At 44.3% G+C, this 72,089-nt stretch overlaps 1 protein-coding gene across 3 annotated transcripts; it reads left to right on the top strand.

Moving 5' to 3' along the window:
• The first annotated feature begins 27,693 nt into the window (after positions 1-27,693).
• Positions 27,694-66,262, top strand: KMT5B (lysine methyltransferase 5B). Of its 3 annotated transcripts, none has more exons than XM_068260816.1 (12): positions 27,694-27,917; positions 28,164-28,226; positions 32,876-33,110; positions 33,318-33,471; positions 36,769-36,858; positions 46,084-46,249; positions 48,079-48,188; positions 48,319-48,485; positions 53,767-53,786; positions 53,884-54,020; positions 58,205-58,401; positions 60,940-66,262. In XM_068260816.1, the coding sequence occupies exons 3-12, from the start codon at positions 32,951-32,953 to the stop codon at positions 62,385-62,387; spliced, it is 2,649 nt and encodes an 882-aa protein (XP_068116917.1). In that variant the 5' UTR covers positions 27,694-27,917; positions 28,164-28,226; positions 32,876-32,950; the 3' UTR covers positions 62,388-66,262. The 3 variants fall into 3 exon arrangements, with proteins under 3 accessions (XP_068116917.1, XP_068116919.1, XP_068116918.1); XM_068260817.1 differs by having other exon boundaries at positions 27,916-27,958; XM_068260818.1 differs by lacking the exon at positions 36,769-36,858.
• The last annotated feature ends 5,827 nt before the right edge of the window (positions 66,263-72,089 follow it).

Below are 72,089 nucleotides of genomic sequence, written 5' to 3'. Positions count from 1 at the left end.
ATTCGCTGAGGCTAAGTCAAGTGACCCTCTAGCAGTCAGCGTCATCACGCACGCACCGCCACACGCCCCAACATTGGCTCAGCGCAAACTCAGTGCGCTCAGAGCCAGACTCAATGACGCTAGGGACAGCCACACCTCCGGGGGCATGTGCTAGCTACGTCATATGACAACATGTTTGTTGGCATGGCGGCGTTGCTATGGACGCTCTGCTACGGGTCCCTTAGATTGCCCCGATATGCGGTGGCTGGTCTGTTGTCATATGACGTAGCTAGCACATGCCCCCGGAGGTGTGGCTGTCCCTAGCGTCATTGAGTCTGGCTCTGAGCGCACTGAGTTTGCGCTGAGCCAATGTTGGGACGTGTGGCAGTGCGTGCGTGATGACGCTGACTGCTAGAGGGTCACTTGACTTAGCCTCAGCGAATGAGAATGCGGAGGTGTGGCATGCACTGGCGTGGAGCGCCGTTACACTCCGCAATAGTGTATTTTTGTGCTGCTTTGCATATTGGGGGCTTAGTCTCCACTCTGGTCCGCCATGAAGCACAGGTAACGTGATTGGCTGTGAGTAATTTAAACCGATTGGTTAGTTGAGTGGGTTGACACTATATATGTGGGATATGTGTGTTACTGCATTTGTGGTTAAAACAGCTTGAAAAAGGGCTGATACCTGAAACAGTGGGCTGTCGCTGTATTACCACTGTTTTTAATGGTTCAATAAAGAGCTTTTTCTACGTTTGGAAGTGCCAGCCTCCAACATCTTTTCTACACGTTTTGGATCTATAGGTGTGAGGATCCTTTGAGGCTTGGGCACCCACATCCCTATTGATGAGTGCTACTCTTTTTATCAATATTTCTACAAGTACTGGAATAGGAGACAGTGAAGAAACATACAGAAAGATAAGAGTGGATCCAGGAATGTGTTGCCCATTGATCCAGAGTGATGAGCGGTCTCGAAAAGCAGTGAATGATGAACAGTGTCAAAGGCAGAGAAAAGGTCAAGGAGTACAGAGAAGTGGCCTTTGGATTTTGCAATGAGAAGGTTGTCTACAACTTAAAGAGAAACCATGACCAAGAATTGAACTTCATCCCAATCAGTAGCTAATACCCTCCTTTACATGAGAAATCTATTCCTTATCACAAACTGATTATCAGGGGGCCCTGTATGGCTGATATTGTGGTGAAACCCCTCCCACGAGAAACTCTGAGGACCATGGTCCTGGGAGTTTCCTGTCTGAACCTTGTTGCATTGTGGGAAATAGCTGTTTACGGCTGTTTCCAACTGCCAGCTACATCACCTGCCAGAAGTAAAAATGTCACCATGTGATAAATGTCAGAATGTAAATCAGGGATTTAAAATATTTTACAATGGGCAAACACTGACTAAATCATTTATACATAATTATTGTAAAGATTAAGCACCTTTTTTTATTACATTACTTTAACTGGAGTTCCTCTTTAAGTGAGGACTGTTTCTGTGGAATGCTGAGAGCGGAAGCCAGACTGGAGAGGGTTCAATAAAGAATTAGCAGAGAGAAAAATCAGACAATTCTGATAGATGTGGCATTCCAGCAGTTTCTAAAGCGAAAGGAAGAAGTGAGATTGGTAATTAACCACTTAAAGGGAACCAGAGACGAAGGATAGTGGAAAATGAAAACAGATTTTACACATACTTGGGACTTCCTCCAGCCCCATAAGCCTGGATCGCTCCCACACCGCTGTCCTCCGCTTCCTCTATCCGCCGGTACCGGTCCCGTCACTTCCGGCGGACGCGGCCAATTTTCCGCATGAACAGGGGCTCCCTCCTTATCCTTACGCATGCGCCTGCGTAGTATGAAGGCGCATGCCTAAGGATATGGAGAAAGCCCTGTTCATGCGGAAAATTGGCCGCGTCCGCCGGCACTGACGCACTGCGCTTGCCTTGACTGGCTCGACTGGCTGGGATTACAGGACCCGGTACCTGCAGATAGAGGAAGCGGAGGACGGCGGCGTGGGAGCGATCCAGGCTTATGGGGTTGGAGGAAGCCCCAGGTATGTATACATTTTTTTTACCATAGTCTCTGGTTCTCTTTAAGCCTTCAGTAGTTTTTTACCTTATGCATCTGAGCAATTTTCACCTCCCATTTATATGCCAATAACTTTATCACTAATTATCACAATGAAGTTATCTATATCTTGTTTTTTTCCACCACCAATTGGGCTTTCTTTGGGTGGTACATTTTCCTAAGAATTATTTTTTTTCTAAATGCATTTTAACAGGAATATTAAGAAAAAAATGGAAAATAAATCATTATTTCTCAGTTTTTAGCCATTATAGCTTTAAAAAGAACCAGAAACGAAGCACCCTGATGTATTTTACCATATGTATCAATGGGTACATGACAGTAAACACCTACCCTGCTCTCTGTTTCATTATTTTCTGCTAAATCTGCCTGTTATCAGCCCTGATAAGAATCCTCGACTGAGCATTCAGTCTAGCTTTCACCGGAATGATTTTAGCTGAGTCAGTCTTCTGTGATGTCTTTTCAAGCCCAAGTCTGCCCCCTTGTGGCTCTGATTTCCTGCTATCTATCCTCGAAGCAGCAAAGCAGAGCCACAAGGGAGCAGGCTTGGGCTTGAAAAAACATAGCAGAAGACTGACTCAGCTATAATCATTACGGTGAAAGCTAGACTGAATGCTCAGTTGGGGATTCTTATCAGGGCTAATAACAGGCAGATTTACCAGAAAATAATGAAACAGAGAGCAGGGTAGGTGTTTACTGTCATGTTCCCATTGATATATATGGTAAAATACATGAGGGTGCTTCGTCTCTGGTTACCTTTAAAGGTGTTATCAGGCAAACTAGCCCAAATGGGCTTTACTCATCTGGGGTTTCTCCAGCCCTTTGCAGTCGACTGTCCCACGCCGACCGCTCCCCGCCGCTGTCCCGGTCTCGCTGCTCGTTATTCAGGCCGATCGTAGGGTTGGTCTTACTGCGGCTGCATGAAGCGCCGCTGTAAATCACAGCCACGTGGGCCTGCGCAGTTCGCCTTGGCCCACGTGACCGTGATTGACAGCGGCGCTCCGCGCATCTGCAGTAAGGCCGACCCCTCGGTCGGCCTGAATAATGAGCGGCGAGACCAGGACAGCGGCGGGGAGCGGAGCGGTCGGCGTTGGGATAGTCGGCTGCAAGGGGCTTTAGAAAGCTCCAGGTGAGTATAGCCCATTTGGGCTAGTTTGCCTAATAACTCCTTTAACCACTTAAGCCCAACTGGACGAACATTCTCATCCAGTTGGGCACTCCCGAGGGCCGCGCGCTCCTGCCGCCAGCCTTTAGCCCAGCGATCAATGAATGGGATTAAAGATTCCTTTCATTGTTCGAAGCCCCCCGCAGAAAAACCGACAGCCTCTTAACAGAGTCTGCTGTTTTTCTGATTCACAAAAAAATTCCCGTCCTCCTAATGCGTCCTGGAAGCCTGATCGTACGCTTCCAGGACTTTTTGACTGTGGCCATCTTGTGGCCAAATAGTAAAACTACACCCACATCTATTTTTTATTAAACAAATGCATTATTTTACATTTAAAATTAGCTGTTTACCTCCCACACCACAAATTACCCAAATAAAATGTTTAATAAAAAAAAAACTACAATTAAAAAAACAAACAACATAAATAGTTACCTAAGGGTCTGAACTTTTTAAATAAACATGTCAAAGGAGTATATTAATATAATTTTTTAAATTATGGGCTTGTAAATAGTGATGGACGCAAATTGAAAAAAATGCAAGTTTATTTCCAAATAAAATATCAGCGCCATACCTTGTGATAGGTACATAATTTAAATGGTGTAATAAGCAGGACAAATGGACAAATAAAATACATGGGTTTTAATTACGGTAGCATGTATTCATTTCAAACTATAATGGCCAAAAACGGAGAAATATTGATTTTTTCCATTTATTTCTTAATATTCCTGTTAAAATGGATTTAGAATACACTAATTCTTAGCAAAATGTATCACCCAAAGAAAGCCAAATTGGTGGCGGAAAAATCAAGATATAGACCAATTAATTGTGATGAGTAGTGATAAAGTATTGGCAAATGAATGGGAGGTGAAAGTTGCTCAGATGCAAAAAATAAACAACCCTTCGGGCTTAAGTGGTTAAAATAATACATGTTACCATAACTAAAACCCACACATTTTATTTGCCCATTTGTCCCGGTTATTACACCATTTAAATGATGTCCCTATCACAATGTATGGTGCCAATATTTTATTTTTAAATAAAGGTGCATTTTTTCAGTTTTGCATCCATCACTATTTACAAGCTCATAATTTAAAAAATATTAGTAATATACCCTCTTGACATACATAATTAAAAAGTTCAGACCCTTAGGTAACTATTTATTTATGTTTTGTTTAGTTTTTTTTAATTGTAATTAAAGTGGGAGTGGGAGGTAAACAGTTAATAAGAGGTTTTACAATTGCTTGTTTAAATAAGGGGAAAGTGCCAGTAAAGATGGAGAGGCGAAAAAGCATTATTGAACCAGGAATGAAGGAGGAAGAAAGCTGGGGGATAAGATAAGAGGGAATACGGTCCAATGCACAGGTAGTGAGGTGTGCTTTAGAGATTAGTGAAGAAAGGCGCTGTTAAACTAAGGTAGAAAAAGTTGGTAAGGAAATTTGAGTGATTGACTGGCCATGTAAAGAGAGAGGGGGTAGTTTCTAACTGGTGAACAACCAGGCATATAGAAGGAAGAAGGGGGAGGTGATTGATTAGGTAAAAAGGGTTGCATTTTAAAGTCGTTCTGTATTGTTTCTATTATTCCATAATATTTTGTTCCCAAAGTATGATGCAAAGACTTCTGCTCATTAACATGTGGTTGGAGGAGGAGGTGGGGGTGGAGTAAAGAGTTGAAGGTGATAAAAAGTTGTTTAGGATTATGGAAGTGTGAAGAAATGAGTGAGGAGAAGTATAACTGCTTTACAAGGAGAAATGTGCATGTGAGCTGTTACAGCACTTTTTTGTAATGCAGAAAATCTTCTAGAGTAGTGTTTTCCTCCACCACTGCTCTGCCATCCTGAATTGTCTTTTCAGTTAATAGGTTCAGTCAACCAGGACTGTTGATGTGGCAGGGGCGATTGTTGGTTGGGGGGCAGCTGAATTAGTGACAGCAGACACTGCTGTATGCTGAAGTCATGAGCAGATGCTGTCCTAGTATCAGTGAAGGATGACAGCTCAGGGGTTGCAAAAAAATCAGCCAGGGACTGGAGATCAAGGTTGCAAAAATTCCTACATAAGCGAGAGGGGTGCAGTAATGGGGTTAGAGGACACAGGGTGGGACAGATTTTGAAAGTTATGAGGTTGTGATCTGAGAGGGAAAATAGAGAGTTGTTAAAGGTTGAAACAGAGCTCCGGATTATATATAAAGATCAAGTGTACTTTGTCTCAGGGCTTCAAGCTCCTGATGCAGTATATCGGGCAATTCAGGTTTTCGAATGTTTTAGAGACGGGTATCCCTGGGGTGGGCCTCAGTTTAGATATCTATAAAGCGTTTCACACCGTTTCATAGGATTATCTCTATTATATTCTCCAATGCTGGAGCTTAGGCTCCTCTTTTATAGCATGGATCCAGGCTTTGTACTCTTTCCCTATAGCTAATCCAAAAACATGGCCTGACATACCACTGCTATGCAGACGACATCCAACTATATCTTTCCTTCAAGCCTGGTGTGACAGACCCAACTCTAACTATAAACGCCTGCTTACGTGAACTACAGAAATGGATGAATGACAACTGGCTGAAACTAAATGCAGACAAAACTGAAGTCCTTCTGATTGGAGGGCAGAGCATGATAACAAAACAACTTAACTTGCAGTCTTCATCACTGGGAATAGGAGGCACGGATCTACGCAGCTCTATTAATGTGCGCCTCGGAGTTCTAATTGATGGGGATTTAAACTTCAGAACTCAAATCTCTGCTGTGGTGAAATCATCCTATTTTCACCTGAAGAACATTGCAAAAATCAAGCACCTCATACCCCCAGAAGATCTGCCAACCTTAGTCCACGCCTTCATCACATCCCGACTGGACTACTGTAATGCTCTCTACACTGGCCTTCCAAAAAAGGTCTTGTACAGCCTACAGCTGATACAGAATACTGCTGCCAGACTGCTAACCAACCAACCCCGTCACTGCCACATAACGCCAGTCCTGCACTCCCTTCACTGGCTACCTATAGAATGGAGGGTCCTATTCAAGATCGGCCTACTGACATTTAAATCCCTGAATAATCTAGGCCCTGGATACATGAAAGATATGTTGCAGCTGCGTAGCAATCCCCGCATTCTCAGATCAACAGGTTCTAATAATCTAGTCATACCCAGAGTCCACTTGGAAACTTTTGGTCCCAGAGCCTTCTGTCATGCTGCCCCTACGTTTTGGAACTCTTTACCTCAACAGATCAGGACAGATCCATCCCTGGACGTGTTTAAATCCAGACTGAAAACCCACCTGTTCAGTTTGGCATTTGCAGAAATATAACTTTTGTTGTGTGAATACTTCATCCTACTAATTACTGAATCTGAGAGAGCCTAAGCGTTTTGAGTCCTATGGGAGAAAAGCGCTATAGAAATGTTATTGTATTGTATATTATTGTATAGCTAAAGTTCAATATGCAGGTTATTTTTCAAACGCTTTCCCTGTAGAAAGGGGAACACGTCAGGGCGGCCCCCTCTCACCAATTCTTTTTGTTCTTGTGATGGAGCCATTGGCCCATGTAATCAGGGATGCTGAGGGTGTGAGTGGTCTAGAGCTGGCCGGGTCTCAGCATAAGTTAAACCTCTTTGCGGACGATATGCTGCTATTTGTTTCCAATCCGCAATCTTCTATTCCTGCGTTGTTGGAAATTATGGATCATTTTTCTAGGATATCTGGGTTATCCATAAATCCTCAGAAGTCAGTCTTAATGAATATATCGATAGACCCTGTCCCTGCACATTGGGCTGCGCTTATTAGTAACATCCCATTCAGACCACCACCCAATATATTGAATACTTGGGGATTTCTCTCACCCCGCGTATGAGAGGAATCGGCGCCGGTAGACTTGGGCCCAGGATATAGCCGGTATATGGCTGATCCTGCTCCTGCACAAGTTCCCGGCGGTGTTAAATACTATTCCCCCTCCATGCCGGCATGGATGGTGGGGAATGAAATAATTTGGCTTCCAGTAATTGCTGGAGGCCGAATTATAGTGTTTTATAAGTAACTTTAGCTGCGTCTTCTGACGGCGCTGAAGTTACTCACTGTCCGCAGCTATAGCCGTAATTCCTATTATGGCCTATGGTGGCGCCGGCTGCACCCAAATCTCCTGCGCTGGAATGAAAGTGTTCGCTCACCCTTAGTTATGACTCCCTCTTTTAGGCCAGTTACTACCAGTTATCTAAGCAGGTCATGCAGTATATAACTCAGTGGTCAAATATGCAATTGTCATGGTTAGGCAGAGGGCACTCGGTCAAAATGACTCTCCTTTTCAAAAATACTATATTTATTTCGTTTACTTCCTATTAGAGTCCCAACCTATTTTTGAGAATGCTTTAAACTAAAATAATTTGCTTTATCTGGGGTGCATCTAAACTTTGAATAGCAAAAGCTACCCTTTTTGTGCATAAGAGTCTTGGAGGCCTTGGCTTCCCCAATATAGTTCATAATTATCAAGCTGCACAGCTACAGTGGGATGCGAAAGTTTGGGCAACCTTGTTAATCGTCATGATTTTCCTGTATAAATCGTTGTTTGTTGGTTGTTACAATAAAAAATGTCAGTTAAATATATCATATAGGAGACACGCACAGTGCCTCTGGGTGCTATTTATGACCTTGAGACTATACTGTGTACTCCTATCTGTTTATTTCCTGAGGAAGCGGGAACATACCCGTGAAACGCGTTGCACTGTTTGTTTTGGAGTATATTAATAAACCTGTTGTCATAAAACTGACGGTATCTTGTCTGCTTCGGGGAGGCGAGTCCACCACCACCTCCTGAGGGATTTTAAGCCTTTTAGAACCTTTTATCCTGCTGGCGCCTCTGTTCACTCTTACATTATCAATATCCACCCCTGGTGGAGGGGTTGATCCCCATTTTTCCTTATCTACAGAGAGCGACTTTTAATCCTGAGTGAGGACAGGTCTAATCTCCTTACCTGCCTATACAGTGGTTGCCTAGGCGGTAACCCACGTTTGTGAGTATATACATTATATACTTTTCATTTCCAACCCCTTGTTTTGCATACTACACTATATTGGGCTCTCTGTATTTCTTTTGTCTTTAGGTTTACAGAAAGTACAATAATTGTTTCAATAAAATTAGGCAGGTGCATAAATTTGGGCACCACAAAAAAGAAATGAAATCAATATTTAGTAGATCCTGCTTTGCAGAAATTACAACCTCTAAACGCTTCCTGTAGGTTTCAATGAGAGCCTGGATTCTGGTTGAAGGTATTTTGGACCATTCCTCTTTACAAAACATCTCTAGTTCATTCAGGTTTGATGGCTTCCGAGCATGGACAACTCTCTTTAACTCACACCACAGATTTTCAATTATATTCAGGTCTGGGCCTGGGGAGTGAGATGGCCATTCCAGAATGTTGTACTTGTTCCTCTGCATGAATGCCTTAGTGGATTTTGAGCAGTGTTTAGGGTCATTGTCTTGAAAGATCCAGCCCCGGCGCAGCTTCAGCTTTGTCACTGATTCCTGGACATTGGTCTCCAGAATCTGCTGATACTGAGTGGATTCTTAGACTTTGACAAGATTCCCAGTCCCTGCACCGGCCACACAGCCCCACAGCATGATGGAACCACCACCATATTTTACTGGAGGTAGCAGGTGTATTTCTTGGAATGCTGTGTTCTTTTTCCTCCATGCATAACACCCCTTGTTATACCCAAATAACTAATTTTTAGTTAAATCAGTCCACAGCACCTTATTCCAAAATGAAGCTGGCTTGACCAAATGTGCTTTAGCATACCTCAAGTGGCTCTGTTTGTGCTGTGGGCAGAGAAAAGGCTTCCTCTGCATCACTCTCGCATACAGCATCTCCTTGTGTAAAGTGTGCCGAATGGTTGAACGATGCACAGTGACTCCATCTGCAGCAAGATGATGTTGTAGGTTTCTGGTGCTGGTCTGTGGGTTGACTCTGACTGTTCTCACCATTCGTCGCTTCTGTCTATCCGAGATTTTTCTTGGTCTGCAACTTCTAGCCTTAACTTGAACTGAGCCTGTGGTCTTCCATTTCTTCAATATGTTGCTAACTGTGGAAACAGACAGCTGAAATCTCTGAGACAGCTTTGTGTATTCTTCCCCTAAACCATGATAGTGAATAATCTTTGTCTTCAGGTCATTTAGGAGTTGTTTTGAGACCCCCATGTTGCTACTCTTCAGAGAATATTAAAATAGGAGGGAAACTTACAATTGACCCCCTTAAATACTCTATTCTCATAATTGGATTCACCTGTATATGTAGGTCAGGGGTCACTGAGCTTACCAAGCCAATTTGAGTTTCAATAATTAGTTCTAAAGGTTTTGGAATCAATAAAATGACAACAGCGCCCACATTTATGCACCTGCGTAATTGTGTTTAACAATTATTGCACACTTTCTGTAAATCAAATAAACTTCATTTCACTTCTCAAATATCACTATGTGTGTCTTCTATATGATATAGTTAACTGACATTTTTTATTGTAACAACCAACGATTTATACAGGAAAATCATGACGATAAACAATGTTGCCCAAACTTTCGCATCCCACTGTATCTACTTTGGTGAGTCTCTATAGGGGACAGGCTATGCCACATTGGTCCCTTTTTGATATCCTGTCGGCTGCCCCACAATCAGTTCAATGTGCATTCTGGCTACCTCCAAAGCATAGGCCTCCCTATCTAGGGAAAATGTTAAAGCATTGTTTCTCTGTTTGGGACTCCTTTAAATATTCTCAAGGTCTCCTGTCTCCTTCTCTTCCCCTATTACCAATTGTGAATAACCCATTGTTTCTGCTTACGACTGCCCTGGTACTTTCCATTTGTGGACCTCTAAAAATTTGCTGGTCGTATACCACTTGATACAAGACTCTAAGATGGTGAGTTGGGCTTATCTTCAGGATAAATATCAAATTCCAAATTTGGAATACTTTAGATATCTCCAATTGAAACATTGAGTGGACTCTTTGCTGGCAAATCAACAGGGTTCTGCTGTAACTTTATCTTGTTTTGAGAAGGCTTGTCTATTAGACGCCTGGGGACGAGGTCTAATTAGTAGACTATATTTGTCACTTAATGAACCTCTTTACCAGTTTCTCGCATGCATACGACAAAAAGTGGGAACTGGACCTGAGAGGTTCTAGATCACATGAAGACTGGGTATCAGCATGGCAATCTATTCATCATATTTTGATCAATTTAAGTCTAGTTGAACCTTCTATAAAGCTTTTGATGCAGTGGTACTGGGTATCTGCTCGATTGACACATATGGGAGGGACTGGGCAATATTTCCGGGGATGCTCTGCAAAAGGGGATTTTCTACATATATTTCCTATCTACAGTGAGCGACTTCTTAAACCTGAGTGGGGTCAGGTCATAATTCTCCCCACCTGCTTTTGAAGTGGTTATCTGGCTGGTAACCTATACTTGTGAGTATATCTATTGTTGGCTTAATTTAACCATCTGCATCGAAAACTACTACACTATATTGGGCTCTCGGTTTTCCTCCTTTCTGTTTTACATGCGAGATCATGGATGTGGGTCAGTTTATTTACTACTGACTGTGCATTCCAGGGGAGGGCTGGGCAGAAGGAAATGATTGATTACTGTATATTACTCAGGTTAGAGTGTGAGGGAGAGGGAAGGTGGTGAGAGCAGGGTATAGCGTTTGTCAGAGTGCAATGAGCTCTGGGAGAGGGCCCTGGATTTGGTGATATGTCTCCAGCAGCAAGAAGTAGCAGGCAGAGGTAAGAGAGACGAGGATGGGAGTTCTATGTGATAGAGCTCTGTTTATGGGAAGCTGAAGAGGGTATGTGTGACCTGAGAAATAGGAATAATTAATGGGGAGCTGATGATCCTTGTTGGTTGACCACAACCTCTAAGTGTCTGTAGAGGAGCCCAATGGTGCAGTATGGTGCCCTAGCGGTTTGACAGAATTTCTACAGGCATGTACTATTGACCTAAGAGAAGCGGACTGTGACCTAAGAAACGTGTTGTCTAACATGCATGAATAAACAATAATTTTGTCCATTATTATGGTTTGTTCTTCTGAAAAGGTAAGACGTTACACTTCTCATATCCATTGCCATCACCTGTTACATATCACTCAGGGAGCCTCCATCAGTGTTTAGGAATAATTAATGGCTAGAGAAGGGAAGATGTTAAGAGAGAAATAGCAATATAAATGGCATTGCTGACAGTGGGAGAGTGAAGTATTCTGAGCAGAGGTGCAGACAGAACAATGGCTGTGAATAGGATAGTGAACATTTTGGCTGGAAACAAATTAACATATGGTTGAAAAATGGGGTGTAACTAGAGGGGTGATCGCAGGGGGACCCAGAGCTGTGGGAGCCCAACCACTAAGCTTCCCTTCCTGTGATACAGGGGACTTTCAGAACAGCTGTTTTTGTGGCTGCACTTGTTATGGGTGAAGATCATGATTGCCACACTTGTTTTATGAGCCTTGTGAGATGGACACCAAGGCTGTGAACAGCACCAAGGGGAGGCAAGGGAAGGGTTGTGAACATTGGGCGGCTGACGAGTAAAGAGACAAGAGGGAGTCTGGGCCAACACAATAGAAACATTACAAAGGGGTATGAACACCACAGCGTATCAAGACACTTATTGCCAACTGCTCCACGCCAATTCGTGTGAACGCAGCAGCAGCCCCGGAACCACTCAATGGCAATTGGTGTGGAGTCCTGGGAGTGGAGATTGCATGGGGATCGTGCGCATTCCCTCTTCAATCACGGAGGTCCACTCCGTCATCAGCCTCGCCACTAGGGGACTGTTAGACGGCGAAACTGTCGTCTATTTACAATGTACGATCTAAGGCAGTGCTGTACTGGGAACAGCCGGCTGTCCCCCAGGGAGGCACAGGAGCGATCGGCTGTCATAGGCTGATGCCTATGACAGCCGCTCTCTGTCATTGGCTGGCAGGGGGAGGGAGGGAGGGGCGGTTACAAAAAAAAATAATAGTAAATTTTATTTAAAAAATAATGCTTTATAAATTAATTAAAAAAAACAATAAACCCCAGCAGCAATCAGAGCCCATCAACAGAAAACTCTGTTGGTGGGCAGAAAAGGGGGGAGGGGGATCACTTGTGTGCTGAGTTGTACAACCCTGCAGCGAGCCCTTAAAGCTGCAGTGGCCTAATTTGTAAAAAATATCCTGGTCACTAGGATGGTAAAGCATGTAGTTCTTAAAGCGGAACTGTAAATAAAATTTAAGCACACTGTTTCACTTACCTGGGGCTTCCCCAAGCCCCCAGCAGCTGTCCTATCCCGCGCTGGTCCTACATGAGCTGCCGTTCTCCCACCGCCAGCTAGTTTTGGTTTCACCGCCGTGCCACTGCGCCTGCGCGGCTCTGGCCACGCGTATCCTTTCTTTGCGTCCCCCGCTATTACAGAGGGTAACGCGAAGAAAGGATACGCATGGCAGGGCTGTGCTGGCGTCGACTTTGAAGTCTAGGAACGGAGCTGGTGGTGGGAGAACGGCGGCTCGGGCAGGACCAGCGCGGGACAGGGCGGCTGCTGGGGGCTTGCAGAAGCCCCAGGTAAGTGGAACACTGTGCTTAAATTGTGTTTACAGTTCCGCGTTAAGTGGTTAATAAGAAAAACACAATTTTTTTCTTTTTTATCTTATAAGTTTATTGAGCATATTAATAGAACATACAAACAAGTACAAAATGAGCAGTATATAGAGTACTTACAATCAAGCATATTGTACTGACATTATGGCATGGTTGTCAGTTATTTATAACAGGTTGTATATATTGTCCTAAGTGATACAGGCAAATATCAAAGGTCAGTATCACTGCTGAAACAGATAAGAGAGCCATAAAGCAAAGAAAGAAAGAAGAAGCCTCCGGTCCCCTCTACCCCCGAACAGCTGGACATATTTGTATCGCTGAGGATCCGTCACATCTATGTAATCTGTCACACAAGTGTATTGTCTATCCCCTGAATGATATGCAGGAGAACACAGGCGCCAAAAGGATAAAAGGAAGCTAAATGAGTTAAAAAACCAAATTCTTGGTAAATAGAGGAGGTAGTGGTGGACTTACCTCCTCCAAGTAGACACACAACGACTGTAGTAAAGACAGTCAATATATTTTATTTCTGAACTCCAAATATGAAACGCGTTTCGCAGGTTTGATCCCGCTTCATCAGGCAATAACAAAGGAGCAATAGCATATGTGGGCAGTAGAAGAGCCATATATTGACTGTCTTTACTACAGTCGTTGTGTGTCTACTTGGAGGAGGTAAGTCCACCACAACCTCCTCTATTTACCAAGAATTTGGTTTTTAAGCTCATTTAGTTTCCTTTTATACTTTTAAGGCCTCTGTTCTCCTGCATAATATTGAGTCCACCCAGGGGAGGGTTGAACCCCCTTTTTTCTCATCTACAGAGAGCGACTTCTTATTCCTGAGTGGGGTCAGGAAAATCTCCCCACCTGCCTTTACAGTGGTTGCCTAATGGTAACCCTGGTAAGTGAGTATTAATATTTACTCTATCTAGTAACCATTTAGCAGTACATATTACACTATTGGGGCTCTTGGTGTTCCTTGTTTTTATCCCCTGAATGATAGATTATGACTTGCTCAGCCATAGTTCCCAAACTCTGTCAATTTTTAGGACAGTTTATGCTAGTACGTTATATGTGAGTTTATATAGTGGAATAAGAGGGAAGGAGGTGCCCAGATATTGATAAAACTGTGTTAAACACCGCTTAAAATAGAAAAAAGTGAGTTGGTTTACCTCAATGAAGACACATTTGTATATGAATTTAATGGATTTTATAAAGCACTAGGCTGGTGCTTAATAAAATCCCTTACATTTACATAAGAATTTGTCTTTGCCTTTTAACACAGTTTTATTTGGGCGCCTCTTTCCCTCTTGTGTTACCCGCCCTCCTTTGGGAGGCTTGTTCTATTTCAGGTTAGGTGTACCCTCACCCTCATAACCAGTTTAGAGTTCTTTGCCAAGAGTGCAACCAGCGTCCGGTGTATCTGGACACCGTGTGGAGCCAGGGTCGTTCATCTCCACCTACTGTCAGTGGTTGGTTGCCCACCTGCAACCTCTGTTTGTAAGTACTACCCTCGACCACATATTTTATTCCCTGACGTTACTTTTTACACTATCGGGGCTCTCGTTTTCTCTGTGCTTTTTCTACAGGGTGTCTTTCTTGATCACCCTACACATCTGCTTATATAGTGGAATGTCCAAGTTAATTGCAGCTTCCTAAGAATTAACAGTTGGGCGTCCCTGATCTTTCCATTTTTTGTAATCTTATGAGCATAGAAGCACAAGAGGGGTATCAGATATTGAGCCATGGTTTTAGATGGAACACCGTCTAGTAGGCCATCTAGTAGGCTGAGCATATGACATGTGTGGACAACATAACATGAATAATGTGACCAATACTCTTCCAGAACATGTGAATTGTGGGGCAGCTCCAAAACATGTGGCTTAAGGAATCAGGCTGATTAACACACTTGGGGCAGATCTCTGAGTTTGACTCTTCAATTTAATGCATACAAACCGGGGTGAGATAGATTCTATGTAGGAATTTTATTTGGATAAGGCGATCTCTAGCAGATATTGGTATCTTAATAAAGGTGTCTAAAGGCTCCTACATACATGCAACTTTCTGCAACTTGACCAATCCGACAACATGACCTACCGCACAACCAAGCGATTGCACAACTTGTATTTTCAGTGCACCAACCAACTTATTTGCATACTGCACACGCAAGCGAACGACGGGCTGCACGATATTCAGGGCTGGATTTAGGCCTAGGGCACCACAGAAGGAAGGGCACCAAAGCAGCAGGCTAAACTGGTGCAGCATTTGCAAGCTTGCAAATACAATGCAGGGAGATCGTGGTACTCTGCTGCTAGCCACCTGTGCAGCCGCCACCTTGCTCTCTGTGCATGTTTGCATTGTGGCCGGTGGCTATGGACTTGGGCAGCATTGGAGACGGAAAGGAAGAGGAAGTTTCTGCACTGGAGACGAGTGGAGAAATGAGTGACACAGATGGCTGCTGCGGTGTGAAGGCGAACTGGCTACCTATACTGAAGGGGGAGGGGGGAATTGAGGAATTAGGGACCAAGGGAGTCATCTGGCTACATATACTAGGGGGAAGGGGGAGGGGTCATTTGGCTACCTATACTGGAGGGAAAGGGGGAGGAATCATCTGGCTACATATACAAGGGGGAGGGGTCATCTGGCTACCTATACTGGAGGGAAAGGAGGGAGGGGTCATCTGGCTACCTATACTGGGGGGTCATCAGGCTACCTATACTAGAGGGAAGTGGGAGGGGTCATCTCGTTACCTACTGAAGGGGGGCGGCTGGTGACAGTGGCCTAGGGCGATCAAGAGTACAAATCCATCCCTGACGATATTCCAACAGTCAAAAGAGGGATCCGCACACAGTCTTCAAGGAACAACATGCTTTTATTGCTCCAATGCACACATATAATACACACCAAATTGTCTCAGCCGACAATGGTTTCGGGGCCAATCAGGTCCCCTTTATCAAGACATAAGCAGACAACATATACAACCACCAGTAAAGGGGACCTGATTGGTCCCGAAACCATTGTCAGCTTGGACGATTTGGTGTGTATTATATGTGTGCATTGGAACAATAAAAGCACATTGTTCCTTGAAGACTGTGTGCGGATCCCTCTTTTGACTGTTGGATTATCGCTGCTACGGGTTCCAGCACCAGCACTGCTCTAGTATAGGTGTGCGATTCTTTCTATTGAATGGGCTGCACGATATGGCCACATTCAAAACAAGTACAAATTGTACAAACAACTTGTACACACACATGACCAACTGCACGCTATCAGCCCAACAGTCATGTGAGTTGAACCGCCTTTTGGGTCGGGCAAACCGCCTGTTACCAGTCGCTCCTCTAGTTGTTAGTCACATGATCACACGCCCAACAGACCTCGTTTGGACGATAGCTGAGCAGAAAGGTTGCACGTGTGTACAAGCTTTAAGACTTCTTCACAGTCTTTTTCATCGAGATCTGAAATTTCCTCTTTCCATTTGCTGTAACATCTGACTATGTCCTCCTGTTCCATCAATTTAAAGTATAGTGCTAAAATTGGCTTATCCAGGTGCTCTAACAACTGGTCGGATTCCAAGGAAGAAAGAAAAACACAATTCTGATGCCAATCAAGCACTCCATTAACCAGTAATATCGCTTGAGCCATTAGGAAACGGGACATTATCTTGCACATCAGTTGTCATTTCAATTATAATGGACAGCAGCTTATATAGTAAAAAAGGGCCCTAAGGCTTTCAGCTGCCGCAGATACAAATCTGACTAGATCTGGTCAGATATGGAAAAGATATTTAGAAGAAATTGGTGAGCTTCTGAGAGGAACTCACTGCAACATAAGTATGTAATATTCATTGGCAGGTGCATTGTGTGCTATACACTAGTCGAGAACAGCCTGACATAGCAAGCGACAGCTCACACCCCAATCAAAAACCAATCAGGTAGCAGCGATTGATTCTCTACCTCTTCACTCAGTTAGATTTCAGCACAAATCCTTCAAGATTTGCTTGACGTGCTCACACTGTACCATTTAATATAACACATCTCTATGCTGTCATTGCTGCCCATCTTCTCCATCTTTCCACTAAATGAATATTGTCTAACATGCCCAATACATACATTTCATTCATCTAAAAAACTGACCGTTATCAAAGACAAAACCAGGTCGTGATCAGTTAGGCATGTGAGGGGGCAACAGCGTGTACACTTCCAACTAACGTCAACCAAAATGGTAATTCCTGGTCACTTTGGGAGCCTTTTCTGTGAATATAGAGGTCTCTTGACAATGAAAAAAAGAAATTTAGGGATTGCTTGTTCCCACACTGCTCGGCTCTGTGGAGAGGGGAGGTGGAGCAGACGTGTGAGTGACAACACAAAGTTGAAACTCCCTCTTCAAAACTTAGTCAAGGCAATTTGTCCTGCGGGGATTGCAGAGGAGGTCAACAATCGTACACATTTTAGATTTTCCAGCAAAATAAACAGTCTGGCCATGGAAAATGTAGTATTCACATAGCATGGGTTCATTAATGTTGTTGCTATTAGCGCCATATAGGGCTAAAGGACTCCAAAGTGCATTAACTTCTGGCTGTCATTTTTATTAAACTTTATTTATAAAGGGCTAACATATTACGCAGTGCTGTGCAATAGATTGAGGAGACAAGACAATGGTGAACAAAATACAGTAACATGGAGACAGCGATTAACAATGGTACACAAAATAGTGAAAAAATAAACAATGGTACACAGCTTTCAAGGTAGAAGACGAGTCACTGAGTCCATATGGTGGCAGAGACAAGAACACTGGGAAGAGGGCCCTGGCAAATAGGCTTACAATCCTAGGGGTGGATGTATTATACACTTGGAATGTCCTTATGTTAATGTTGCCTTCTTATAACAGAAGGTATTTAAATAATTCAGCACGTGTGGTTTCCCATAATGCATCACTCCCAAATATGCAAATCCTCTCTTAGGCCTAGTGCACACCAAAGCGGTTCGGCTGCGTTTTGCGATCCGCTTGCGGCTGCGGATACACTTGGGTAATGTATTTCAATGGGCTGGTGCACACCAGAGCGGGCGTTTTGCAGAAACGCATACTCCCGGGCTGCTGCAGATTTTAGATTACGGAGGCGTTTCTGCCTCCAGTGTAAAGTATAGAAAAAACGCAAACCGCTCTGAAAACCGGCACTTCAGAGCGGTTTTGCAGGCGTTTTTGTTACAGATTCTGTTCAGTAACAGCTTTACTGTAACAATATATGAAATATACTACACCAAAAACGCTTCCCCAAACCACAAAATGCTAGCTGAAACGCTACAGAAAAATAAGAAAAAGCGTTTCAAAATCTGCTAGCATTTTGCGGATCTGCTAGCGGTTTTTGGTGTGCACCAGGCATTTATGCCCATGAAAGCCAGGCACATGTCTAGAACCTCTGGTGTATAGTGTGCCTATATAGGTTGTAAATTTTACAACGCCACACCAATCCGACCTGTATACAGCCTGTCTGGAGGTGTGGATCTGGTTTTGTGACTGAGGTCTTGCAATGGTACCGGCCACGGCTCTTGCTCCGGATATTCACTTCAGCCTTGCACAGTACTTCACTCTTTATAGGGTAGGTTTTCCTGTATGTATCTATGCTTTATAATAAAAGATATCAGGCCATGGTGGGTGTTAATGTTTTTTATGACTCTCTCCAATGTCCCTATGTCAGCCCTCCGTGACATAACTCAGTGAAACCTGGCCGAGGCAGTCAATAATTACCACCTCTACCAAGAAGCCAGCATGTGTACAGCAGCCCCTAATCCCAAAGGACTCAATTTGGCCGAGTGCATTGTTCTCACCACTTGCCTTGGTCCCAGTGACATCACACCTGTGAGGCTCTATTGGCCCTCCCCTCCCCATAGCAACAGACCCACCAGTACAGTGCCAGCCCTGCAACATCACCAGAGGGATCAGTTCCCCAACTCCATAGGCATCTAGCAGTGTATGGACCGGACCTTTACCATTTCAGCCCGTAAGGATTTTTCACCTTATGCAACAGAGCAATTTTCACCTCCCATTCATTCGCCAATAACTTTATCACTAATTATCACAAGGAATTGATCTATATCTTGTTTTTTCTACCACTAATTAGGCTTTCTTTGGGCAGTACAATTTGCTAAGAATTACTTTTTTCTAAATGCATTGTAACAGGAATATTAAGAAAAAAATGGAAAAAATGCATTATTTCTCAGTTTTCGGCCATTATAGCTTTAAAATAATACATGCTACCATAATTAAAACCTATGTATTTTATTTGCTCATTTGTCTCGGTTATTACACCATTTAAATTTTGTCCCTTTCACAATGTATGGCGCCAATATTTTATTTGGAAATAAAGGAGCATTTTTTCAGTTTTGCGTCCATCAATATTTACAAGCTTATAATTTAAAAAATGTTCGTAATTTTTTCATAAAAATTTTTATTTAGGTAGTTTTTGGTGTGGGAAATAAACAGTTGATTTTAAATGTAATAATGTGGGTTTACTGTATTAAAAATGTATGTAGATATAGTTGGCCACAGTGAGATTTTTTTTCTTAGCCCTGGAAGCGTACTGATCACTTCCAGGAACCATAAAGAGGACAGGAAACCTTTTTTTGCGCAGAAAGACCTCGGCCTCTGATAAGAGGCCATCGGGTTTTCTGCCGGGGACTTAGATCAATGAATGGGAACCATGTTCCCATTCATTGATCTCCGGGTTACCAGGGGGTGGCACGGGAGCGCACATCAGCACAGCAGCAGCCGCCTGGACGTGAGGATCACGTCCAAGCGGCATAAATGGTTAAAGGGAACATGAAGTGAGAGTTACATGGAGGCTGCCATATTTTTTTTTTTTTTAAATACCAGTATTTTGGCTGTCCTGCTGATCTATTTATACTTGTACACATGCTCAACCAAACTGCCTGTCGTCTGACTTTAGTTTGTTGGACGACAATCAGGCGTGTGTACACACAGGCAAACGATTAGATGACCAACTGATAACAGGCAGTTTGCAGATCCAATTGTCGGATCTACTCACGATTGTTGTGCTGATATTGGCCGCATGTGTACAAGTTGTTTGAACGACTTGGACTTGTTTTTTTGACATATCGTGCAGTGTGTCATTCCGCTTCTTTGCCCTGTATGTAAATGAGTTGGTCGCTAAAGCGAACCCGAGCCTAAGCTCGGGTTAAAAAACAGATACCATGAAGAGAGGGAAGACTCAGGATCCTATTGAGGCTTCCCTTGGTTGTCAGAAGCCACCTGTTGCTGAGCTTGGCCCCATTCTACATCGAAAGCTCCTCTTCTGCATTCGTGGCCACACTGTAGATGCTTAAGCCCACCCGCTCATGCGGGCTCGAGCGTCTACTTCGTGGGCATGAATGGGGACGGGGAGCCGCGCGGCCCGGACAGGATTAGCGACAGCGCCTTGTTACTAAACTTCGGGGGGGGGGAGGGGGGGTTCGTGCTCAGTGACAGCAGACCGCCAAGGGAAACCTCAATAGGATCCCGAGGCTTCCCTCTCTTTAGGTAAGTATCTGATTTTGTGTACTCAAAGCGTTGGTTCAGGTACACTTTAAAGCAGGAGTCAGGAACCTTTATGGCTGAGAGAGCCATCCTATGTCCAATATGTTTTAAACTAGGACTGTGCGCATGACACAGCAGAGGGCTCACGTCCCTGTTGCCATGGTGATGTGTATACAGTTGATCCTCCAGGCAGCGGAAGTGTCAGACACATCTTCAGCCCCTCTTGGGTTTCAGCAACGTCAGCAATTTCCCAGAGAGCCAGGCAGGAGAAAACGGAAAATTGTATACTTACCTACTGGTAATTTTCCTTTCCTGATGCATCCATGGCAGCACCTACGGGTAGTTGCCCCGCCCACTAACCCCTATTGGACAGGTAACTAGATAAATCTGCTTCCCACCCCTCTACACCTGTCTGGTACCTTTTCGACCTCACCGAGCAAAGGGGTAGGTCTCCCCTGCTGCCATGGATGCATCAGGAAAGGAAAATTACCGGTAGGTAAGTATACAATTTTCCGTTTTCCTTATGCCTCCATGGCAGCACCTACGGGAACTAACTAGAGAATCACAATAATACAAGGGAGGGCTACTTTGCAGGTGCAGAAAATAATTCAATTTTAATGAGACAATTAATCTCACAGAGAATCAAAAAAAAAGAAAAAGAAAATGGATTAAACAGTATTTACAGATAATACTGATCTGCCAAACTGTATGGTAGAGTTCACAGCTGGGTCTACCTTGTAGTGTTGCATAAATGTGTGAATTGTCCGCCAGTTGGCTGCCTGGCAGATTTTATCCGCGGAGACTTTGGCATAGGCTGCCCACGAGGCCGCAACTGACCTTGTTGAGTGGGCCCCAATCTGGACTGGTGGTTCCATATTAGCTGCCGTATATGCCCCCTGAATAGACTTAACTATCCAGCTGGCTATGGTTCTGGAGGAAGCTGCCTCCCCCTTTTTATAGCCGGCCGGGATCACGAAGAGTGTTTCTGATTTTCTGAAATCCTGCGTAAGCTGGAGGTACTGTTTCAGGGTCCGTCCTACATCCAGTCTGTGTGGTTCCTCACTCCCTGCTTCTAGAAATGTGGGTAGCGTCCAATCCTGATTAAAGTGGTATACAGAGGCAACTTTTGGTATAAAGTGTAACATTGGCCTGATAACCACCCTATCTGGAAAAAATGTTAGGAATGGTTCTTTGATTCCTATCGCCTGGAGCTCCGACACCCGTCTTGCTGAGGAGATAGCTGTGAGGAACACGGTCTTTAAGGTTAGGTTCCATAGTGTACAAGTGTGCAGTGGTTCAAAGGGGGGACCTGACAGGAAGTCCAGAACCATCGGTAGCTCCCACTTCGGGAAGATGCTTTTCCTGGGGGGTCTCATCTTTATTACTGCCATTAGGAACTGTCTAACCAAAGGTTCCGTGGCCCATCTGGTTCCGGTTAGTGCGGAGAGTGCTGTAACTTGAACCTTAAGTGTGGCATAACTTAGCTGTTTGTCGAGTCCGGTCTGTAAAAAGTCTAGAATATGACTTGTATGGGGCTGTTCCGCGCTGAAATTGTTTTGCGCCGCGAATTGTAGGAACTTTTGCCACGTTCTGTGATAGGTCTTGTTGGTTGTGGGCTTCCTAGCCTTGAGCAATGTCTCTATTACCCTGCCTGAGCAACCAGAGGTACTTAACTTCCTCCCCTCAATCGCCAGGCCATCAAATTCAGTTTGCGGGGATTCTGATGCTGGATTGGGCCTTGTGTGAGCATGTCTGCTGCTGCTGGGATCGGCCAAGGTGGTTCCAATTTCAAGCTCCAGAGTAGGGAGAACCATGGTCTGTGTGCCCAAAAGGGTATTATCGCTATCAGAGTGACGTCTTCCTGCACTAGTCTCCTGAGAGTCCTGCCGATCATTGGGGTGGGGGGAAACACATACCCCAGTTGGAAATCCCACGCTGTTGTTAGAGCGTCTATGGCCTCTGCTCTCGGATCCCATAGGCGAGAGAAGAATCTGCCGCACTTCGCATTTTTGTAGGTGGCCATGAGGTCCACTTCCGGAGTACCCCACCTCCGGCAGATCGTCTGAAATATCCGGTCGTGCAGGGCCCATTCGTTGTTGGAAAGTTGGCTTCGACTTAAATAGTCTGCCCTGATGTTCTGTGTTCCTGGAATGTAGACTGCTCTGAGGCTGTGCAAGTTCCCTTCTGCCATCCGCATGATCCGTTCCGTCTCCTGCAGAAGCTTTGCACTTCTTGTGCCACCCTGCTTGTTCACATAGGCTACGGCCGTCCTGTTGTCCATCTTTAGTAGTATTGCCTCGTGTTTCAACAGAGGTAGAAAGTGTAGGAGTGCCTGGTAGGCTGCTCTTAGTTCTAGGATATTGGCTGGTAGATGTGATGTCGCCTGATCCCAGATTCCCTGCGCAGAATGTTGCTGAAAGTGGGCACCCCAGCCCTTGCTGCTGGCATCCGTAGTCACCACTAGTGGAGTTTTCGGCTGTATATTGTGGGGTCTGGCTAAGTGGGACGTCACCATCCACCATCGTAGGCTGTTCTTCATTTGTGGCGTTATCTGAATTGTTTGCCGCATACTGGCTCCATTCCATTGGGATAGGAATCCCCACTGGAACCATCTGGAGTGCCACTGTGCCCAGCGCACCATCGGGATCGTTGACGTTAGTGTTCCCAACAAGCTTAGGCATTGTCTTGCCTGTAGCGTTCTCCAACAGCTGGCCTCCTGGACTCTGTCTTGAATCACCTGTTTCTTCTCCTGTGGGAGGGTGACTATATTCCGGGCCGTCATTAGTCTTGCCCCTAGGAAGACCATATCTTGTGTTGGCTGGAGACAGGTCTTCTTCCAACTTATCCGCCAGCCGAACTGCGTTAGGGTTGAGAGTAGAAGTTCTCTTTGAGCTATGATAACCTCCTTGTCTTGGGCTAGCAGAATTATGTCGTCCAGGTAGTGGTGAAGGCGTAATCCCCTGAGACGAAGTAGGGCAATCAGTTGTACCAGAATCTTTGTAAAGGTCCTTGGTGCCGTACTGATGCCAAAGGGGAGGCATGTGAACTGAAGGTGTAGTCCCTCCACCGAGAATCTTAAATATCGTTGGAACTTTGGGTGGATCGGTACATGGAGGTATGCGTCCTCTAGGTCCGCCGACAACATCCAGTCCCCTTGCCTTGTAGCCAGGAGTATGGACTGCAAAGACTCCATCTTGAAATGGTGCAGGTTTATGTGTTCGTTCAGGGCTCTGAGGTCCAAGACCGGTCTGAGCTCCACCGATTTTTTTGTCACGAAAAAAAGTGGGGAATAAAGTCCTTTGCCCATCTGTGATTGCGGCACGACCGTTACTGCTTCTTTTCGTATCAAATCTTGTAGGTATTGCTGTAAAATTTCGCGTTTCCCCTGTGACCGGGGAAGCTGCGTAGGGACAAATAAGTCGTGTGGTGGCTGGGTCCTGAAACTCCAACGATGCCCTTCTGTTATAGTTTTCAATACCCACGGATTTTGGATATGCTCCGCCCAAATGGACCCAAACCTCTGAAGTCTGCTTCCTACTGGACCCCTCTGGGCGGGCAAACCATCAAAAGCCCTTCGCGGTGGTTGTCGAGCTAGACGTGGCCTTTTGTTTGTTCATTCTTGAAAGGTTTGCCTGTCCTCCTTGCCAGTTACGGCGATAGTCCTTTCCTGGCCTGTAAGACCTCGAGTTGCGTAGTCTAGTTTGCTGGGATCGGTTCTGTTGCCCAAATCCTCTCTTTTGTCTCCTGTCCTGTGGGATTAGCCCAGATTTCCCTCCGGTTACACGTGAAATAGCAGTCTCTAATTTTTCTCCGAAGAGGTTCTTCCCATCAAAGGGGATCCTGCACCAATTCTGCTTCGACGTAGGGTCCGCTGACCAGGACCTAAGCCATAAGGCCCTCCTGGCCGTCACTGAGTGTAGAAGTGCTCTAGCAATAGAACGAATAATATCTACCGAAGCTTCTCCTACGAAGTCCGAGGTTAGTCTGAATTCCTGTAGTGCCCTTATTAATGATTCCTTATCTGCCTCCGAAGAGATTGCAGTCTCCAAGTTGTCGGACCATGACTTGATCGCGCGGCTTACAGAGGTTAACGCCACTGCCGGTCTCATGGCGCCTCCCATAACTGCATACACCTTCTTTAGATCTCCATCTATCTTCCTTTCTATCGGTTCCTTAAAGGAAATGGCGTCCTCTATAGGTAACGTGACGTGTTTTGCCAAGCGCATCACGGCTGCGTCAACTGCCGGCACATTATCGAAACTGGCGCTTTTCTTTTCCGACAACGGATAAAGCTTAGAAAATTTGTTATTAAAGTTCGCCTTCTTGTCCAGTCTGCTCCGTTCCTCTTGGATAATTTCCGCAATCTCGTCCATGAACGGGAATGTAGTTGCCGATTTCTTTAAGTGCTTAAAGTACGTTATCTTTTGTTTCGCCTCTCTATGAGGTTCTTCCTCCTCATCTTCCCAATCAATGGCCTGTTTAACTGCCGTTATATAAGGGTCTACTAGACTGAAATCAAATCCTCCGTCTGATATCTCCGTCTCCAATGGCTCCTCCTGTGACGTGGAGGGTAGTGGGTCCATATGTGCTTCATGTGGTCTGCTGGCAATGTACTCCGCCATTGAGTCCTGGACTGCTTTGCGAATGAGCTCCGAAACTTCTACGGGCTGCTGCTGTAGTTCCATGGACATCTGCGAAAAGCATGATTGGCATACTAATTTATCCTGCATTGGTCTTTTTCCGCATGCCCAGCACCCTTTAGACGAGTGCCTGTGGTGGCGGTGCTCCCTGTGGTGGTCTCTGGGAGATCTGCTTCTGGACCTATGGTAAGAAGTATAATGGCTCCTATATCAGCGCTCGGCGTCCTGGCACCCCAAACACGGAGATGCAGCAGTGTGGACGCCGAACGCCGAACCAAAACGGTTTGAAATAGCCGCCTGAGGAGGGGGCGTGGCTGTCGAGGCATGGGCCTCCCTGTATGACCACTTCCGGTTGACGGAGCGCAACCGGAAGTGACGACACGCCCACCGCAGTGAGCGGCCGCATCTCTCCCCGGACAGCGCAGTCTGCGCCCAACGCCGCCCCGCTCCTCCGCCAGGGAGCAGCTGGAGCAACGCCCGCTGTCGCCAGGTATGCCTCCTGGCCGCTGACAAAACGCAAGTCAGCTGGACCCGCACGTTTAGGCAGCGTTTAGCCGCCGAATATCCTCGAGAGGGGTGTGCTACATGGGAATCTTTAATTCCCAAACCTGACAGCCAAGTAACGTCCCCAAACCCCTCAAGACCAGCAGAACTGGGGTTACCACTGGACTACATTTAGTAATCTGCAGGGCCTACATCAGGAGAGGCTGAACCTGATGGCAATCCACCTTGGTGGTTGGTAGCTGCACCGCAAGGTATTCCTGTCCGAGGTGAGGACGAAAAATATTGACAGGTGTAGAGGGGTGGGAAGCAGATTTATCTAGTTACCTGTCCGATAGGGGTTAGTGGGCGGGGCAACTACCCGTAGGTGCTGCCATGGAGGCATAAGGAAATACAGACTAACAGCTTGTACAATTAGCTAGCTGACTTGCGGGTTGATTCACTTTGTAGGACGAGATTCCCGCACTTTGGGCCAATCAAAGTGTGGGGATCTCGTCCTACAAAGTCCCTGGACCTGACAGGGTTCAAAGTGGGACAATCGGAGCAGCTGTTAGTTTTGGGGGCGCGCGAGTAAGTTAGTAGTGAATGCTACAGCAGCATCGTGCCTACTTTGAAAATGTTACTTGCACTGCCACACTAAGCTGCGCTGCTTGAGCAGCGTAGCTTAGTGAATCAACCCCTACTAATTTGTCTGTGAGCCACATGCAGCCATCAAAAGAGCCACATCTGGCTCCCGAGCCATAGGTTCCCTACCCCTGCTTTAAAGGGACCCTGAGCAGTAGATAGAATAAAAAATGTCACTTACCTGGGGCCGTAGGCCGAGAGGTCCCTCCGCATCCTCCTGGCTCTTTTCCGTGTCCTTCCGGCGGCTCCCGTTCGGCTCTTTCTTGCCACATGGTGTCATTACGGCGGCCGGCGTGACAGTCCTAGGCATGTGCGGTTTAAAATTAGTAAACCGTGCATGCACAGGACTGTCACGCTGGTGTGATGACACCATGCATCAAGATCCAGGAAGAGCCGGCCCAACACCCAGCCTGGGTGTTGCCAGTAACGGGAGCCGCCGGAGGGACATGGAATAGAGCCAGGAGGATGCCGGGGGATCTCGCAGCCTACAGTGGGCTGGAGGAAGCCCCAGGTAAGTGATTTTTTTTAATTCTATCTACTGCTCAGGGGGTCCCTTTAAGCTGATTTGGTCATGTGGACAGACAGGCCCTTTCAGTTGTTGTGTGGTTGGTCATGTTGTGTGCTTCTTGGACGTGTGAGGCTTTTGGCTGCAGTACTACCTTAAAGGGAACCTGTACTGAGTAAAATTATTTAAAATATACACAAGGTAACTTAAAATGAACATTAAATAGTTATCTTGCCATCAGTTCCTCTCAGAAGCGCACCATTTTCTTCTGACAATGATCCCTTCCAGTTCTGACATTTTGTCAGAACTGAAATATATCAGTTGCTGTCAGTTATAGCTGAGAGGACAACTGATGTGGCCGGTAATGTCCATGTTTCCCTATGGCTCAAGTGAGCGATGTTACAGTTTAACAGTGTGCTGACCAGAAAGCTTTTATGGGGTAATGGCCATTTTCAAAATGGAGGACTGAGAAGTCCCTTGATCACAGTGGACATATAGGACGCAGGAGAGGAGAAAGAGATTGAGGAGTATACAACACGGGAGGTACATATGGCCTGTGTATGTTTATTTTGACTTTTAATTTTCAGTTCAGGTTTTCTTTAATAATACTCCTAAACAAGCATGCCACTAATATTGTCAGAAACACCAGATCTGCATGCTTGTTCACGGTCAATGGCTAAAAGTAAAGGAAGATGATCAGCAAGGCTGCCAGGCAACTGGTATTGTTTATAGGAAATAATTATGGCAGCCTCCATAACCCTCTCACTTCAGGTTCCCTTTAACACTCCATGATCAACGTTTTACCAAAGAAAGAGCAGACACCAACAGTATGGCTGCCAATGTGCCACATTAAGCTTACAGCTCGATAACTCGGGGCACTATGGCCACATATAAGCCTGAACCGAGCTGGACAGACCTAGGAGGCACAGTATGGATAATATGAAGCTATATTAGCAGCGCACAGAGGTACAGTACAGGCAGCGTACATCTCCCCGGCTAGCAGCACTGTGGGTGGGAGTCGCTCTCGTCTTCTCCCGGCCGGCGCTACATCCCATATCAATGCGCGCTCTCCGCCTCAGACACGGCGAATAAGCTGCACTCCCAGCGAGGCGGAAGTAGCGAATTTCTGACGCCCGTCACGAAAACAAGCCTTGAGGATTGACGCCCGCCGCCGGTGATCCTCCTGGGACACTTTCTCCCGGCGCCCCCTCGCTCCGGCCCCGGCGTCTGCTTTGTTCCCCGGAGTGGGGGTATCGCGGGCGGAAGGACACAACATGCCAGGGACTACTTGTTAAGGTAGCTGTGCTGCGGCCTCGGCCCCCTCCGCCATCTTGAATGTAAATGTTTCCCTACAAAAATATATATATATATATTTATGAATATGCCCCACGCTGTATAGTCGCCAGTCGTGACATTAACCCTTTCGGCTGCACCAGCTGCGTCTTATTTGGTCTAAACTAAAAAAGCCTTCTCTTGTGTGCATTCCCATCAGGACATGACAAAAGTGCTATTTCCATTAACAATCCGTTTTCTGCCATTTAGGGCTGTCCCTGGATCTCTGGATCTGTGTGAAGGGAGAGGTGATCCATCATCACACAGTCACAGGTACTCTTTTTTTTTTTATATCATTTTTACAACCTTTGTATTTATTTGTATCCTTCTGATTATTTTTTTTTCCTTGTTTGTTCTAAATTAACTTTGGAGTTTGCCCCCCTCCTTCCCCTCCCCCAGCAGGTGACATAGAAGAGTATGGAGGTGTACTTGGTGAAGATTTCACCCTAAATCCTAATTCTAAATGTCTGTGTGTCTGATCACATCTGCTGATTTTTTTTCTTTGTAGCTGTTCATCTCACCCTTTATGCTAGGAACAGATGATTAAATTTCCCCACCCGATTGACAGTAATTGGACGATTATTTTTGACACGTCCGATCGATTTGTGAAGTTATCATGGGAAAAGTGATTCCTTAATCGATTGGGAGTAGTTTGGACATGTACACACGATACAACTTCCCGTCGATTGGACAGGAAATTGGATCGTGTGTACCCAGCAATACACAAGGCCCTATTTCCTCTTTATCCTCCTATCATGCCTGACTCTCCATGGCAGAGGTGGTCGAACCCAGAGATCTGATCTGTTTGTAAACAGACCTTCTTTGAGGCATGCTGTCAATGTTTAAATGTCCCTGCTTTCATCTGTAGTCACGTCAGCTTCTTCATGTTCAATAGAAGATCTAAAATGTCCCCTGTAATCCAGACACCTGCCTCTGTTTTCACAAGTTATGTCTATTTAAAGTAGTACTTTTAGCATTATGGCACATAGATTTATGTGTAGTTTCTGTAAATCATGAAATTTAGCTATTGTGTTTGTGACACCTGTCTACTAATGTTGTGTTGTCCTGGTGTTTACAAAATCATGCCGATGATGATGGCAGTGCTCTACAGTATTTTTATTTAAAGTGTGTGGGCCTAGAATTAGATTTTACTAGATTTTTAATCGCCTTTTGACAATAATAAGGTTTAGGCTACAAAATTTGAACATTTAAGTCAATCATTTTGACTGTTCTAACTTTTCTGTAAAATAACATTTTGTAATAAAGTCGTATTTCACATCATATCTCTAAACATGACAGATATTGGGGGCAGTCGTGTTTGATTTTCAATATTGAAGAAGAGATTATGAGTTTTGACAACTGCAATGAACAATTTGAGAAAATCAACATTCATTATTTATTGTATTTATAAAGTGCCAACATATTACGCAGCACTGGACATTAATTTAGGTTACAGACAATATTTAGGGGTCACATACAGCAATATGACAATACAGGAATACAAGAAAATCAGATCACACAGCACAGTATGAGTACAAGGTAATGCTTAGTCAGGGTCTGGATGGGAGCATGGAGATTAGGCAAGTTAGGTTCACTCAAATGCATACCATGGGTTTACTGTAATGGAGGTAGGACACAAAAGGAGGAGGACCCTGCCCAAAGGCTTACAATCTAGAGGACCAGAGTTCAGCTGTGGGTTTAGAGCAATTGTGAGGGGTGGTAGGCCAGAGTGAAAAGGTGAGTTTTGAGGGCCTTCTTGAAGGTGTTGAAGGAGGGGGCTGCCCTAATGGGTGGAGGTAGGGAGTTCCATAGTGTTGGGGCAGCTCTTTAGAAGTCCTGGAGGCGTGCAAGGGACTGGGTGATGCGGGGGACGGTCAGGCGAACATTCATGATCATTTCAGATGACCGTTTACCCAATACCCTGTTATGGTCATGCTCTCTTGACTTAGTTGAGAAGCTGAGTCAAGATGAAGTGTCTCATAGACATAATGAAGTGTCTCATAGACATAAACCAAAGGCTTCAAATGGGAATCCTTTTTGCTGGTGGGAGTGGAAGCCTCTTGGGCTGGTACCAGTTGACCTACCAGCATGTTTTTTGGCTTGTGGGAATGAACTGGGACACTTAAGCCTGGTACAAACATTTCATTTTGATTGGCCGATGACTGGCCAAGTTTACCACCTCCATGTTGCATGAGGACTATGAAGTTTTAAATACTATGAACAGATTGTGTAGGAAAGCTCTCATACTACATGGAAACTGGCCAATAAAAATTGGATGTGCTTACTGGGCTTGCCTAATGGATCAGGTGACCATCATCACATCGGTTTATGGCACAATGAAGAAAATATTAGTTTAGCTTAGCATCTCTGTAACACATTGAAGAAGGGTACTTCAAAGCCCTTGACCTTCCATATTATCATTGTCTTTAACCCTCTAAATCCTGTATGGTACCCTATAGCCAACATAGTGTGAAGGTACCCACCTCTTTTATGTTGGGTGGTTGAACGAGTGTGCCCACTGTGTATGATCCATTGACTTTCCATGCTAAAGAGAGGTAAACACACTACCCCTCTGTAAGATGGCAGCTTGGGACCAGAAAAGGGTACATGTAGGCAAAGCTACCCTTTCAGTGTTTCTTGTTGGCAATATTAGACCATTTTAGAAAGCTTCAAATCTTTTTCTTGAAAAATTTCCTGGGAAAAGCAATTTAAGTTGTCGGCTAAAATGTTACCATTACCCAGATCACATTAATAGAGCTGTCCAGTTTAGTTCCTCGTATCATAATTTTATTAATTTTCCAACTACAGATATTGGTGTTAACATGAGCTGAACTGAAGTTTGCACTGGGCTCAACAGATTTAGAAACTGGTGATTAATTAACTGTAGCTTCCCTGCTTAGCCCTGTGCACAGATCAGTTCCAGTCCCCTATTTCCAGTTCCCTAAAGCGTAAACAACCGTTGTTCAGTCGAAGGAAATGCTCCTCTTTAGATATTAATAGTGTTAGGCTGATTTCAAGTTTTAGATGTTTGTGGACCATTTTTTTTGTTTGTGTAATTTTGTTTGTGCAATCCACATGGGAGTTAATTATCCTGTCCAGATGTTAGCATGATTACCTTTCACATCTATCGACTGCAGACGTTTCAATGATGTAAAGAAAATGTCCTTTGTTGGAACACATTTTTCATGGGTTATTTAGAATGGCACGTCTCAGACAGGCATTGAAGCAGTTGTTATAAATGAACATACTTGGGAGGCTCGGGTGTCCTAGTCATCAAACAATATTACAAGATTGTTGCAACTGAACAATGTACTTATTATATCTCCTCCTAAGGTAATCATACCCTTTACGTCACCATCATTACTCGGTCTGCAAACCAGTTTTACAAGGCAAGGGCAGTTTATATCTCCCATCTTCATTTGTCAATTCCTGGTTGTCAGATCCTCTGAAATCTTATTAGGGTAGGTCTTTATGCTGGAAAATCAGGGCAGCACAATGCACACTGTAACCTCATAGCTGTGTTTTCTGTTGAAGTTTGCAAGAAATCGTTGCTTTAGATTCATAAATGACTAAATAGAGCATGGCTAAAAATCAGGGCGTGTGGTTTCTGGGCATTTAAATCGAGAACGTACTGCTTGCTTGTCATTGGCTGACGAGCCTAGAGGAGGGATTACTCTTTCTGTTTCTTCAATGCGTAATACTCCGGATATGATGTTTTGTTTAGCCTCACATTAGGAAGGGCTACAAAGGATTTAAAGCTGTAGATTCTAATGAATCTGGTTTGTTGTAACTTGCTGTGCTTTTTTCATGTCAACCATTTAACACTAATGGAAATTCATTTTTACTGTTCTCTATTCCTGTTGTTTACTAATGTATAATATTAAAATGCCCTTATTTTCCTGACAGTAGGATAGAATACTGAGGAGTTTGCTTTTTTTTTTTTTATATATATATATATATATCAATAATTGTCATCTGGAACTGGAGTTGCTGCTGTATAAAGTGCCCTAAATTAATAACTCATGCTATTTTATTTGTTATGGGTCATTGCAACCTGCTTTGGCAAATAGAGGTGCAATTGCTGTAACTAGCATTACAGGTTATACGGTATATATTTTTTACCAATGAGGCCACAAGGTGGCAGCACAAGTAAGCAACTATTGCTAGTCTTCAAAAGATGTTGATTCTTTGTGATCGCCTGTACATGTTATCCACAACCTTTTTGAGAAAGTTTTATATTGTAAAATGTGTATTAGATGTTTTATGGAAGGCTTGAGAATCTGATTTTATTTGCACCATTACTCACCATTACAAAGGCCAGGGCACATTTTTGTTTTATTTGTATTTAAATAGCAATTTCTTTGCATTTTGGATTGTGTCCATAGTCATTGAAGGCATATACTATACAAATTTAGATTAGTGAAGTAGTCCATTTCTAACAAGATATTGATAGTTTAATTTACCCATTCTACCACTTTAGTTTTATTTTTGAACCTAATGCTCTAAGGCCTAGTTCTCACTGCAAGACTGATTTGAAAAGCTCTAGCTAATGCAATCATATGGGTGAGATAGATATATAAGACTGATGGCCAGGGTTTCTTTAATACTGACCATTTCATAAAGTGAGTGGAATATGGAGGCTGCTATATACACCCTCCCATGATCTTTGGCCCAGCCTTGCATGGTGTCTCAAATGTTATTTTACCAAAGTGACCATTGAGCAAAGAATTCCTGTCCAGGATCAGATCCTTGCAACAAATGGTTGTCTTCAGGGGGAAGCAGGGAGTTGAATTGGTTGGGAATCTCATTTTTGTTTTCGTTTGTCCCTGTGCTTCTAATTTGTCCAAGTATTATTTTCAAGGCATGTGTAAGTAATGTGTAGTACTAACCCATTTTTTTTTTTTATTATTTTTTTTTGGCAGGTACAATCATTTGACCCATTCTCAGGGCCCAATCATAGTGAGACTAAATGCAACTAGGCCAGGCTGAATGTTGGCATGAAGTGGTTGGGCGAATCCAAGAACATGGTCATGAATGGCAGGAGACATGGCAGCAGGCTGTCCCGTGAACACCATCGGAGCCGGGCCAAACTTCACAGATCCGGGAGAGAAAATTTAAGAGCCAGCAAAAATGTTCCTGATCGAAGATCCAGCAGATGTAAATATATATCTTCTGTGTATGTGCTTGATGGTGCCATCTCTGGCGACTTACAGTTTCCATAGTTCCCTTGTCTTGTTATTGTTATCCTTTTGAAATGCAAAAAATTTCTACGAATAGCTTATTATTTTAAGTTTTCGCCTTGCTAAATGAACTCTTTTCTTTTTTTGTTTTGTTTTTTTTGTTTGTTTGTTTTTTTTCTTGCAGATAGTGGAGGATCTTCACATGCTTTTGAAACTCAGAGCCGTTACGTACCTTCGTCAGGGATGACGGCTAAGGAGCTCTGTGAAAACGATGATCTTGCCACAAGTCTCGTGTTGGACCCTTATCTGGGGTTTCAGACTCATAAAATGAATACAAGGTAACAGATACTGGATCTTATAGATTATAGATTGCATCTTATAGATTATTTTCCCTAAATTTACTTTTTTCAAGTTTACACGTCCCTAGTCAGTTATCCTCCTCCTTCCTGATGCCTAACATTAAAGTAAACCTGGAGAGGTTTTAAATAGTTAAATGACCACTATCTCAAAAACATTGTAAAATTTTTAAAGTGATACTGAAGCCAAGGGAGGATAAAAAGTTCCATACTTCTCTATGGAGAGGGAAGGCTCTGGATCATATAGAGCCTTCCATGTCCTCGCCTGCTCCCCTCGTTCCTGCTCTATTACCCCCGTTGCACATATTCAACCAACTAGTCAAATTCGCCTTTGCGTATCCTCAGAAGCACTCCCATCCCTAAGTGTTTCTGAAGACGGGTGGCTCTGTACTGCACATGCGTGAGTTAACACTTACAATATGGAAATGCCTATCCTTGGAAGCACTTGGGGACTTGAGGGTTCCGGGAGACGGCAGATTCGAATGGGGAAATAGCGCTGGAACCAGAGAGGAGCAGGAAGACTATAGGTTCCAGAACCTTCCCTCTTCGTAGGTGAATATTTTTTGAAAATAAATAAAACCACAGGAATCCCCCATGAGGAGATGGGACTAGTCCAAAACATGTCAGATTTAAATACCTACTGTAAGCAACAGCGACTTAGCAAAAATACATATATAGTACATTTTTATTCTGGAACAATGGTATATTTTATACCTATGCAAACACCTGTGTTTTCAGTTCTACGATTTGTTTGTGATAGTGGTCCTTTAAAGGAGTTATCAGGGAAATTACCTAAAATGAGCTTTACTCGCCTGGGGCTTTCTCCATCCACTTTCAGCCGACTGTCCCACACCGTCCGCTCTGCTCCCCGCCGCAGTCCCGGTCTCGACAGCTCTATTGAGGCCGACCGCGGGGTCGGCCATATTGCGGCTGCGCAAAGCACCGCTGTCAATCATTGCCACGTGGGCCGCAACGAACTACTGCGCCATTTGCCGCGGCTTACGTGGCAATGATTGGCAGCAGCGGTTGGCCTTAATACCGAGCGGTGAGACTGGGACAGCGGCAGTGAGCAGAGCAGTCGGTGTGGGACAGTCTGCTTCAAGGGGCTGGAGAAAGCCCCAGGTGAGCAAAGCTCATTTTAGGTAATTTCCCTGATAACTCCCCCCCCCCCCCCCCAACCACCACCACGTATTTATAGTAATGGGCTCATAAAACTTTGGACTTCAGTGGCGTAGGGATCATCATAGCAGGGGGCCTGCCCGGGGATATTTGTTGTCCGCAGGCATTGTGAAGACCTATGGCGGGCCTCTTCCCTTTTTAAACGTGCATAGATAAGAGGGTCCTTCTGCCCACCTTCACTGGTGCCCCCTGGCTGCCTATACTGAGGGGGCTACCTATACAGAGTTCTTATGGTTACCTGTTCTGAGGGCCCTCTGCCTACCTATACTAAGGGGCTTACATGTAAGGGGTCATTCTGGCTACCTTTTCTGAGAGCCCTCTGCCTACCTATACTAAGGGGCTTACATGTAAGGGGTCAATCTGGCTACCTTTTCTGAGGGCCCTCTGCCTACCTATATTGAGGGAGCTACCTATACAAAGTTCTTCTGGCTACCTATCCTGTGGTCCTCTGACTTGCTATACTGAGGGCAAAAACTATATGGGGGGCCCTGGCTACCTAAAATTTGTGGTTGTGGGGGGAGGGGCCCAACCAAAACTTTGCTATGGGGTTCCATGCTTTCTAGCTATGCCCCTCCTGGATTCTATATCTTTCCAATCCTTTTTTCGGTTGACTCATGTCCTCCCCACCACCTATTATTATTTTTTTTCCCAGGCTGCTGGGAGGAAGTGGATGATCCTGAAAAAGGATCAGGACCAGGGCTCTGCAAGTTTACCAGTGGTGGTGTGTGTGTGTGTGGGGGGGGGGGGGGGGGCAGGGCAAGGCAAGTGCAGCACTCGTTCCTGAAGGGGATCAAAGTGATGGATTTCTCCATCACTTTGCTCCACATAGGGGGATGCCGTGCCAGACTCAATCCGGTGTCTTCTCCCCTGCAAAGGAGCAAAGTGCGGTGGTTTGGCGTGGGAGACGGCAGGCGAAGTGAGGGTGGCTGGGGCTGGCAATGATCAGAATGTCGAACATGGTCCACGGAAGATGGCTCTATGCCAGATTTCATCGGCAACAGCGCCATCTTACAGCAGCCACATTTTACTGTGTCGGACATAGTCCGACAATGGTCCTATACTTGAAAATGCCAATTTTTGGACTGTCTGACATAGGAAAGGGTTAATACCGTATATCACCTCTCACATTTTTATTTTAAATATTTTATGTTTTCATGGAACACTGAAGATCTGACACTTTGATACAATGTACAGTAGTCAGTGTACAGCTTGTATAACAGTTAAAATTTGCTGTTCTATCAAAATAACTCAACACACAGCCATGGATGTCTAAAACGCTCATAACAAGTCAGCAAACCCCTAAGTGAAGAATGTCAAAATTGTGCCCAATGTGTCAATATTTTGTGTGCCCACCATTATTTTTCAGCGCTGCCTTAACTCTCCTGTGCATGGAGTTCACTAGAGCTTCAAAGGTTGCCACTGGAATCCTCTTCTGCTCCTCCATGTGGATATTGGAAACCTTGTGCTCCTCCACCTTCATACTTGGACAAGCTTGGACAGCCCAACACCTTTACCCTCTGTTCCTTTGGCAAAGCAGGGGCCATCTTGGAAGTGTGTTCTTGGGTCATTATGTTGGAGTACCGCCCTGCAGCCCAGTTTCCGAAGGAGATGTTGGCTTTCATGGTTTCTTCAATGAACTGTAGCTCCCCAGTGCCAGCAGCACTCATGTAGCCCCAAATCATGACTTTCCCACCTCCATGCTTAACTGTAGGCAAGACACACTTGTCTTTGTAGTCACAGAGTTCTCTGTCATGAGGTGCCATGTTGAACTTCCAGTGGCCAGTATGAGTGTGTGTGAGATCGATAACACCAATTTTAATACACCTGCTCCCCATTTACACCTCTGAGACCTTGTAACACTATCGAGTAACATGACCCCGAGGAGGGAAAATGTCTAATAGGGCAGAATTTTGACATTCTTCACTTACCTGGCAAGAAATCTGTTTCCCCAAGGAATCGCCAGAGATTGAAATAGTCTTTCAGATCTAAGTGAACAAATGTTTACCAGTTAAAATATCTACAGCAAATGTTACTGAAAGCAACATTTTAAGTGAACTTTTGTAGAGTGTAAGCTAACCTGTCTGCATATATGACATGCAGGCACCTAGTGTGGAAGCACTGCGTCTCGGCACCGAATGATGTCAGCATGGCGTTCCTGGACAAAAGTATCGGCACTACTGATGCCTATAGGTAAGTATAGTTGTCTTTAAGTGTCAGGATGTTAAGATTCAGTAAGGGGAAACTTATTGTGAGCGTGCAGGTCATTTTTGCGGTCATAGGTTAGCACAGGGCAAGTTTGGAAGAGGTTAGTAATTCTTTTGGTCAAGAGAAAGTTTGAGACTGGTGAAGGATAGCTGAGGTGAACTTCTTTTGTGCAAATGGAGGCTCCAGGCATGTTTGGGCAGCTCCCCCCCCTCCCCCCCGTTCACCTCCACCTCCCCCACCGTTCTGGTGTATAAGCCCCTGGAAATGTACCAAGTTGTCGAGGCTGTGCACTACTGTGCAAGCACTGGCCCGGCGGTGCGTGTCCTTGTTCACACTCCCGTGGCCAGGAACGCTCTGTGCATGTGCACGAGTAGTTGCATACTGCGCATGTGCAGAGCTGCTGGGCCACCACTTGCGCAGTAATGTGCGACCTGGCTGAGACTTACAGGGGCTTTTACATTGGAACGGGGGGAGGGAGGATGGTGGGCATGAGCCTCCATACATGCCTGTACAAAGAAGTTCACCTTTGGTATCCTTTAGGGCTTGTTTCCACTGTAGCGGTGCGGAATCGCCTGGATTCCACCGCTGAAGAAATCGCATGCGGCTGCGTTTCCGCATGCAGATTTACCCGCGATTTCGCATGGCAAGGAGCCATGCGAATTTAACCATGTCACTGCCTGTGTTAAGTTCCATTGGCTTTCATGCGAAATCGCATGCGAAATCGCGGGGAAATCCGCATGACAAAGCCGCATGCGATTTCCCTATTGAATACATTAGCGGCGATTCGCCTGCATTCCTGCCGCACGCGAATCTGCACGACCCTGTCGTGCAGATTTTCCCCGCACCGAAAAACGCCGCCGCACACGTGGAAACAGCCCCATCCACTAACATTAAGTATGCGAATCCGCATGCAGTGCCCGCATGCGGATTCGCTATAGTGGAAACGAGCCCTTAAGGTTTCGTCAGAGAAAGAGTCACGGTTTGTTTCATTGACCATGTAGGGGCTTTTAGAGAGTAGGAGTTTATGAAGGGTCAAAGAAGAACTGTCGTGAGAAATAACAAATTGCTTACTTTTTTACAGTATTCCAAAAAATCCTTAAAATATCTGCTTCCAGACAAAATTCAAACACTATTTGGGTCACCGCTAACGTCCAGTGCTTCAGTACATCGTTTCCATGTTCATGTCCATCTTCAGCGCTGACCTTACATATCCACCACCACACCAAAATAATTGCAGAAACGCTTATCAAATGCTATAGAACTGAATTACAGGGTCTATCCAGGCTTTATATGGACCAGCAGCAGACTCTTCTCCTGCTTGATCCCACTTGTATTATGCAATGTCCACAGCCACGCCAAGCAGCGGATTCAACATTTCCAAATAAAACATAAGAAATCTTTTCTAAGTGTACCAATAACCATCTCACATTTATTTGAATGCATTAAAAGTTAAGAAATTAACTTATCTCCTGAGGAAGCTTTTATAGTGAAACCGGTCGGGCATGGCAGACTGAGGGATGGTGTCCTGCAATGTGATAAGCTTAAAAAAATTAAATTTCTTAACTTTTTAATGCATTCTAACAAATGTGAGATCGTTATTGGTACACTTAGGGCTTGTTCACACTAAGGCTCTTTCAGGAATTTTTTTAAGTGGCGGTGATTTTGAAGATCGTCCTAAAAGCGATTGTGCAATGATTCCCTATGAGAGTGTTCACATCTGAGCCTTTCGATTCTGATCCGCTCACCAAAGCGCTGCCTGTACCATTTTCAGGGCGATTTGCCTATAATGGCAGGTATAGGGAAATTGCAAAACTCTTGAAAAGGTGCTTTGTATAGCGATTTCCCAAGTACTCTTAAGAATAAATACATTGTATTCTTTGCCGGGTCAAAGAGTTCACACAAATCCTCTGCAAAAGCGCTTAGAAAAGTGCTGTAAAAATAAAAAATACCGCACAGGTAAGCGCCGGGAGGCACTAAAAAAAAAAACTGCAACAAAATTGCAAAACGCTGGCGTCAGCGATTGCGATTTATGATGTGAACAAGGCCTAAGAAGCGATTTCTTTGCAATGTTGAATACGCTGCTTGGAGTGGCTATAGACATTGCATAATAGAGGGATCAAGCAGGAGAAGAGTGTGGTGTGGTGGTGGATATGTAAGGACAGCGCTGAAGATTGACAGATTTTTATTTTTTCTACAGTATTCATTTATAAATGTAGTCTGTGCTTTCCTCACTCTGATTTACATTCTAAAATGTATCACAGGTGGTGACATTTTTAGTGCTGGCAAGGTGCATCACTGAGGAATGGCTTGGTGTTGTGTTCTGAGCTGAATAGAAAAAAAAAAAACACCTGGGCCCATATGCAGTTCACTTTTTCTCCTGAGTTTTCTCATAGGAGATAATTTTTCATCTAGTATTTAAAATATTTTTTCAGCACTCTGCAATTGAAAGTACTAAAAGTAGGCGGAAAAGTACTATCAAAATTATTTTGAGTATTTTCTTGCTTGCTGGTGCTTTTAAAAAGTACCTTTTTATATACTAGCATATAAGCCGAGGTACCAACTGTTCCCTCAGAAACAAGGAAAAAGTGATTGACTCGCATATAAGCCTCCTCCCAGGATAGCTCCCTCTACAGTAGCCAGATGTGCCACCAAGGATGATACAGCTGTGTCTCAAAACGCCACTAGATAGCATCATAGATACGAGACACAGCGATTGCCACACAGGAAGAACACCCGATCATTGCACCGCTGAAACGTTGCTGGCACGCTCCGCTCCACAAGCCAGAGGACACAGGTAATCTTGAGCAGCGCACTCTGCGCAGCATGTTGCAGGGGATGGGGGGTACAGACAAAGCAGAGAGCCAGATGGCAAGAGCAGGATCACTAGTGCACGATCCTTACGCTCTGCCAGTAACAAAACCTGCTCCACCATCTGTTCTGCTCCACTGACTCACATATAAGTCGATGGAGTAACTTAAACCTAATTTTTCAAAAAAATTAGGCTTATGCATGAGTATATACAGTATTTTATTGACTAGTTGTGAAAATATCACCTAGGTGAAAGCTCAGGAGAAAAAGTCTATTGCGTATGGGCCTTTGTCTCTCAGAGTGCACTGGGAGAAGGCGCATAGCTAATCAGCCTAGGCTTGACATCACTAGGAGGGTAGGGCTACACCCCAGTATATATCTATGGGAAGTGTTTCTGATTCTGCAACCAGGATAATTACCATAAAAGTGTGAATCCTGAATAATTTACTGCATTTTACTACATGCCATTACAGTGCCTTTTTAGGCCACTTTCACATTTACTGCATTGATCTGCATTTTGGTTCGCTCTTCAGTCGCAATGGCCATTGGTCGCAATAAGACTATTCCCACTACCCGTGATGCAATGCAAGTCTGTGGCGACTTGTTACTTATGCAGTAAGTGCGTGCGCAAGCAACGATAAACCAGTGACGTACCTCCTGTCCAGTAGGGAGTACATCGCTGAATGGGGGGGGCAGTGCTATGCATATTACTCTGTTGGAGCACTTTGACATGGTGCGGTGTGATCATCCTGCCCCAGGACGAACAAACCGCACCAAGGGCTTGATTCACTAAACTGTGGTAACTCCTATCACGGCCGCGCTGGCGTTTTCGTGCGCAATCATGAATTTCCGCGTGCAAATATTCGCGATTGCGTGCAAAAATGCACACAAAAAAACTCACTCTCGACCGTGATGTGAGTTATCGTGGTTTAGTGAATGAACCCAAGTGTGAAAGTAGCCTTAACATTAGTGTTAGGCATACAGGACGAGGGAATGGTCCTGTCCTAGATAGGTCATGGGTTAAGGTTAATGTTGGGCTAGTTGGGGGGTTAGCAACCTACAGGGCACATTTTAGGATACTGGGAAAAATTTGTGGTGCCAATGCCGTTGTGCAAAAATCATACAGAGATATCTGTGTTGGTAACAAATGTAGGATCTAAGGGGTTAAAGTTAATTTCAGGTATACCCAAGCACTGTGGGTTAGGGGTAACCATTGCTGTTTTATTTGGATCAGGATAAGTCAGGGAACATTTTAGACAAATTGGGGTTAAAGTTTGGTGCCAATATCCCTGTTCCAAAATTGTACTGCACTGTAATATTAGTGTTGTAAACCATTGTCTGGGTCCATCTTCACACATACACTGCTGATGGTATGGAAACCCTGGGTCTTATATAAATCCAATACTGACTTTTCATGATGGTTGCATTTTTTTTATTTGCCTTTATTCTTTATTCAGTTTTTCCACTGGCATATGGTTTATCCATTAAGATTGCCCAGAGTTATTAGGATATCGCCAAGCATCTCTACAAAACCAGGACTGGATCTTTTGTTTAAAGAGAGGCAGAGAAATCCTCCTGATGCTTCCCATCTCTTCCTACTCATTCCCACCGCCCTTTTCCGGGACCGCCTGGAAGTTTGTTGCTGCTCTCCTCTTCCTGCACGGGCGTGGCCGGCCATACTTGAGTAGGCGTGGTCTGGCCACCCTTGTACACGCAGGGAGTGTGACCATGATATCCCATCCGACAAGCTCATGTGACCATGATATCCCATCCGACAAGCTCTTGTTGGATATGTTCCAGAGGTCCACGCATGGCCAGGAGGACACAGGAAGCCTCTGCAGGATCCAGTGACTTCCTTCTTCATAGGCAAGCATCTTTTCCCAATCTGCCTCTGGTACACTTTAATAAAACCCCGACTATATTACAATAAATGACTATTTTATCAATAAATGAATAAAATATGGATACTACATGCATCTGCAGGTGCGCAACCACTCAGTCACAAACCGCTCAGCAAACCTGCCTATTATGTGATATGCATTATTATTAGTGAGGTTGTCACATTCTGAGCACAATTTTTTAATACAATTCAGTCCAGGTTTTTTTGGAGATGTTCCTACTGGAGACACTTGGAGATGTGTCCTGAAATAAATAATCACATATCTAAACACACATTGCAGTCTATCCTATGTTTGGGAAAGAGAAATCTTTCTCACAGGTTGCAGTACCAGAGGACTCGGCATGGAGATTTCCTCTGGCTAATGTAACAATTCTCTGCCCTTAAATTATTTTGAATCGTAGATCCACAACGAGAATGCAGAGTAACTGCTTTGACTATTGGCTGCACTCTTGTTCCAGATTTGTGGCTCAGACACTGTTTAAGTTGAACCTACGGCAGGTGGCCTGCGTTGGTGTTTTTGTAAAGGGGTCAGAGTACAGACATCTGCTTTTGATTAGCCGATTTTACCACTTCCATTTAGTATGGCGGTTTACCTACACAATTTGTTCAAGTGTAACTGTCGGGCATAAAATCAAAAATCAATTCTTTATTTTTATCTGGTAAACAAGTAATAAGGATGCTAACCAGGCAATCCAAAAGTTGAAATCACTATTACTTTTCTTGTTGATAAATGATCATCCCCCAGTTTACCTGACCCTTATTTGGCACACACACTTTGGTACACAAAAGGGAAGTTGCAGGGCATAATTACAGGTGGATAGGAGGCGCCCGGTCTGGGTTACGTCATAGTATTGAATAGTACTATATCAAGATGTCAAATAGAAACTAAACCAATCTCTATAAAGTATGGGACAATTAAATTTTTTCCTACCTTATAGATGTTTTGCAGAATATAAAAACAAGTAGAAGTTTGCGAATAAACAAACTATTTTTATTGATGCACTTTGACAACGCGTTTCTCGGCTCTCGGCTGCTTCCTCAGGTCAATACAAGTGCCTTTAAGAACAAATGGCAACTCTCAGATAACGTTACAGCAACATAAAACAGTATTAAAATTAACCTAGTTTTTCATATAACTTTTCATTTTTTTCCTCACACATCATTATAAATTTCTATTATAAAACAGATATACATAGTTTTCTATAAGCATTTCTAATACAGCATACGCCTGTGTGGTTATGTGTACCTAGGGCAAGTTCTATTTCCTGGGTGTCTTAAATTGCAGGAACTGCAATTTTGGTAGGAGGGAGAAGCCCCCATAAAGGGCTGTATCAGAAAGGTTCTGATTCCTAGGATTAGAAGATTAAATAGTAGTGCAATATGCATGAGAACAATATAGTGGGCTGTATAGAAACGGTGAAGGTAGTTTACTTACATAGTGTGCCCTGTATGTATTTGCCTATATAGTGAATAACATGAACTGCTAGGGATAAATGAAGAAATCCCCAGTAGATAGGCTGCTTAAGATATATTGTGGTGACTTTCTAGTCCATCCTGATTATATCGTGGGCTGAGTGTCAGGACTATGGGGGGCGGGGGCAGAGCGGCTGCATCCCTCATGTAATATATACAGTACAACGAAGTCTACATGCGCGTACAGCACTGCTGTGTGACACTCCCATCATATGCTAGCCTGGCTTGGACACTAGTTCGGGGTTAGAACGCCTTATAAAGAGGGACATACCTGTGAGCAGTAAGGACCGATTATCCGGGCGCCAAGGATGCGCTGCTGACGCTGTGGGGAGTATATAAAAATGTCCCCGTCCTCCTATAGGTCGGTGTGGCGTAATGTGATGAGGTCATTACATCCTGCATACTCCAATGGGGACGGTGGCCTACTTGGAGCTAAGGCTCTGTAGAGCTAGGAGTAGCACAGTCGGCCATCTTAGTGTGGTCTAAGATGAGGTCTGATGCGGCGGCCATATTGGAGGTGGCATGAGCATTGACATGAGTACTGGCAGCCATCTTAGTGTGGTATAGTCAAAGGCAGCAGCCATATTGGAGGTGGCCTAAAGCCTACACAGGCGAACAAAGCTTTTTGTCTTGTGGCCAGCTTAGATTAATTTTAGGGGAATTATAAGTGTAACAAAAATAAATGAATAATAATAAAAGATTGGGGTGAAAAGATGCGTTGGAGTGTGTTATATCTTTTAAGGGTAGGTAGTAAATATAATGATAGGGCATGCTGGGTTTTCCTTTTTTGCTTCTCTTTCCCCTCAGACTTAGCTAATGCAACCTGATTGGCTGAAGCCATTTTCCTTCCTGGTTTCCCCTCCCACAACTCAGTTCCTCTCTGGCCAATATTTATCATGCTGCGACAACGCACTTTCTATAGTGAAGGGTGGGCAAATCAGGCAGAGGAGAGTAGGGCAGGAAATGACATCAGGATTGGCTTCAAAATAGCCACACTTAAAATGGGAAATGCTCAGGATTTTCTTCTTTTTTTTTTTTTTTTTTTTTTTTTTTTTTTTTTTTTTTTTACAGTAGAAAAATCACTAAAATCAAAACATGGACAGTGCAATACATATGTAAGTAGAGCAAGTATTTATCTACTTATATATGTGTTGTTTTTTTTCTGAGATAGTATAGCTGACAGCTCCTCTTTCGAAGTATTCAAAATCTGTTGGCCTTCATGCTACATGGAAGTGGAAAAATGTGTTAATCAAAATTGGATGTGTGTACGCACCCGAAGTTTAAACGTAAAAATGGGGCTCACATATGTCCAAATTGTTATTCTCTACTGCTTTCAGTACAATAATCCTGATAGGACTTCATGTTTCCTCTCGACCAGCTTCAGTGACTGACAGGATGGTTGCTGTTATTATTTCTGTTAGTATGCTACATTTAACTTTGTTTCCTTCACAGAATTGAACATCATGTTTCTATAAAACTATGGTAGTGATTGACTGAAGGAGGGATGCAGTGAGTAAGTGTGAAGTCACACTTTGTTTGCTTTAAGGACACCTGAGCTGAGTGGTATGTGGTGGCTGACATATTTATTTCCTTTTTAAACAATACCATTTGCCTGCCTTTCCTGCTGATCTTTCATGCATCAGTAGTGTCTGAATCACACACCTAAAATAAGCATGTGGCAAATCTAGTCAAAATTCAGTCAAACATCTTATCTGCATGCTTGTTCAGGGTCTATGGCTAAATGTATTCGAGGCAGAGGATCAGCAAGGCCGCCATGCAATTTGGATTTATTTTTTTTAAAGGAAGTAAATATGTCAGCCTCCTTATCCTTCTTACTTCATGTGTCTTTTAAATAACCCATTAGGTGGATAGTTGTTAAAATAATCATAAAATCAATTGCAATATCGATCATCATTTTGATTCTATTATCAAGCGAAAACAAAAATAAAATGATCATTAAATAGTGTATGACCAGTTTAACCTTCCTGGCGTTCGGGGTAAGCCACGCAGGAGGTTTTCTCAGGCCCTGCTGGGCCGATCTGCGTAATTTTTTTTTTTTTTTTTTGCTGAACGCAGCTAGCACTTTGCTAGCTGCGTCAGCATACCGATCGCCGCCGCCCCGCGTCGATTCGCCGCTATCCGCGCCGCCGCAGAGAGCCCCCCCTCCCGTAGACCTCTGCGCTGCCTGGCAGTGCTAAGGGGTGGATCGGGTCTCCCTTAGACGTCATGACGTCGGTGACGTCATCCCGCCCCGTCGCCATGGCGACGGGGAAGCCCTCCAGGAAATCCCGTTCTTAGGCTCGCTATATGATTTAATAAAAATTAAAAACCCGGCAGCGCTGCCCCCCTGGCGGTTTTTAATAGACCGCCAGGAGGGTTAAAAGACAACTGTAGAGCGAGGGATATGGAGGCTGCCATATTTTATTTTTTTTACTTTTTTTGAACAATACCAGTTGCCTGGCTATCCTGCTGATCCTCTGCCTCTTAAGCCCAATCTACACGATACGATTCTTTGTAAGATTCGATTACGATTCTATTTACAATCCGATTAAATCCGACATGTCCGATCGGGATTCGATTCAATTCGATTTGCCATTGCTAAACAATGGCAAATCGAATTGAATCGAAACACGATCGGACATGTCAGATTTAATCGGATCGTAAATGAATTGCACAAAGAATCGTATCGTGTAGATGGGGCGTAATACTTTTAGCCATAGACACTAAGCAAACATGCAGCAGATCAGGTGTGACACTATTGTCAGATCTAACTGCCTTGCAACTGGTATTGTTTAGAAGGAAGAAAATATGGCAGTCGCCATATTCATTTCATTTCAGTTGTCTTTTAATATGAAATCTCTAAAAGGCACAGTGTCCTTGTTAAATCAACCCCTTGTGGGTGAGCTTGGCTGCATTTAGGATCTGATTATAGACCATGAGGATTTACAATTTGATATAGTTGCATTTTATAGCGCTGTCTTATGGATTCCTGCAGAGCAAAGTATCGCCATGTTTTTGTTTTGCTACAGGTTTCGCCCAATAAAAGGGAGGCAGGATGAGCTAAAGGAAGTTATTGAAAATTTCAAGAAAACTGAGCAACTGGAGAAAACTTTCAAAAATCTAATATCTGGTGATTGGGCGCGACACTATTTTCTTAACAAGAATAAAGCGCAGGAGAAGCATTTCAAGGAACATGTACGTTGTTTTTCTTTCACTCGTGTCTCCAGGTCCTTGGGGCAGCCTCTGTGGAAATAACCTTACCAGGAGCGTAACTAGAAATCACTGGGCCCCGTGCAAAACTTTGCATGGGGGCCCCTTCCACCAACCCCCAGATAAAAACAGACAGCAGTGAAGCACTGCACACATTTTCTCTCTCAATTACATTAGCTTCAGTGATAAAATGTGCATGTTTTCACACTTACAGACGCACATGGTGTGCAGAAAACGTATACAGAAAACCCGACGAATGTGCTCTCAGCCTATTACACCCACTCTGTCCACCTCTGACTGAGCACAACTGTCTCTGCAGACTTCTCCAGCATCACTACAGTACAGAGCAATTGGGGAGGGGTAGAGAGGCTGGGGGCAGAGCGTTGTACACAAGACCCTACGGAACACTGAATAGGGACTGTCTACAAATCTTTGTCTTCAAAAATGTGTATGATTCCCTTATCAGTGGCTGAGCAGATGCAGTCATTAGAACAATTGTGCAAAGAGCAGAATTTTTTTTCTCTCTCTCCCTCCCCCTGCCCTTCAATGTCAAGCTCTCAGGACAGAGCCCACCTGCGGCTACATCCCTTGCAGGGTCTACTGTTACGCCCCTGAACCTGACACTTGGAAAGGAGCTTGTAGCTGCAAATGGAAACTGCATATACAGTGCTGTTCATTTCAGCACTGGCACTTGGCATAACTCTGGCGATGTGCTAGCACTTGGATTTTTGGTAGTTGGGTTAATTTGGAGAGCTGGCATTTGGCTATTAGATAGTCAAGTGGCAGTTGTCATCGTCTCTCCTTCTCTTCTCCCTCCTATATTGTGCTGTAAGCAGAGTTGCGCAGCTCTTACTGTCTGAGGGGGTGTGGTCCTCTGCTCCCCTAGCCCAGTATGCAGAGTGTATGTGCAGCATATGTTGTGCTTCTCTGACCTCTTCTGGGTGCTCCAGCAACGTGTGCCCATCTTGCATTCTGGGCAGTAGAGCAGAGGTGAGCAGTTAGAGGAGTGGAGTACCCAGAGGAGGTGAGAGAAATGGGGCCTGTACTCTGCATACTGAGCAGGGGAGCACGGTTGGGACAAGATAGGACGGGCAGCCACTAGACACCAGTAAGGCTATAAGGAGAGGGAGGGGGGAACCACTAGACTACAGGAAAATGTACAGGGATGGGAGGCTGGCACACCCCATGCAAAATTGGGGCATGACGGGTGAGCCTTAGTGTCCCGTTTCCTAGCTTCAAAGGTTGGGAGTTATACATTTGGTGGAGGGATGTGGGCACACAGAGGCTTCAAAGTACTGGAGGGAGCAATGAGGCAACCCCCTAGGGGAGGGGGTTCAAGTGCACAGAGGCTACACTGTACACCATTGGGGGGGGGAAGAGAGGCAGCTTAATACTACCATCCATCGTGGGGGGACATATGTCAGTGGAATGCATTCATTCTTTGCAGGAGCCACTGTGGAGTTCTATCAATTGAGGCTGTCGGCCATCTTTGGGCTATTGCCCAGTTTGCCCCTATGGATGTATTGGCCCTGTATTTCCCATCTTGCCCCACCTGGCTACTTTTTCACCTGGGTAGAAAAAAAAATTCTGGTAAGGACACAGGTTAGTTGTACATCTCAGACTTACCAGCCTTACTGACTTCAGACAGAGCTTATTGAATGAATATGGTAGCTTTATTTAACTCACCGGTGTTGTAAATAGGAATATACACATGTCATACATCTAGGTGTATATATTTGTGTTGTACCAGCATGTATGCACAGAGCATTTTTTTCCTAAAGTTTTACCTATGGCCCAATTTTACCTCTTCACAGGTATTCATCTACTTGAGAATGTTTGCAACCAGCAGTGGGTTTGAAATCTTGCCTTGCAATCGATATTCCTCTGAGCATAATGGAGCCAAGATAGTTGCAACTAAAGAATGGTACCTCTTTGTTTCTATATTTCACAGCGGCATGCCTTTCTGTGTATATAATAAATTATATAGCACATTTTTTTTTTAACTATGCAGAATGTGTAATGGTAAAAAAAAAAATGTTCCTTTAATGCAACAGGAAACGTAATGACAAGATAGAACTGCTTGTGGGGTGCATAGCTGAGCTGTCTGAAGCTGAAGAGAATATGCTTCTGCGACATGGAGAAAATGATTTCAGTGTCATGTATTCCACGAGGAAAAATTGTGCTCAGTTGTGGCTTGGTCCAGCCGCCTTCATCAACCACGGTGCGTTCACCCATCCCTTACTGTTGTGTTTATCTTCTAATACTTTACTAAAGGTTTTGTTTTTCTTGGAGCACCACCTGCTGGTTTGACAGATTATGGTACTACAAAATGTTCCTTGTTTTGCTAATGTGTAATAATGATAGGATAGTGCCATAGATGGATGATGTGGGCTATATGCTATTATTCTATTATTATTTACTAGTATTACCAGTTTACTTATGTCCTGCTGATCTCTGCGCCCATTTGAATGCCTGCTCTGTGCTGCTCCTCAAAATTCAGCTGTGATCACACACTATAGGAAAGAAACAAAAGTGGAGGCATTCCAATAGGACATAACAATTCATTCAAAATTCCTAGAATAAATAAATAAAAAAAGTACTTACAAGATGACTAAAGACACTTTGTTTATGAGAGCATTGTAATGGCGAAGATATCCTACACTGTTTGTCCGCACGGTACTATGCTCTGGTTACCAGCTTCTAATGGTTAGGATGCTGCATCAATGCATTTTGGTGTCCTTACGCCTTCTTCAGGTGGCCCTGGGGGAGTGATTTTGATTGGCTCCACTAACCTCCTGAGGAAGTGAACATCGTATGTTTCACAAAACAGTTCAAGGTTTAGTTAGTTTTGGCTTTAAAAGTTTAAACTATTGTCTATAGAGGTTTCTCTAACCATCTCAGTGTACGGCAGGAAAAGGAGAGACTCCAGGCTCCTCCTCCAAGGGAAACACAATTGACAAGAAGTTTAAAAGGCCCCCACCCCCTGCTACCCTCAGTATCTTGTGTTTCCGAGGACACAGTTGACAGCTTTAGTTTATTTATCTATTTGGCGACTTTGTGTAGCTATGCAGAGCAGTTTGTTTGGGATAAGATCCCATCCTGGCCTGTGAACAGGCGTTGGGAAGTTTATCCTGCCTGCAATAGTTAGACATAGTGCTTCTGTTCCCAGGTGGTCATCATGTCTGTGTGTGTTATGACACTGGGAATCTCCCCCCTTCGGTAGCCTGAAGGGTCGCAGATGATCTCACTTAGCTCGGCCAGGTGGGCAGTTTGAGCGGTGAGTGCACGCGGGTGCACAGTGGCATCTGACAAGGGGGAGATGGCTAGGATGAGACGGCACCAAGATTTTTGTATATGGACAACGCCGTCCTCCAGCAGCCGTAGGAAGTGATCACAGCAGAAGCTTAAGGATGTGGTACTTCCGGATCACTCCAGTATAATGGAGGAGACAGAGACGCCGGCTGAGCGGTTGCTGTTGCAAGTCATGGCGGATCCTCTGTCGGCAGACAACACGGTGATGTAGCGTTTACCATGTATTTGCTTGGGGGGAGAATCTGAGGGGACAGTACAAAGATTAGAATCCCTAAGTTTCTCTTTTCTCCAGATGGGGCTCAGCGATTGCTAAAAGCCCTTACCCCTGATCCTATTCCTGTGAGTTTACAGAAGTAATTTTCAGGTCTAGCATTTGCATAGGATTGTTACATGCTAGCTGTGGGGACTGATAATTATTTGCTGGGGAAATGCATTCGCATGGCTGAGATTAGAGTGGTTTCCCTTGTATGTTTTGTGCTATTTCTTCTCCTGTGTCCAAACAAGCAAGCAATAGATGCAGGACTGGATGAAGGTGGAATGTTGCCATTGCAACAATAGGCTTCCCTGGGATTATAACAAATTAGCTGGTCAAGCCTGCACAGGAATAAAGTTGATTGGCAGAATTAGGGGTATAGAAACTTTCACCCAACAAATCTCTGAATAATTTCAGGTGGTCCCCTGATTTGCATTTGTGTGCAGATTATAATTTGCTTAGGCTGGTTAGCCCTGCATTTATTTGCTGAGACTTGTTAACCTTGATTTTCTTGTTAGCCTTGAGGTGCGTACACACATGCGACTATAGTCGTTTGTAACGATCGTTCCCCGATCTTTACCAACGACGATCGTTACAAAAAACGAACCACCGACTATTAAGGCAAACGACGAACGAGGCAAAACGCTACAAAACAAAGTTCTGTCTTGGCGGATTTTTACCACCGACGATCGTTAGCAAAAGTGGTACATTGTTGGAAACGATCGTTCGTACCAGGCTGGACATGCGCATTTCACTTTTTCTCCAAGGAACTTTACAATTTTATGCGCAGGCGCATTAAGTGCTTTTACGTGGTGTAACGTTCGTTCTAACGATGTGATCGTTACACACTTTTTACAACTAACTTTACTTCGGTCGTTCTTTCGTCAATTAAAAGAACGTTCGTCGTTGACAACGAACGATGGTTGTCGCATGTGTGTACGTAGCATTGCTTTCATTTTGCATAGGCTTGCAAGACTTGATTTCTTTTGCAGAGGCTTGTTAAGCCTTGCATTTATCTGCATATACTTGTCAGCTTTGCTTTTATTTACATATGCATGATAGCTTTGCTTCAAGTTACAGAAGATTGTCAGCCTTGCTTTTGCATTCATTAGCATTTATTTGCATATGCTTGTTAACCTTGCTTTTATGTGCATAGGCTCGCAAGACTTGACTTCTTTTGCAGAAGCTTGTTAAGCCTTGCATTTATTTGCATATGCTTGATAGCTTTGCTTTCGTATGCAGAGGCTTGATAACTTTGCTTTCATTTGCAGAGGCTTGATAGCTTGGCTTTCGTATGCAGAGGCTTGATAGCTTTGCTTTCGTATGCAGCGGCTTGATAGCTTTGCTTTCATTTGCAGACGCTTGATAGCTTTGCTTTCATTTGCAGACGCTTGATAGCTTTGCTTTCATTTGCAGACGCTTGATAGCTTTGCTTTCATTTGCAGACGCTTGATAGCTTTGCTTTCATTTGCAGACGCTTGATAGCTTTGCTTTCATTTGCAGACGCTTGATAGCTTTGCTTTCATTTGCAGACGCTTGATAGCTTTGCTTCATTTGCAGACGCTTGATAGCTTTGCTTTCATTTGCAGACGCTTGATAGCTTTGCTTTCATTTGCAGACGCTTGATAGCTTTGCTTTCATTCGCATAGGCTTGTTAGCCTGGCGTTCATTCGCATAGGCTTGTTAGCCTGGCGTTCATTCGCATAGGCTTGTTGGCCTTGCGTTCCTTCGCATAGGCTTGTTGGCCTTGCGTTCATTCGCATAGGCTTGTTAGCCTTGCGTTCCTTCGCATAGGCTTGTTGGCCTTGCGTTCCTTCGCATAGGCCTGTTGGCCTTGCGTTCCTTCGCATAGGCTTGTTGGCCTTGCGTTCATTCGCATAGGCCTGTTGGCCTTGCGTTCCTTCGCATAGGCCTGTTGGCCTTGCGTTCCTTCGCATAGGCCTGTTGGCCTTGCGTTCATTCGCATAGGCCTGTTGGCCTTGCGTTCATTCGCATAGGCCTGTTGGCCTTGCGTTCATTCGCATAGGCCTGTTGGCCTTGCGTTCATTCGCATAGGCCTGTTGGCCTTGCGTTCATTCGCATAGGCCTGTTGGCCTTGCGTTCATTCGCATAGGCCTGTTGGCCTTGCGTTCATTCGCATAGGCCTGTTGGCCTTGCGTTCATTCGCATAGGCCTGTTGGCCTTGCGTTCATTCGCATAGGCCTGTTGGCCTTGCGTTCATTCGCATAGGCCTGTTGGCCTTGCGTTCATTCGCATAGGCCTGTTGGCCTTGCGTTCATTCGCATAGGCCTGTTGGCCTTGCGTTCATTCGCATAGGCCTGTTGGCCTTGCGTTCATTCGCATAGGCCTGTTGGCCTTGCGTTCATTCGCATAGGCCTGTTGGCCTTGCGTTCATTCGCATAGGCCTGTTGGCCTTGCGTTCATTCGCATAGGCCTGTTGGCCTTGCGTTCATTCGCATAGGCCTGTTGGCCTTGCGTTCATTCGCATAGGCCTGTTGGCCTTGCGTTCATTCGCATAGGCCTGTTGGCCTTGCGTTCATTCGCATAGGCCTGTTGGCCTTGCGTTCATTCGCATAGGCCTGTTGGCCTTGCGTTCATTCGCATAGGCCTGTTGGCCTTGCGTTCATTCGCATAGGCCTGTTGGCCTTGCGTTCATTCGCATAGGCCTGTTGGCCTTGCGTTCATTCGCATAGGCCTGTTGGCCTTGCGTTCATTCGCATAGGCCTGTTGGCCTTGCGTTCATTCGCATAGGCCTGTTGGCCTTGCGTTCATTCGCATAGGCCTGTTGGCCTTGCGTTCATTCGCATAGGCCTGTTGGCCTTGCGTTCATTCGCATAGGCCTGTTGGCCTTGCGCTCATTCGCATAGGCCTGTTGGCCTTGCGCTCATTCGCATAGGCCTGTTGGCCTTGCGCTCATTCGCATAGGCCTGTTGGCCTTGCGCTCATTCGCATAGGCCTGTTGGCCTTGCGCTCATTCGCATAGGCCTGTTGGCCTTGCGCTCATTCGCATAGGCCTGTTGGCCTTGCGCTCATTCGCATAGGCCTGTTGGCCTTGCGCTCATTCGCATAGGCCTGTTGGCCTTGCGCTATTTTCAATCTTCAATCTACAGAGAATTGAAGCGATAAGCTTTTTGGGAGAACCAAAGACTAATTGGTCCAGATATGCATTTTAGATGGGACTCTTCTTCAGTCAGGGCCAACATTTTGGTCGAAAGGTGCTTCAGGCAGCAGTCCCTCCCTCATGTGAGTAGGGGGTTACTTGCCTATCTCTCCTTTTCCTGCCGTACACTGAGATGGTTAGAGAAAGGTCAGTTTAGACTTACCTGGTAAAGATGTTTCTAAACATCTCAGTGTACGGCATACTACATCCCTCCCTCTATGCTGCCTTCTATCCTTTCTTCCTGACTTTTTTTGCACTGTTTTGGTGTGGATTGAGCTGTAGACAGGAGTCTGGGTCACGTTTGGGTGTCTCATTGGCCGGATTTCTTGTCTATATACTGAGGGTAGCAGGGGGTGGGGGCCTTTTAAACTTCTTGTCAATTGTGTTTCCCTTGGAGGAGGAGCCTGGAGTCTCTCCTTTTCCTGCCGTACACTGAGATGTTTAGAAACATCTTTACCAGGTAAGTCTAAACTGACCTTTTCCATAGATTAAAGATATAGGCCAACACCTAGCGAGATCTGGGTATATCAGACAACATACTGCAGTGTAGAACATATAAATCTGTCTTATTTCCGTAACTGCTCAGTAAGGATCAGTTTTTGTTTATAGTTCCATGTGCCCTTTTGTTACATAGCTTATGTTTCTGTCCTCTTAGATGTATCAATGAATGTATTTGCATCCTTTTATGTATAGTTAAATCCCTCCCCTGCTGAAGATCCCATCTGCACAAGTCTTTACATTTTTACTAATGTTTTAATGTTTTTATTCTCCCCACAGATTGTAGACCTAATTGCAAGGTAAGAGACACACAGATACGTGTGTTTTCAGAGTATTTTGTTATGTTTGTGATTTGAGATTTCTAAATTTGAGATTTCTAACATTCTGTGCTTGCAGTTTGTGTCAACTGGCCGTGATACAGCATGTGTTAAAGCACTTCGTGACATAGAGCCAGGAGAAGAGATCTCTTGTTATTATGGGGATGGCTTTTTTGGAGAAAACAATGAATTCTGTGAATGTTACACATGTGAAAGGTGAGTATTTCTGCCTTTGTGATGTACTGTATGTATGCATTAAAACAGAGCTTGTTCAAGGAGAATGGAACAGCACATTGGCAGTCCTCAGTGGGTGTGCAGGAACCAACCCCTGGTACCAACAGGGCAAAGTTGTCCTAGTAGAGATTCAAGGTCCGCACCACTTCCAAGTAGAAAATCGGCTTTATTGTAGCTTCAAAAAAATGCTGTGTCTTTGTGTGCTACGCAGCATTTTTATAGGACTACAATATAGCTGATTTTCTACTTGGAAGTGGTGCGGACCTTGAATCTCTACTTGCATTAAAAGAGAGCTGCAGTTCAGATAGGGTCTGTGTAGGATATAGAACAACCTTTCATAAATGGGTTAAGAAGTATCCCCTATGTTCTCACTCATAGGGATGGTCAATGAAATGCAAATCATTCCGAGTTGATGCAGAATTAGGCCACATACAGACATCAGACCATAGTCTTTGGAAAATGAAAGATCACAGACCAATCTTACCACCCTTCCTGTAGTATAAGAGCCATACTCTACACAGTCTTTTCTATGGAGCTGAACTCCACATCAGGAAAAAATCTTGGCAAGATGCTGCACACACAGATGCTGTACAGACACAAAAGATCAGTATCTGCAAAAGATCTGTTCCTGCCAAAAATCCATTCCTGCAAATTGCAATGATAGTCTAAGATCTGCAGATCATCATACACACATGATTTAACTGACATTCATCTGCAGATCAGATCCACCAGGATGGATTTGCAGATCTGCAGATGAATGTCAGTTAAATCATGTGTGTATGATGATCTGCAGATCTCATAGACTATCATTGCAATTTGCAGGAATGGATTTTTGGCAGGAACAGATCTTTTGCAGATACTGATCTTTTGTGTCTGTACAGCATCTGTGTGTGCAGCATCTTGCCAAGATTTTTTCCTGATGTGGAGTTCAGCTCCATAGAAAAGACTGTGTAGAGTATGGCTCTTATACTACAGGAAGGATGGTAAGATTGGTCTGCGATCTTTCATTTTCCAAAGACTATGGTCTGATGTCTGTATGTGGCCTTACTCAAATTTGGTATTCCATTGTATGCAGCTTGGAAATGGGCCAATCAAGTCCTGTTGGGTGGAATTTGTTTGTTTTCAAACTGCATAAATTTAAATACAAAAATTGCATAATCCTGCACCACCTTGGAACTGTTACCAACCCTACCCACTCTGTGTACTGAATTGCCTCGTTAACCCTCTGGGAGATACAATTATATCGCCCAAGAGGTGGCGCAGCACTATTTTTTAATTTTTTTTATTTTTTAAATCATGTAGCGAGCCCAGGGCTCGCTACATGATAGCCGCAGCGCAGCGGCATCCCCCCACCCACTCCGATCGCCTTCGGCGATCAGAGTAAGCAGGAAATCCCGTTCAGAACGGGATTTCCTGCTGGGCTTCCCTGGTCACCATGGCGACGGGGCGGTCATAGGGAGTTCCGATCCACCCCTCAGCGCTGCCTGGCACTGATTGGCCAGGCTGCGCAAGGGGTTGGGGAGGGGGGGGCTGCGCGGAACGGCGGGTAGCGGCGGATCGGCGGCGATCGGAAGTTACACGCAGCTAGCAAAGTGCTAGCTGCGTGTAACAAAAAAAAAATTATGCAAATCGGCCCAGCGGGGCCTGAGAAATCCTCCTGCGCGACATACCCCGAGCTCAGCTCGGGATTATCGCTCAGGAGGTTAATATGTAACCGCCCACCTTCAGCTGAAAGGACGTGCAAAATTCGGAAGCCTGTATGGGCGCTTTTTTTTTTTTTTTTCCTAAAGGTGCGTAGACACTCTACTGCAACGAACGACTGGTCCGTCAGACCCTCCCGCTGGGCGGGCATTCTGCCGACAGTAGAGCGTGTGTACAGTCTGTCAGGCATACTGATAACACTGTTTCTGACAGATCCGGGAGGGTCTGACGGACCCGTCGTCCGTTACAGTAGTGTGTGTTTACGCACCTTTAAGCATGTAACTTAAATAAAACCATACTGCACCCAGCTAGCACAATTGGTATGATTGCTCCCTAAATGTGTGTGAGGCTAGGTCAGGCATGGGCAAACTGGGTACTCCAGCCGTTAAGGAACTACAAGCCCCACAATGCATTGCAGGAGTCTGACAGCCACAGTCATGACTCATAAAGGCAAATGCATTGTGGGACTTGTAGTTCCGTAACGGCTGAAGGGCCGAGTTTGCCCATGCCTGGGGTAGGTGCACACTTAACAAACGCAAGTGTTGCGGAAAATGTCGCTTATGGAAGTCTATGGACTGCATATGAAAACACATGTGTTTTGTATGTGTGCATTTTTAAAAATGCTGGTTTTGTTGTACATTCAAAATCGCATCAAAAACGCACATAATGAAAGTCAATAGAAATACAATGTATTGTGTTTTGTATGCGTGTTTTTATATGCGTTTTTCCCCCAAAAATGTTTTTTTGATCTATTTCCGCTTCCTAGTGATTCGCATAAAACAGAATTTGAAACCGGTTATGCGTTATGTATATTGCGAACCACAAATGCATAAAAATGCTAGAAAAACGCATATGTGGCTAAAAACACGCACACACAAAAAAAACGCACATGACAGAAAATGCGACCTTTCACACTTTGTGTGCACCCAGCATGAGTGTTGAAATTGCTTACTTAGCATAATTTTGCATGATTAGCAAATGAATTAGAATGTGAAATAACTTTGCATTGATGTCAGTGGAGTCAGTTTGTGCTGCTAGTTATAAAATTAAAATTTCTGTTAATTTTTCAGCTCTTAACCACTTCAGGACTCGGCCTTTACCTCCCCCCCCCCCCCTTCCCTTAAGGACCAGTGCTGATTTCGAAGATCTGTGCTGGGTGGGCTCTACAGCCCCCAGCACAGATCAAAAACACCAGGCAGAGCGACCAGATCGCCCCCTTTTTTCCCCAATAGGGGGATGATGTGCTGGGGGGGGGGTCTGATCGCTCCTGCATGCGTGTGGGTGGCGGGGGGGGCACCTCAAAGCCCCCTCCACGGCAGGATTCCCCCTCTCCCTCTTCTCCCTCCCTGCCCCGGAGATCGGAGGCTGCACAGGAACGGATCTGTCCTGTGCAGCCTCTAACAGGCTCCTGCCTGTCATGTGACAGCGATCCCCGGCCGCTGATTGGCCGGGGATCGCTGATCTAGTACAACGCTGCTACTGTTAGCAGCGTTGTAAAAATGTAAACAAAGCGGATTATTTCTGCTTGGCACCCCATTACTGGCTACACTACACCTGGCACCCTATACCTGGTTACACACCTGGCTACCTATACATCTGCCTACACTCCTGGCTACCCTGACATCTGGCTACACTCCTGGCTACCCTGACATCTGACTACCTATACATCTGGCTACACTCCTGGCTACCCTGACATCTGGCTACATGTGGCTCCCTATACACCTGCCTTCACATCTGGGTCTTATACTCACCATTGGCGTGCTGATCCCTCGTCGCGTACCTCTGATGGCTTCCCCAGTGCCGTCTTTCATGTCCGTGTACGGATTTTGCTTCTCCCTCAGTGATGACATGTCCCCCGCCGATCGGCGTTGATGACACCAGGGTCACACAGCATCATCAACATCTCACTGCAAACATTTTTTTTTTTAAGTTGAATTCAATACAATAACCTGTATTGAATTCAATATTTAAAAAAAAATGATTGAAAAAAAAAAAAAAAAAAAAAAAAAAAAAGGTTGAAAATTATTGGAAATTAATTGAACTACTTTTTGCACGGAAATCCTGGGGAATCAGAACGCCAGGGAGGCTACAGGATAAATGTCCTCTACTGGACATGTGCAGTAATGCAGCCATGTTAGAACAAATGGCATGTCTGAACAATCCTTAAAAAGTTTAGAGTTTTACAAATCTGTAGAAGTGCTTTTTTGGACTGTGAGCGATAGCAGATGATTTTATTTGAAAACTATTTGGTGTGGAACGGCTTTTCAGGTATCAGGTGAAAGAGGAAAGCACAAGCTACAGAACGGTATGCATCTTTAAGTACTTTGCAGTACTGGTCGGAGTCTCTAGGCATACCCATGAGAGGTGCTCGGAGTCCTTTTAATCTGTTTGACTTACACCTGTTTTCTTAATTTAATATTGTTAGTAAACAGGCTTGTAATGTCTTGTCATGTTTGTCTCCTCAGGCGTGCTACAGGTGCTTTCAAGTCACGAGTTGGTCTTAATGAACCAGGACCCGTGATCAACAGCAAGTATGGATTACGGGAAACAGACAAACGTTTAAATAGACTCAAAAAACTCTGTGATGGCGGCAAAAACTCTGATAGCCAATCTGTGAGCTCCAACACAGATGCAGACACCTCTCAGGAAAAATCTAGCTCATGTAAGTATCGGCACAAACAAACGATTATTTCCCTTGAATAATGATCAAGAACAAGGGCATTCAAGGTGCTTAAAGAGGAACTTTATTAAATATACCATAGCTTAATGAAAAAAATGGGTTTTCTTTTGCAGTATTTAGAAATGATTTAGTCAGTGTTAGCCTTTCCTAACCCAGATTTATCACAGTTGGCAACATCTTTACTGCTGGCAAGGTGCATCAGTGTAGAATGTTTGTTGTGTGTTGCGAAATCAGTAGAAACAGAATCTGGTCTCCAAGAGTACTCTGGTGTAGAAGGCTACATAACTTAACAGCCTAGGCAAAACAGCTGGGTTACATACCAATACACAGCAATATATAGATATAGGAAGCGTTTCTGATTTAGTACATTCTTCTATATGTTGTTCACTAATCAGAGATCAAAGGATGAGGCGTGCCAAAATACTGTACACAAAATTACGAATCGATCAATCTTTTGTTCCATGCAATTTTCTTGAGGCTGTTTATAAAGATTAGTAGTTGATGCACAACATGAAGAAACGATCTCACAACAACTGATTTTGATTGGATTATGCATCAGTTGGGAATGAATATTGATTAATGTGTGCCTACCATACAATCTATAGACAAGGTTAATATCGTAAAGTCCTGGTTATCTGGAACTCGGGCAATCCTCAGTCTCAACTAACTGGCATGCCTGGCGAGGGAGAATGAAAAAAGTTCCTACCACAGTAGTGAGCAGCAAAAGTGACCTAGGAATCTCCCTGGCACTGGTCCCCTTCCCTACTGTAGCTGTGCTGACCCCGAAAAAGCATGCAGCGAACAGGTGTTTCTGACATTGTTAGATCTGACAAGATTAGCTGCATTCTTGTGACTGGTGTTATTCAGACACCGCTGCAGCCAAATAGATCAGCAGGGCTGCCTGGCAACTGGTATTGTTTAAAAGGAAATAAATATGGCAGCCTACATATATTTCTCACTTCAGTTGTCCTTATATAGTGGATCCGAGAAAAACTTTTACTCATTGCATAATTGTGTTCCTTTCATATAGTTTATAGGGCATTCCTCAAGCCAAATACTTTTTTTGTTTTGTTTTAGTACTCTAATTCCCTATAAACTAAACAAGCCTCGCCCACAGCTTCTCCAGAGAGCCTTGGCACTCTCAGCCTTAGAAGCAAGTGCTTATGGGAGTTCAGTCTGGGCAGGAGGAGGAGGAGGAGGAGGTTACTAGCCAGAGATTTTAGAGCCAGAGGGGAGGAGGAGAGGGGAGTGAAGTTTTCACAGGCTGAGGGCTGGAGATACAGATCAGCTTGCCTGTGTGTAATGTAACAAACAGAACATGGCTGCCCTCATTGTATCACATGAATAAATAATCATAAACTGTTGAAGCTGTTTGCAGCTAGATATGCTGTGTAAACTATCTAAACTTTAGATAAGATATATAGACAAGTTACTTGTTCTAGTTAGTTTTTCATCTCGAACCTGGAACAGTGTTGTCTGTCATGCAAGTTTTTACATGATTTCTATGTCACTCATTTAATAATAGGCTTTATAACATAATACCTTTTTAAATTTAATACTTCCTCTGTTCTATACTTGCGCTATAAACACATAGATGGGTTACAGTGTATGTTGATGCAGGTTTGATTTCATATTCTCAAGAAAAACTCAGGTGGAACTTTTTCGTCCATATTTTTGTTTTGGGCACTCCTGTTATGGTGCACTACTTTGTAGTGTTGCCATTATTGTGCTCCCCTATGCCTTTTCCTGTTATACTGTCTTCTTTACAGTATCACCATTTTGTTATTTCCTCCTTATAATGATGCCTTCCATTTTCCACTGTGCAGAGTCCCCATATGGTGTTTCCTGGCGGTGATTGTATAGTTACTCCAGGCACCAGGATTTCTCATCACGCAGCTGCTGCCCACATCACCATGTGGTCATATTGAACTAGTGATGGTCATGCCCAGGAGAACTCATGTGATTTGATCAGCTGATAGATTTGCAAAGCTCTGATTTTCTGTGATCACATCCTGCATTAGCACATGGTCATGACTAGCAAATAAAAAACTTCCATAGCTATGACCAAACTGCTTCTTCATGAGTTCTCTTGGACATGACCATCATATGTATAACCCATAAGTAGCAGTGGTTGGATAGTGTAATGGTTAAGGGCTCTGCTGGGTTCAAATCTCTGCTCTTCCCATTTCAGTAAGCCTTTGCCTATTCAGTAAGGAGTTCTTGGGCAAGACTCCCTAACACTGCTACTGAGTGCGCTCTTGTGGCTGCCTCTCAAGCGCTTTGAGTCTCACAGAAGAAAAGGTTTTTAATTGGACTCTGGAGGAGGTTCGTTATTGGATCCTTTCGATCTGAGGTTGTGGGAAGTGTGACGCAGGTGCAACAAATGCATAGAACACTCAGATTAGCGCAATAGATGTTTTTTATGTAAATGCGCAGAATCAAAAATGCAACATAACTCTCTTTTTTTGTTCAGACATTCCAAGAATGTTCGTATTCATCTTCTTTCATTTTACCTTGCAGTAAGAAGTCGCAAACCTTCTGTTGGTGTGAAGAACGGGAAAAGCAGAACATTGGCAAAACCATCTATGTCACGAATTCCAGTTTCATCCTCTTCTACCTCATCCAAGCTCCCTCATATAAACAATTCCAGGGTACCAAAGAGACTGAGAAAGCATGCAAGACCTTTGCATTCTAAGATTAAGATAAGGAATCACTGCAAGCGACCACAACAGAGAAATTCTTCAAAAAGGCTTGATGTAGACAATGTAGTAATGAAAGAGCCTAAAGTGGTGTTGTATAAAAACATGGCCGTTAAAAGGGATAGCGAGAGTGAGGGACCAGCAAAAGTGAGAGAAACCACTGGCTGTTTAACAAGACACGCAGCGAGAGAATTTAAACTCAATTCTTTGAAAGATGCTCCCAGTGAATCCTTTTGTTCCTATATAACCCGGAGTTCTATGAGAACAAGGAACTCTGTGGATACACCTGATGCAAGGTCTCCACCAAGCTCTTTGGATGGTCGTAGAAGCAGCAGTGGGAGTGTTGCACAGTTGCACAGAACTGACCTCAGCGATCAGTCGGGTAGTAAAAATGAACTTGAGCCTGAAACCTCAAACAAACGGGAGAGTAGGCATCAGAGAAATGGCCAGTGTAAGTCCCGAAGGAAGTCTCGGCGGAACAAGCACTTGAAACAAGCAACTAGCACAGAAGCGTCAGACTGCAGTTTTGAATTGTCTGGCAAGGACAGCACTTTGCCAAACGTAGTAAGTTCCCATCACGAGTCAGGTGTTGTAAATACTATTTCTGATTGCCCTGTTGACTACATCGAGCAGAGGATGTCGTCAGATGACTGTCCCGTGGTCAGTTCAGAAGTAAGGACAATAAGAACTGGCAAAAGTAAGAAAAGCAGACGAATCACAAGATATGATGCACAATTAATTCTTGAAAATAGCACTGGAATTCCAAAATTGACTCTTCGTAGGCGACACGACAGCAACAGCAGCAAAACCGAAACGGAAAACGATGGCATGGGTTCATCCAAAATTAGCATTAAGCTGAGCAAAGATCATGAAAATGACAACAGTTTGTATGTAGCAAAACTCAACAATGGTTTCAACTCAGGATCAGGAAGTAGTTCAACTAAACTAAAGATTCAGCTCAAGAGAGAGGAGGAGAGCAGAATGTCTTTTCCAGAGGAACTCCATGAAAACGGGGTGTATTGTGGCGAGGCTTTGTCTCTGCTAGGAACAAGAATGGACGTTGATGACTACGATCAATATGAGAAAGAGAGTGTGGAGGACTCCTCATCATCAGAAGAAGATGAGGACGAGTACGATGACGACTTTGAAGACGACTTCATCCCTCTTCCACCAGCGAAACGTTTGAGACTTATTGTTGGAAAAGATTCAATAGACATCGATATATCCTCCAGACGAAGAGAAGATCAGTCTTTGCGGCTGAACGCGTGAAATATTAATATTTTTTTAGGTTGACCACAACAGTCATTTTTACTCATAACCTATAAAAGAAACCTATTCCAATTAACTATTCCTTACTTTAAAAACTTAAATTTTAGAGACTGCACTTGTTAGTTCACTCTGAAATTGTAGAAAGTGTACAGCATACTGACTTAATATTTTTAATTTTTACTGTACTTTTTAACAGTCTTCTTATGTGCAATTTTGAGTTTAAAAAAACAAAACAAAAACGTCATTTGGGCCATGTTGTATATGAGAGGACAATGTACATATTAAACTTTCCACATGAGACAAAGTGTAAAACTGTGGCTATCCAGTCATATTTGCATCAAAACTTAGGCGCTATAGCATTAAATGACCACTGTGGTGATAAATCACAAAAAATGTAATGACCTATTTACTCATACATTCAATATTTACTTGTGTTTCAGAGTTCTTTGCAATGTTAACGATTTCAATTTGCTAAGTATCCATTCATTATTTGAGTGGCAATCTGATAGGGCTGCAGCACCTTCCAGCAGGCTTTGGATTGTCCCATCTCCTCACTGGGGAGTGATTGCTGCTAGGCTTTGCCTGTGAACAAAGTAGTGGTATGGTCCTGTTATCTTTCCAGTACGCATGTGAACTAAAGCCCCATACACAGGCTCAACAGAGGTCTTTTATGCTTTCACAACTTTTGTTGTGAAACAACTTGAAACACTTTAAAGTATTTTGGTGTTGAAAGAGCTGATAAGAAATCCATCCAAAGGTTCATAGACACCTACCAACTATCTGTCCAACTATCTACCAAACTTGTCTGTTAACCCCACACAACTTTTGTTGTGAAACAAGTTGAAACGCCTAAAAAAAAAAAAAAAACAAAAAAAAAAAAACCGCTGTTGAGCGTGTTAATGGGGCTTAATGCTAGGTACGCACGGTACAATTTTCCGTGCGATAGATGGATCAAATAGATAAAATCCGTCATGTCCAATATTGCCCCTGATCGTTTCCACGCTCGATTTCTCATAGCAGAGAATGGAAAAAGATAAAAACGAATGAAGATAAGAGAATTGAGCGTGGAATCGAGTGCACAAAACGTGCCGAAAAAACGATTGGGTTGCAAAATTGCATGAAAAAATGTAACGTGTGTACCCAGCATAACAGACAAGTTTGGTAGGTGTGTATGAACCTTTGAGGTTGGCTTGACTTCTTATCTGCCTTATCAGCTTTTTGAAGAATAGCAAAATACTTTTTTTTTTTTTAGCTGTTTCAACTTTTCACAACAAAAGTTGTTCAACAATTGTGCTGCATAAAAGACTGCTGTTGAGTGTGTATGGGGCTCAAGTGCAGTAGTCAGCATGTTTATAAAGGCCCTTGATTTTGAGCTTCAAAGCAAGGGTCTTAGGAGTACATGTGCACAGTAACACATCCTGATGTTATGGCAATGGTGCAAGCCGTTGCCAAGCTGAGTCCAGCAGATGGGGTGCAAGTGAAGATGGAAATGTATTGATCCTTCTTCAAATAAAGGCCGTTTTGTTACTGCCCTCACTTGCAGCCCCACCTAGTGGACTCAGCACTGCAACATGCCAGCTGCCTTGGTTAGTTTGTGTGCTGTGTACTAATGGAAATTATCATTACTCCTTTATACAGTCTCACAGGTAGAATGTTTAAAGACACAAATGCTTGGCAACAGGCATGAACCGCTGTGAGGAGATGTAACACTCCAGATCCCATCTCTAAGTGTTTAAGATTGCTTATAGTAAATTGCTGCTTTATGACTTTACTTACCTGTAACTATATAAATCATGCATATGTTACATCTAGAACCTGAAGTTGGCCACTTCTAGATCCGGCCAGCCAATGTGCAAAGTGGCCAAGTGTGACCACTATGCAAACACTGGTGACATTTTCTGGCTTCGGCTGACCGAAACACAGCGAGAGGATCTAGCCGGCCAAGTTTTGAAGACGTATTTCCTGTACTACTCCTGTCCCCGCTCTGTACCTCCAGCCGCTCTGCTCTTTTTTTGGCTTTTTACTCTTCTTGATGCCTCCACTCTTGATCCACTCAGCCTCTGCATGCACCACCATAGCTGTGCAGCTGCACATGGGAAGTCAGTGTACGGTAATCTGCAGCTTTGGGACTTGGCCGGCTGGATCTTGACACACTCGGCAGCTATGTATGCCACCACTCTACTTCAAGCCAGCTACACTTGCTTTTCAGCTTCCTCGGCAAACATGGAAAGGCTGTGTAAGACAAGTTGCATCCTTGGGACTTGGCCTTCTGGGTCTTGTCATGCCACGTTCTAGCCGGGCCAAAGTTTGAAAACACTTCTGGGGATGCTGATCATCTTGTATTGCCTGCATCCGTTGGCCGCTTTACATTTTTGTTAGCCAGATCTTCAAGTGGACAGACTTCTGGCTGTATAGCATACAAATCCGTTATTTCACAGAGCTGCTAATAGAAACTATAGTGTTTTAGTGTCCACATTTGCTACCACTCAGTTCATTAAATACCTGTGTTGGAAATGAGCAACAAGCTCTTAAGGTGCACGATGGTTGTTGACTAAACGATCGTAACTGGATCACTTAGCTGACAGTTCGGGGACGAGTGATGGATGAACACATTGCTCTGCTATAGCAGAGGAGCATGTGCTGTTTCCATGAGGAAGGGAAGGACGGGAGGGGTGGGGAAGGGAACCATGCACTCGGGTCGCTGTCCTCTAGAGAGATCCAGCATTCCATATCTTTATAAGCTTGGAGGAGACCTGTACATGTGGAATTTAAGTAGAGTTTAGTATAGTGTATGTCCATGCAACTTTACTCTGTCCAGACAAATATTCTGCCGTACATTGGGAGGTTTCTACTCCGTACCAGGCACTGTCTTCCACAAAGAGTCCAGATTCCAGGTTTGTAAAGATGTGCTTCTGTTGCTTCAGTTTGCTAAATTGGCTAAAAATGTAAATGGAAAAATACTTTTTGATTTCATTCAATAATAAAAACTCTTGAGGAGCCTTGATATGTTTGTAGCAGTCTTCAGTGAAACTGCTTTCAACAAAAATATTGTAGCTTTGTAAAGAACCCTGAAGCATGTAACTGCTGAATCCATGCAAAAAAATGTCTCTTTTAATTTTCACCATAGTGGTCCTTTTTAATAAGAATCACAGTACTGACATGCTACACTTCCAGTTTGTCCTTATCACCAGCAATGACTACACCTTGCAGATTGATTTGCTCAGTGTCCTCCTCCTTCATCCGTTCTCCGGTCAGAAGTATTTTGTACTGTGACGCTATCCTTACACTTCAATCTGTGGCCTTTTTGTTTGTAGCAAACTGTTCCTCAAAACTTTACTTTTCTGATTTTCATGAAGACGAGGAAAAAAAGATTCAAAACTGTTTCTAATCCTAGTATCACATTTCTGTACAGGGGCTAGCCATGTACAGAAACAAAGTTTGGACATGGTGTATTTATTGCTTGTTATATAAATATAAAAAAAACTCGTATTTAACTCTTAAAACATAGATTTTTTTTTTTCCTTTCTTTTTGAAGACTAATTGGTGCTTATTTTTTCAAGAGCGATCCTGTGAAAGTGCTAAGGATTTAATGTACCTACATATGTGCACCTGTCATCATGTATACATACACAGCTGTCTTCATTTGCAGTTTTGGCATGGCTACAACTGACTAAATGTTTAAAATGTTCTGACGGGTAGCTAAAGGTATGTTCATTTTTCCCCCTTGTAAAACTGTATATAATGTGTATATATTATATATGTGTGGTGAGGAGTTTTCATTTCTGCCATTAAAAAACAAAACACGAAAAAAAAAAACCATAATAGTTTAAGTATTCATGACAATAAAATAGGAAATTGTAAACCCAAGTGCCAGATGTCTGTGTCATGAGCCAGTATGTCTTTTTTATATGTATATTTTTTGAGATTTCACACAGAACTTTTTTTTTCTTCCTCTTTTTGATGTGTAAAAGATGTAAGATAACCTTTACAGTGCCAGAGGTATGCCCATGAGCAGCCCATGATAAATGGATTATTAAGTAAGGAATGTATATCACCATGGTCAAGCCCAGTGACCCTCCTTCCTACACCCCCCGTTAGGCCTGAACAATAAATCGAATTTAAACCGAAATAACGATCACCAAGATCATAATATTGGAGTAGTCAAAGCGGTGATTATCGCAATGAGTCCAACGCTGTCCGTCCTCTATCCCCGTCTGCCGGCTCTTGTGCACGGCATACTACCTGGTTGTCACATTATGTACAGTGTGCCATGCACTAAAGCCTGCAGGAGGTGAAGTAGATAGATTGACATCGCTGGACTCGTGCTGGAATGTACGTCCAGCACTGCTGCAGCTTGGGGGACAGATAGGAGACAGAGACAAAGAGGGAGCACAGAGAGAGACAGAGAATGGGGCACAGTGAGAGACAAAGGGGACAGAGAGAGACAAAGGGGGCACAAAGAGAGACACAGAGGGTTTACAAAGAGAAACGGTGACAGAGAGGCACAAGGAACAAATGGGCACAGAGGGGGAACAAAAGCTTGATTTGAAGAAAATCGTAAATCGAATCAAAATCGCAATTTTGGACAGAAATCTCTCCGTTCATTTTTTTCCTAAAATCGTTCAGGCCAACCCCCGTATCACAAGGCCGTGCCTGTGCTTGAGGAGGAGCTTGTTGGGTTCCTTTTGGAGTCCCCACCAGGGCTGTGGAGACAGAAGAATTTTGGCTACTTGTAGTCAGTCGGTGGTTTCATATACTGAGGAATCTGAGTTTGATTCTGGTGATTTTTCGACCCACTCCATAGCCCTGGAAAGGCTGTGGAATTGAGGAGTTGGAGCAGTTTTGAGTACCTGAAGTCTGAGTCGTGGTTTCATAAACTGAGGAGCCGGATGATTTTTGTATTGACTCCACAGCCCTAGTTCTTGCTCGACAATGCTGGAGTGGAGCACAGTGGGGGAAGCCTTTACAGGATTCAGAGGCTTCCCTCTTATTAGAAAAGTATTTGACTTCTGACCTGTGATCTGAAAGGATGTATACAAGTACACTTTAATTCAGTGACCAATAGGCCCCTTCCCCAGACAGAGCGTGCAGTGGGAAGCATGCCAAAAGCTTAGCTACCACACCTTGCTCCAACTAGTACTTGCGTATCCCTAGCAGCTTAAAGCAGATCCGAGATGAAAAACTAACTATAACAAGTAAATTGTCTATATATCTTATCTAAAGTTTAGATAGTTTACACAGCAAATCTAGCTGCAGACAGCTTCAATAGAATATGATTATTTCTTCCTGTGATACAATGACAGCAGCCATGTTTGTAAACCTTACACACAGGCAAGCTTATCTGCATCTTCAGCACTCAGCCTGTGAAAAAAAACCTAATCCCCCCCCTCCTCCCTTCTGCCTCTGAAATCTCTGGCTAGTAATACCTCCCCCTTCTCATGCCCAGACTGAGCTCCCATGAGCCCTTGCTACTGTCTGAAAATGCCAAGGCTCGCTCTCAAAAGCTGTGGGCGAGGCTTGTTTAGTTTATAGGGAATTTAGAGTATTAAAACAAAAACAAAAAAGTATTTGGCATGAGGAATGCCCTATAAACAACAGGAAAGGAACACAATTATGCAGTGAGTAAAAGTTTATCTCGGATCCACTTTAATAACTCTCAGAGCTTTAAGCTTGCTGTCGTGTGACCACAGTGAGGCTGTGGTTGCGAGTTACAAAGTTGCCAAGAAGACGTGAGGATTCAAGCTAGAGTGAGGAGAGGTAGCTATGGTTCCTAGTATGCTTCCAATGCATACTTTGCATCATATTATATTATCTGTGGATAAACCAACCCCTTCCTACTTTTAGCCCAACAGTGTGGAATAAAAAGGTTGGAGTATCCGTGGTAATCCTAAAAGTATGACTTTCATGGAATCCCATAGTCTGATTTTGATATGTTAGGCTGGCTTCAGACTACTGGCTGGCGGCAGCGGTCATTGCCATAAACAGGCCTTCGGAGGTTACCGCGTTAGTATGCGGTAATCCCCTTCTGGCCGAGATCCAAGCGGGAAGTGACGCTCGCTTGCGGTTGCAGCCATGCAGTACTGTAGGTATGTCCGCGCATTAGAGGGGGCACTTCCGACAAAGTGTACCGCAATAGGGTATGAGCTACTCTATAGACTTTTTCATTAGGGTGCTTTAAATTTACCACACTGCCCTCAAAGTACACAAATATAGGTTTGAATCTTGTCTCAGATATATGAAAACAGGTTTTTAAATGTTTTTCATTTCTTAAGGTGGCCATACACCTATAGATGGACACCAGATCGACCATCAGATAGATCCTTATCTGATCAGAGAGGGATTTACTGGTTGCCCACACACTGCACACAGATTTTCAATCGATTTCGGCAGAGCGTTCTCCTGTTCCGCCTGCATGTGTCCTATGTCTGGTGGTTTACTTCATGTCACGAGTCTCTTCCTCCCTGTGTCCTCTTCTTTTCTTTTCATGTGACACAAGCCAAAGTTCAAACACTATAGCGCCGACCTGAATTCTGTCAGACCTCTAGTGTTTGAACTTTGGCTTGTGTCAAATGACCGGGAAGAGAAAAGGATACGGGAAGGAGGAGACCCGTGGCATGAAGTAAACCACCGGACACGGGAAGACATGCGCCAGTGGGGCAGATGAGTAGCGGTGTTTATTTTGGTGACCACCGACACAGAGTAATGACAGTAGAGACGTGATTCCCACAAAGCAAAATTTTCTGTCCTGCACAGACAGCAATCGATTGGGCAATGTTTGTGTTAACAATTTCTAGCAGATTCAATTACAGTGTTTGAATCTGCCGTATATCGACGGGTAAGATTGACTAGTGTAAGGCTACCTTTACACAGACAAATCTATTGTTCTGTTCCCAGCACTCAGCAGTGTTTCCTAGCCTCACTGCTCTTAAAGGGCCCCGAGCAGTAATTAAAATCAAAACTTTCACTTACCTGGGGCTTCCTCCAGCCCACCGTAGACTGCGAGGTCCCCCGCTGTCCTCCAGACTCTTCTGTGGCTCCCGCTGGCGGCTCCGATGCCGACAACACCCGGGGCGAATGTCGCTGGCAATGGAGCTGCCAGCAGGACCCGTAGAAGAGTCAAGAGGACTGCGGGGGATCTCGCAGCCTACGGTGGGCTGGAGGAAGCCCCAGGTAAGTGAAAGTTTTGATTTTAATTACTGCTCGGGGCCCTTTAAGTAGTTATTGAAAATTAACCGACAGTTCCACTGCAGAGAAACTGTTCTATAGAGCCCCGGTTTCTAACCCTTAAAGGGAACCAGAGACAAAGCACCCTCATGTATTTTACCGTATATATCAGTGGGAACATTGGAGAAAACACCTACCCTGCTGTCTGTTTCATTTTTAACTGTTCAGCCGGCTTCTAATCAGCCCTGATAAAATCCCCGACTGAGCATTCAGACTGGCTTTGCTATAATGACTCCGCTATAATGATTTCTGAGCAGAGCCACAAGATGGCAGGCTTTGGTTTGAAAAGACACCAGAGAACACAGACTCAGCTATAATAATTCCTGAGCAAAGCCAGACTGAATGCTCAGTCGGGGATTTTATCATGCCTGATAAGAAGCAAGCTGAACAGTTAATGAAACAGAGAGCAGGGTAAAGGTGGCCATACACTGGTCGATTTGCCATCAGATTCGACCAACAGATAGATCCCTCTCTAATCGAATCTGATTAGAGAGGGATCGTATGGTTGCCTTTACTGCAAACAGATTGTGAATCGAATTCAGCATGAAACCGATCACAATCTGTGGTGGTTCTGCCGCTGCCTTTAGAGGGTGCTCTACTGTTTAAACTTCCTGCCGGGACAGGAAGTGAAGCCAGACGGACCGGAATGCGGAACCCAGCGGAGAAGAAGACAACGGGGACACGCGGCGGCGGAAAAGGTAATGTATTGCGTCGGTCGTCGGGCATTAGAATGCAGCTATCGACTCACTCCCGACCCGCCAGCGATCGAGAAAAATGACGGGAACGATTGATTTCGGACGGTGTATGGGCCCCTTAAGTGTTTTCTCTAATGTCCCCACTGATATATATGGTAAAATACATGAGGTTGCTTTGTCTCTGGTTCACTTTAAGCCTGGTGCACACATCCAATTTTGATTGGCCACATTTACCACTTGCCTGTAGTATAAAGCCTCATCTACACGGTACAATTTTCCATCAGCTAGATCTAATACGAAGTTGCATTGTATGTAGACATCCAAATTGTTTCAGATCAATTTTGTGATAGATTTTGCGTTAAGTACCCAAAAGCTATTGCAAAATCTAACGCAATTCAATTGGTCTGGTTGGAAATTATCTAATAGATCTGTCTAATAGATCCGATCTGATGGAAAATTGTACCGTGTAGCTTAAAGGGAACCTTAACTGCTGCGGAAAAATAAATTCACTTACCTGGGGGCTTTCCCAAGCCTCCTGCAGCCGTCCTGTGCCCGCGCCGGTCCTTCGGTGCCCTCCGGTCTCCCTCCGCCGCTGAGTTTCGATTTCGGACGACTGCCAGTCGTCCTGGGGCCTCTTCCGCATTCCTTGTCGTAAACTGCAGTAAAGCGCGTCCGCATGACGCCAAACGCGTCATCGCATGACGTCAAACGCGTCATGCGGACGCGCTTTACTGCAGTTTACGACCAGGAATGCGGAAGAGGCCCCAGGACGACTGGCAGTCGTCCGAAATCGAAACTTAGCGGCGGAGGGAGACCGGAGGGCACCGAAGGACCGGCGCGGGCACAGGACGGCTGCAGGAGGCTTGGGAAAGCCCCCAGGTAAGTGAATTTATTTTTCCGCAGCAGTTCAGGTTCCCTTTAAGAGCTTAGCTGCACAATCTGTTCATAGTATTCAAGGCTCATTCACACAAGAGGCGTTTTTGGCCAATTTTAAGCACGGGCGTTTTTTCAAAAACTCCCTGAAAGCGGTTACACCATGCCTCTCTATGGTGTAGTTGAGATTGGAGTGCCTTGTCCGCGTTCAGGTCTGAAAAGCGGTGTCTGAGCCATTTTTGAGGCGATTTTGCCTCAATGGAAGGTATAGGAAAAACGCAATCGCTCACAAAATCACTTTGTGCAGCAATTGCATTCGCATTTTTAAGAATAAAACATTGTATTTATTCTTTTCCGGATTAAAGCATTCACGTCCTGACTGACGTCAGGAAGTGAAAAACCGCAATCGCTCGGCAAAACCACTTAGAAAAGTGGTTAACAAAAAATACAGTGCGCAGGTAATCGCCGGGAATCGGAAATTAAAAAAAAGCCACAAAACCTGCCCAACGCGGATGGACACATGCAAACGGAATGTAATGTGATCAAGGCCTCAAAGTCTGTTCACTCTCATACTAAATGGAAGGGGTAAATTTGGTCAGTGATTGGACAATCAAGATTGGGTGTGTGTATGGCTCACATTGAGCGAGATCACAAAGGACTGGTTTGGAGAGAATAGTTCAGTGTTTGCTCTGATAGTGTTTTTAGTAGTTGTGTCTTTGATCAAAATAGTCTATTCAAGTCCGCAAGAAGGGTTTCAGACAATAAGATTGCATAATCAAGCTGAATACCGCTACTCTTTAGATTGTAAGCCTAGTCTAGTGTTGAGACAATAGGTGCGTCTGTTGAGGGAGTGCCCAGGGGCGTAGCAATAGGGGGTGCAGAGGTAGCGACCGCATCGGGGCCCTTGGGC

Source organism: Hyperolius riggenbachi, chromosome 11 (assembly GCF_040937935.1).
Source record: "Hyperolius riggenbachi isolate aHypRig1 chromosome 11, aHypRig1.pri, whole genome shotgun sequence".
NCBI lineage: Eukaryota > Metazoa > Chordata > Amphibia > Anura > Hyperoliidae > Hyperolius > Hyperolius riggenbachi.
Note: the sequence above shows the minus strand (reverse complement) of the source record. Positions and strands in the feature narration are given on the sequence as shown.

Bases quoted from the DNA above. Each gene is read 5' to 3' on its own strand.
- KMT5B (XM_068260816.1), top strand. From the start codon at position 32,951: ATGAAGTGGTTGGGCGAATCCAAGAACATGGTCATGAATGGCAGGAGA. The intron at 53,787-53,883 runs GTAAGAGACACA...CTGTGCTTGCAG, and splicing joins ATTGTAGACCTAATTGCAAG to TTTGTGTCAACTGGCCGTGA. The intron at 54,021-58,204 runs GTGAGTATTTCT...TTGTCTCCTCAG, and splicing joins GAATGTTACACATGTGAAAG to GCGTGCTACAGGTGCTTTCA.